The following is a 72,089-nucleotide window of genomic DNA, read 5'->3' on the forward strand; positions in this document are numbered from 1 at the left end:
GTATATTATTATTAAGAGTACTTTTACACTTCATAGTATACTACTTCTGTTGTATTTGTTTCACAGCAAATCAGTCGCACACGTTAATCCTCATCAATTCCCACGGAAAGTTTCCAATCTGGAATATTTCCAAAAATTCCTAAACTTAAATTCCCAATCCACAGGAAGAGTTTCTGGAAATGTACGCCCCTTTTCCAACCCCAGTCATGCAATAACTAACATTATATTTTATATCCTTTATATTTATATTCCATAACATTTCTTTTAGTTTTTTGCTTGATTTATTTCTGACTTCTCAGAGAAGAAGCTCAGTAAAATATATATATATATATATATATATAAATTCTCTCTCTCTATATATATGTTCTCTTTCTCTATGTGTGTGGGTCTATTATATATACATGGATATATATTTATGTATACACTAAATATTTATTAAACTAAAAATGTTATTGTTATTTGACAAACTGAATTCACCTTTTTATACATACATTTTTGAATTAAATTTTATATGTGTATATATATATATATATAACAATTTTAATTCAAAAATGTATATATATGTATGTATACATACATTTATGTGTGTGTGTGTATTTATTTTATTTATTATTATATATAATTATGTTTCCTTTATTTCCCACGCCAATCAATCCTGATTTGAATTTGAATCAGTGAGAGCAGGAAGTGGAGTGTTGTGTAATATGATCAAGTGACACTGGAGACAGAGAGGGAGGGAGGAGGAGGAGGAGGAGGAGGAGCAGCAGCAGCAGCAGCAGCAGAAGAGTCAGTGTCAGACTCTCAGGCTGCAGGAAGAGAAGAGTCACTGGGCGCTCTCTCTCTCACACACACACACACACAGACAGACACACACAGACAGACAGACAGACAGAGCAGCTCACCGTAGAGAAACATGGGAGTCGAGATCGAGACCATCAGCCCCGGAGACGGTAAAGCCACTGCACATACACAACAATAATAACAACAATGATATCAAGGTGCACGTGTTCAGCACAGACTTGTGTGTGCGCGTGCGCGTGCATGTGCGGTGTGTGTGTTTTCTCTCCACAGGACGGACTTTCCCCAAAGCAGGACAGACGTGTGTGGTGCATTATGTGGGTGAGTTGTTCTGCATGCTCTGCACATGATTTACTGAGGCTCATTGTCACTGCTGCTGCTGCACAAGTGCAGTGAGTGACAACTGCAGGCAGCTGTGTGTGTGTGTGTGTGCGTATGTGTGTGTGTGTGCGTGTGCGTGCTCACACTGATACCACAGGGTTAAACAGACATGTGAACAGACATGTTTTTTGCAGGCAGAAGTGAATTCCTCAGTGGGGCAGAGTGTCTGTGTCTGTGAGTGTGTGAGTAAAACATTTCACCCTTTCATTGCTGGATCTGTGGTGTTTGCTGAGCAGTGAGCAGTGACAGCAGCAGTGACAGCAGCAGCAGCAGTGACAGCAGCAGTGTTAGTGTCAGTGTCTCTGAGGACAGCGAGTGCTCTGGATTCATCGCTGCAAAAAAATAATGCTCACTACACAGAGTCCTTTACTCTGTCTGTGTGTGTGTGGACCAGTAGTCCTCATGGAGACCAAAACCGGGACCTAATTAGGCCTGAACCTCATTTGTGAGGCTATTATGGCTAATAGTTGAGTTGTTGGGGAAAAGGCTTTTGGTGAAGCTGTTCAAATGAATGGAAGTGTCCATACAAGAATAGCTGCACAAACCAAGCGGTGGTGCTGGTGGTGGTGCTGGTGGTGTTGGTGGTGGTGCTGGATGTGTTGGTGGTGCTGGTGGTGCACGTGACCCTAAAAATGCAGATTTTCTCTGTGTACCTTGGTGTAGGAGAGTGAGCAGTTTGAATATAAAAACGCAGCAAACATATTGTTAAGACATCGCAGACTTAAGCAGGCATAGATTTGATCAGGTGAGCCTTTTGTTAAGAGGCAGCCATTTTATCAGCGGCTCCCCGGGCGGTTCCACAGGAACGGTGGCACATGGAGAAGTCAGTGTTGACACTGTGTCCATATGTTATCTTTGTTGTTATACTGTATACTGTTATAGACAACAGTGGTTCCCAAAGTCTGGGTTGCTCATTCTGCAGTTTGACAGGATACATATGTCCCCACCCGCCCCTGCTCTGTTGCTGTGTACACACAAACGCACCCTGTGTCAGGTCTGGTAGTTTAGCTTGAAAGAGCCTGTTTTCAGAAGTAGGAGGGGGCATTGATTCTGGTCACAAACATGAAACTGAATTATAACATAAACAAAAAGATCAGTTCTGACCATAAGTTGCGTACTGCGCCTTTAAATATGAACTATTTCTAACATTTGCTGTGTTTAAAAACAACAACATAGAACAATCACAACGTGAACAATTCCATGGCAGAATTGGTGATTTGCTAATTGCACTCTTTCATTTCCAGTTTAATGTTCACCTCTAATTTAAACACAATTAAAATAAATAGCGTTGGCGGCTAAATGTGATTTCAGACGCCTTTAATAAGCTTGAATGTATATTTGTCTGCACCGGTTCTTGGTTTGGCAAAGCTGCTCTTTCCTGGTGCTGTCTGTCTGTCTATCTGTCTGTCTATCTGTCTGTGTGTCTGTCTGTCTGTCTGTCTGTCTATCTGTGTGTCTGTCTGTCTGTAACACAAGCCTCTGTGCTTCATTTAAACTCGTCACTTGCACAGTGAATCTTTCTCTTTTATTATTGCTGTTCTGTTTGTCTGCTTTTCTTTTAATATTACACAAACCACAGGATTTCCTGTCTGGGCGGTCTCCCTTCCTGTCCGCACACAAAGCAGACTTTAAATGGGCCGTGAAACAGGATCGTCCGTGACACACAAGCCTTTATAAAACATGGAACAAACCTTGGATTTGCTGGATTTTTGTTGTTGAAGGAGCTTTTGTCTGTTGGTGTGAGAAACATGTCACCGCTGTTTGTTTGGTGGTGAAGAGTAGACTCACTGATGCTCATTGGATGTGACCTCTCAGCTCCTGCAGGTGACTCCACTGGATGGTTATCCAGAACAGTGGTTCCCAACGTCTGGGTCGGGACCCACAGATGGGTCACAGGAGCATTTGTTTTGGGTCCCCAAACATATTTGCGTAATTATTTTAGATTCATGTGTATATGTTTCAAATAAACACATCTAGGAAAGTATTTTCCAATCCCGACTGACATGGTGTGAAAGGCGGTGTCACACACTTGGTCGTTTTCCATGACTTCGTATGACCTCCTCAACGTGGGCGGGGTCGTGACATGCTTTTAAACATGACACACAAACACACACACTAGTGACTTGTAAAGCCTTTTGGGTGTAACTGAATCATTAGAATCAGTCGACTGGAAAAGATTTGTTGACAGAATGGTTCAGTCAGTGAACGTTGGGTTGTGATTGTGCTCACGGTCACCGGCTTACAGCAGTGCTGTCTCTAAATACACCACACTCCTGGTTTCCTTAATGATAAACGCATGTTTTCAGGGACGTCGCGCTCATGACTCTTCCAGTGACGACACTCTCTGACTAATCAGTCTGTGGACGTCACATTTTAGCATAAGCTCAGTTCACTTAGAACCTCGCCTGAGCAGGTGTGTGTGAGGAAACCAGAGTATCCAGAGAAAACCCCCCCACACACACATGTGGAGAACATGCTAACTCCACACAGACAGGACCTCGGTCGGAGTGGGTCGCAAACCCAGGTCTTTTTGCTGTAAGGCAACAGTTCCAGTCACAACTCCACCGCGTGGCCTAAGTTGCTTATTTGTGGCTCCCCATATAGACACTGATCTAGAACATCCACTTATGGACTCACTCTGTGGATAAAAGGCTCCTCCTTGTCTTCGGCCCCCTGATGTGTCCAACATCACACACACGCTGTCTAATAACAGTAATAGCGCTGGTGTAAATAGTCTTGCTATTCTGCAGATTGATGCCTTTTCCTGACTGTCAGACTGAAACCCACGCTGCAGCTGTCGGCTATTTCTGCGATTCTTGGAAATCCCTTCATTTGTGCTCACAATACACACACACACACACACACACACACACACACACACACACACCGCAGGGAAAGACGGCTGCCAGATAACCTCAGGGGACACATTAGTCCCCCGGTGTTTTATTTTAAATGAAACGTTATTAATATCAGGTGTGGAGTTTTCTGCACAGACTATCTAGGGCTGTTACAAACGTGAACTTCAGCTGATTATTAATCACTCGTCGGGTGCTGTGGCCAAAAGCTTTATTTACTAAATCCTTTTTCTGTCCTGACTTGGTGGCTGACTGTCCATGTGTCTCTGTTTGCAGGCTTCCTGACAGACAGAACCAAGTTTGACTCTTCTCGGGACAGGGAGAAACCTTTCAAGTTCAAGATCGGCAGGAAGGAGGTCATCACTGGCTGGGACGAGGGAGTGAAGCAGGTGGGCTGGAGAGCTGGAAGTCCACTCTGTCTGTTAGCTCTGTAAAATCATACAAATTCTGCAGGTTACTCACAGAGGAGGATACGTTTTGTTCCATTAACGCTTCATGGCTTGTTTCCATCATGGTACAGGTCGGTTTGGAACGGTAAAGCCCTCGTTCAGGCTTGTGTTCCAACTGAGAACAGTACCATTACTTGGTAGGCGGGGTGTGCGCGAGATACGTAGTGTGACGACACTGAACGCAACACAGGAGGACATCCAGCAGCTCGTTTTTTTTGTTTGTGGCCGTTGGTCTGCCGAGAATCTGTTGCCCAATCAGCTGACGGTCGTGAGTCTATCTACCATTACTATGGGGTACCAGAGTAATGGTAGTTAGCCAACTGAAAAACTGAACAATTGGGCAATTGGCTATTTTGGTAGTATTGCTAATGGAAACGCAAAACAATACATACTGTACCAACCTACTAATCTACTCGGTGTAAACGCAGCTTTATTAACGGCCCAGGGATTACGGGTGGAATACAGCGGCTTTGCTAAAGGCACATATAGTGCACCTCTCTTTGTCTTATACAAGGTTAACATTGTATTTTGTACTGACTCTTTTTAAATAAATAAAATGACAAAGTAGAAAGGTATATTTGATGCACTGTATTTATGCCAGGACACGTGCTATATCTCAATCCAACTGCTCTAAAAACCAGTTTAATCCTGGGTTTCTAATGGGTTTTTGATCACTTCAGGGTTAAGGCTGTGGTTTTCGTACTTAATCCCTATCAACTAATAAACAAATGTGTTGTCATTCCATATCTAATTTTGGTACCTAAGGAGTAATTATGATCAGTGTTTTATATGTATGTCAAAGGTCCTAAACCTAATTTAGTTAGTAACTATAGTATCATATAAACATAGTCAGAGTAAAATCTAACTATTTAGGTTATATTAATGCTTAAAGATGTATATGAGGGATTTCTTCCCTAACTTTAATGTGAAATTAGCTGTAGAAAATGGATGTTAATCTGCTAAACATCTGCTCCTGTGTTTGTCTCCTCCTCTTCCTCGTTTACCTACAGATGAGTGTCGGTCAAAGGGCCAAGCTGACCTGCTCGCCTGATTATGCGTACGGAAAACAAGGCCACCCGGGCGTCATCCCTCCCAACGCCACCCTCATCTTTGAAGTGGAACTACTGGCACTGGAGTGAAACAAACCCACAGCCTTTTTCTGTGTCGTGTAAGTAACGAGCGAGTTTGACATCGCAGCTGTCGCAAAAATGACGTCTGTGAACTTGCTGAAGACTACGTCCATTTTCATGTCAATGTAATGGTCGATACGCATGAGTTTTGAATCCTCACTTTGGTTGTTCTCACAGGAGACTACCGACCTGAACGACCCGCAGAGAAACGAGAGGAGTCTGCACTTGATTCTGTGAGAGGCTTGAGTTTAATAGTTCCACGACTTATTTCGTCAAACTACGACAGTTTGTGTTCTTTTTGTCTTGAGTTAAACCTATTTTTTTTCCATCATATTCTTTCTTCCTCTGGAGAGTTTGGGCCATAACCATAACATCCTCTATGTTGTTCATCTTGAATAATTTTTTTGATTTATGCTTTAATTTGTGTTATTTTGTGTGTTTTTGTTGGTAAGAGCGACATTCACCCCCCGTAATAAGCTAATGTGTGTTGATAGTATAAAGGTTCCAGAGTTGGTGCTTCTTTTATAACGAACCAAATAAGGAAAAACACTTGTATCCAGCTTGTGTTGGATTTAGTGGCCACATGGAGTGAGACTCCGTCCTTAACGGCGCGACACAGGAACTGTGCTCTCATTTAAATTGTAAACCCAAGTGTGAGCCCAATGGGCCGATTGGCGCCGAGAAGAACCCGTCCCAGTTGTAGATGTAGAGTTCTAACATGTGCCTACATTTTCTCATCAGACACGTGGACGTAGCGGCCTTGCCCCCTCCGTCTGCATGTTCAAGGAAATCTCCGTATGTAGATGTTGTGCGCTTTGCATCAGCGTTAGCACTGCCTCCTCAACTCTTTAAACCCCATTTAAAGCCATATACAGCAGGTAGAACAGCGCACAGATCAAATGGAAAAAAATAAAGAGAAATGCTTGAAATTTAGGGGGAAAAAATGGGGGGGGGGGGGGGTTAATGAGAAATCAATGAAATTATGACTTTGTTTTTGTGGTATTATTTTAATTGTGTAATTTTTCATATGCCAACTTTCTATTTCTGAGAATCAACAAAGTTAATGTACGCATAATCTATCACGACAGATGATGATGATGATGTGCTCTTTTTTTGTAGGTTTTATTTTATAGAGTCAGTTAACAGTACCACACTGCCTAACTACATACATACGGTATGTGTGGGTGCAGGATCTTAGCGGTTTTAAATGGAGTTTAAATGAAGGAAAGCGCTGGCCCCGGCCATCAGATACTGACTGTGGCTGTTAATGTTACATGTTATTAGCCAAAGCTGCAGCTGGTATGGCAGCAGTCCACCTCTATACTGTGTAGTTATGTGCTGATATGTCACTGTGTGCAGGCGAAACCAATGATGGCATATTTAAAATAAAAAGAAGTGCTCTCCACCTGGCTATGAATCATTTCTCTCTGCTGCACCACACAGGGGTTCCCACCAGTGGATTTTCCACGACACCGTTCCAGCACGCCTCGGCTCAACTCGGGACGTTTGTTTTTTTTTTGCTTTTCCATTAGAGATAATTCCTTGGTACCTGGTCATTTTTATTTGAATTTTTATTAGGACTTTTACTCAAGTAATATTATACAAAAAGTGACTTCAGCTTCTTACCAAAGGCATTTTCTGGTCAGATACTTGTACATTTACTCAAGTTTCTCCCCTTTAAGGTACTTTATGTAAGACTGTCCTATATGTTGGACTTGTACAGTTTAATGAGGGCCACTAGGGTCCAGGCTGCCAAGGCTCATGTGACCGCGAGGGGCGTGGCTTACTACGTCAACGTTGATTGACGTGGTTACTGTGACTAGGAAGCCAACAGTGACATCATTTTCCAGAATTCCCCCCTCAGTCACTGCTGTCTGGACATCGACGAAAAGACACAAGCACAACGGCACAAACGTACTGACAGGCGAACTCCGCTGTCTGCTATTCACGAGGCTTTCTACGACTGTTTGAAGAAAAACCAGCGACACTAAAGGTGAGTTGTCTTTGACCAAAGCGGCGGCTAACGGCGGCTAACGGTCTCCTCCAGGTTTCGTTTACCTAAAGAGCTAACGTTACGGCTAATGTTAGCTCCTTCTGCGTTAGTGTCGGAACAAAAACGATCTGCTTTAATATGCCTCATCTCTTTATTCATAACGTTTAGTTTAAAACAGTGTGTGTTGGTTTCACGCGTGTGTCTGTTTACGTGTCATAGTATTTATTTATTTCACTATTTCATGAGCTAATAGCCCTCTGGTTAATTTTTAATGACGTTAGCTAACAGCGCTAATGAGACAGAATGACACAGTCACAGCTGCTATACGACTTTGAAACAACACACACATGCTAACTTAATCTTTAACTTTTAATATTGCAGCGTTAAACAAAGGCCTCGTGTTCTGTAATGCAGCTAAAGTGTTTTAATACCTGCGTAGTATCTTATCTAGCCCGAGTGAACTTGCTGTGTTGTTAAAGCGTAACAACAACAACAAGCTGCGTGTTATCAGGACACAACTATGATGTTGTCTGTCTGCTAACAGGGTTCTGTATGAACGGAATGTTCAGTAAAGTGAACGTGGACATTTACGTGTTTCCCAGCCTATTCTGTTAAAGTTGTGTAGTTGTGTGGGGGTCTCGCTGTTAAACTGCCCTCTGTGGCGAGAAACTGAATTTTTTACTTTTACTGGAGAAAATATTCCGCACCACCGTTATAACCTATGATAAAAGTGGTATAACATCAGCTACACAGACTTTTCACAGAATTTAGAATCTAATTTTTTGGACAAAATAAGTGATTTGTCTTCTGTATTTAACCCATCCTAATTACACACGAGTAGTAAACACGGGAGCCACCCCAGCCCATGGCCCATCCTAGGATTGAACCAGCAAGCTTCCAGGTACAAGCCCAATTCCTTTCTTCTTGGCCATGTGCTGCCCTGTTAAACACCTCCCACTTCCCAAACATATTTTATCCCCATATAGAGGACATATCCGATATTAAAAATCCCTCAGCTGCATTCCGATCACATACCCGGGTATATACAGTAGAACAGTATTTCTGATTTTAGTTCTAAATGACTCACTCTCCCTTACCAGATTTCAACAATAAAATCTACATTTTTAGCTCATGGGGTTATGTGCACATGACAAATTCATGGGGACAGGTGGCTGTGACATGTGATTCACTTGTGTCACTTAGATTAATCTGAATAAAGAATTTCTGAAGACTGAAATCACAACATATCACGTTTTGAACATACTAATGGAGGCGGCGGTGGATGAACAGCTCTTGTGGTCTGTTAAGTAAAATTACTGATTTTCTCTAGACTTTGGTGCGGTCTACAAACTTCAATTTCCAGCCAGAAAAGGCTGTCTAGTGGCGAGATAGTTTAGATAGATATTTTATTGTCCTCATTGGGATAATAATAATAATGATGTTGTTTTTTTATATGGCTGTTGGCAGCCATGTTATCAGTAAAGGCCAGTGTCCACGTCTCAGGTTGGTTCATGGAAATGGCTGCAGACACTTAGCAGCAACGCATGGCAACGCCAGTGTTGATAATGTGTCAATAACTCTAACAACACTTCAAAAAACCTGAACTATCCCTTTTAGCAAATATAGTGTTAGTTCAATGAAATCAGCAGTAAGTAGGTGCGGCAAAAATTAAAGACTGGTTCGTCGCTTAAGATTAGAAGGTGCAGGTTGATTATGTAAATATATAGCACCAGTACCTGTTGATACGTGATAGTGTTGTCTATCTTTTATTGTAGTAAAGTTTGCTTCTTGTCCCAAATCTTGAATTTTGTGGTTTCTTCAGCAGTCCTCACACACAGTACGTCCTTTCATCGGCCAATTCTGCAATTTTTCCACTCATGTGGAATGTGGAAGCTGGAGTACATCATCCTTAATGTCTTTAATCTGTTTCCATAGCACTTATTTACATTTTCCTTTTTATAAATTCATCAACTTTTCCACCTTCTTCAAGCCTAAAATCTTTTATTTGATATTTCTAGATTGTTTATTTTTTGCTGTTTTCATTCAGGCATAATCATGTGCATACAAACAGGCAAAACAGGAAATCCAACGTTTAGCGTCAGATCTCATGCAAATAATGTAAAAATATTAACGTACATTAAGAGGGGGATCATTTGGATGGCTTGTGTTTTTTTTTCTTTTACCGTCATCAGTCCTCCTCCTCCCCCGTCTTCCCACACCCTCTGTCTCTTTCCCAACCATGTCAATAGACCGGAACAAGTCTCCACCAAGGACACATTCTTGTATCTAACCAATTCGTTCAGGTTTGCTGAAGTTAGTCCGCTCTGTCCTATTTCAGTTTCTCCACAAAAGCGTTCACTTTGCTGCCTACACAAACTTTGAGGCCTCAGGAGGAGCAAAGCAGCTCGGCTGCGATATATATAATGCCGTAAAACACTTGTTTGTGCGCTCCCACGTGAAGTTTTACCATTTTTCACGTCATAGAATGTCACTTGTTCCCTACATCTGAGTTTTAGTCGCAGAAGTAACTGCGAGGATTTGAGTATGTCAGCCTTCCAATTACTATTGTTTCCAGGCTTAGTCCAAGCATGGTGGTGGGGATGATGGTGATGGTGGGGGTGGGGGTTAATAAAGGGAGCAAACAAACACAGCTGAAAAGTAAACAGTAGAAGGTATTGAAATGGCCCTCTGTGTCCTCTGACACAGTGATGCACTTGTCTTTGAGGAGGACTGAGAATATCTGAATAGAGTGGCGGCTGGAGTAGCTGGGAGAGTGAGATGTCGCAGTAACGTGATTGTGGTTGGGAGAAATTCTGGTTACATAAGGGAAAACATACTGTTATAACTTCCTGGTGTCAAATTAAATGTTTGCGTACATGCATTACCGCCATATGTTGACACTTCGTTGGCCCCTAAATCATGCATCAACATTGACACTATGTGAGTCCCAAGCAAAACCAGAATAGAATCAAATTGAAATAAACCAAGGAGAAGCAATTTAACCCCGTCTGGTTAAAAAAGGTCTGTAACATCTGAATTTCTTGAACGATTTCAATAAGTTCATATATTTAAGGGTATGTGATATAATGTAATTTTGATGGATAGGCTGTTATCACTGCTAACGTCTTAATACTAAAGTAAATAACTAATTGTCATCAGGAATTGTAAAAAAACTTCTGTTTCTAACAATAACAACTAACATTATGAGAAAAACTGAACAAATTCATTATTATTTACACTTGTACTGACTAACTATTTATTACTCATAATTTTCTTAACTTATCAACTCATACAGTGAATACTGTACTTGTAATGGTACACTCCTCTTCTACTCTATTGGCCTACACACTGCAAAACTGCAATATTTGTATGATTACCTATTGTTGAGCTGCTGTAACGCCGTTTTCTCTCCACTGTGAGATAAATAATAGCTATCTTATCTTATCTTATATTTTACTGTTAATTCACTTAATTCCGGACAATATCTAGTTTTACCATGACAAGTTAACAAGTCATTTTAAAATGTATTTACCCTTTCACTGCCAAAATGTTGTGAGACACAACATTTGTGTCATACTTGAAAGACACATTTATATCATTGGGAAAAAAGTGAATATTAAACACAATTATCGTCTGTTATTGCCTGGAAATTGCCAATATGGCGTCACCACTGTCAACTTTTCACCTCAATTGGCTGGAATCTGTATATATACAGTATGTCCAGGGCTGCAACGATTGGCCAATTACTAAATTATCATGTCATGTCAGCAATTGTTTTTAAGATCTGTCTGAATTTTGTGTTCCTGCCATCCTCATCACTTTTTCTCTTCCTCTTTCAAAGAAAGGAATGTTTATACATGTCTTGTGATGATGACATGGAGTTTTCACAGTGTGGTGAAGAAGGTAGCTGATGAATCAGTGACACTTAAATCCTTATCGCTTTTTCCATTATAAAGTAGATAAGTCTTATCTTTTTTTGTCTTTAGTATTTTATGGATTGATCATTCTGATTCACTGGGTTGTATTTATAACAACATTTAGTACCCCTATTTATTATCGTTAATTCACTTGTCAACTTAGTTTGCTCTTGTGTTGTCTAAAATAGGTTTTATTTTTACTGTGGAAAGACATTTAAAGTGAATTTGTAATGTGCATTTTTGTCACAGACACATAGGGTTGGGTTTCAAGTGAAACAGATACATGGAAATTGATGTTTAAAAGAAGAAGAAGTAGAGCATTGAACTCAAACTGAGTAGAGGCAGCTGCTTTTTACACAATGAGTATATAACTTTAATGAATCACACTAAGAGACACATCTGAGTTTTCTTAGGATTGTTGGTACATCCACACTTCCACATTTTCATGGAATAACATCTGCTACAGATGTGATTTCATATTCTGAAAATGGTGTTTAAAAAAAACCAACCAACGATCTACGTCACACACGTTATTAGCTTTAGTTCCTCAGGCTCCAGTGGCCTAATGGCTACGACACTGGCCTCCTAAGCCAAGGATTGTTGGTTCAAGTCCCATCTTTGGTGGTTTGAAGCATGTGTGCCCCAGTGAGACTATTGTCTTTTTTATTGGGCAGCCCCCCCCCCCAGTCAAGCAGAAGGGAATTGTGCTTGTAACTAGAGGATCTGGTCAAGGGCGGCGGTGCCCCTGAGCCAGGTACACAACCCCCCTTGCTCTCCGGCCGTAGATAAGTACTGCCCACTGCTCCTGTGCCTGGTTAGTGCTCAAAAATGATGGGGTAAATGCAGGGGTCAAATTCACTATCACTAACTGGTCTGTGTGCTGTTAAAACTAATTAAAATGTAAAATTAAGGAGGATGGATTTCTGTTATGACACTTACTGTGAGGTGAAACTGAAAGTTAGTATTCATGGAGCTTCTTGTTCATAGCTAATAGTCAAGTCATTTACATTTGCATTTGCACAATGTACATTTGCACATGTACATGCAGTTGAAGATTTTGAGGAACAAATCTGTATAACTGTGCCATTGTTTTAAAACTACTCTGTTTTTGACCACACAAACAAAAATGGAGTGAGCAGTATATGTTCCTCAAAATCTTCAACTGCATGTACATTGTGCAAATGCAAATGTAAATGTACAACATACAGTATATGGTTTTTACTAGCTGTTTTTATTTTGTACTATGGGAGTAATGCCTGAGTGACTGTTGTCTTCAATATCCTCTTCCTGCGTCAAGCTTGTTCTTGTTTTGTTTGCTGTGATGATGAGTCTAGTTTTGGTTGGCACTTCTCTGCACTGAGAGCCATTGACTCTGCTGTCTCCTGTCTGGAAAACTCCACCCATGTTTACTTGTGTACAGGTACAGGTTGAACCACTTCTGCATTTAATTATATCAAGTTTCAACAACTCACAGCCCAGCAACAGGGAGGAAGTACAGTTGCATAACATCCTTATCCTCCGTCCACAGGTTTGCTGCAACGTTCAGTCATTGCACACATTCAGCCCAAGTGCTTTCAATGTGGGGGCTAAATAGCAACTTGTAAGAAAGAAAAGAATATATAAAAATATAGGCAAGAACTGACTTAAAACACCAAAGCAAAGCATTAAAAAAACAGTAAACGTACACACAGAATGTGAATGAGTAAAGAGTCGTACTGAAAGTGTGGTGCCAGGGTGAACTGATGTATTGTGCCCCTTGTGTTCTCACTGTACTTTACACATACTGACATTGGCAATGCATGCACTCATCTATGAGCTGATGTGTTATGGCATTTTGTAAAAATTTGCTGCCAATGCTAAATGCTTTTTTTGTTTTGTTTTTTAGGCTATTTGAGCATTAGGTGATCAGCATGTTTGTCACACTGTATGTAGTCATAGCTGTGCATAAGGTTGGGCAGTAGTCAAGCAGAAGAGAAAGAAAATAAATTATACTTTAATTAGTTAGGAATGTTGAGTCAGCATATTCACATATATTCCAGTTAATGTCCATTGTTGGTTCCACCTAACCACTGCTATTCTAATCTAGGGACTACTGCAACTAAAGATTATTTTCAAAACTGATTCATCTGTTAATTATTTTCTCTGTTAATCCAAGTTGCATGAAAATTGGTGCCACAAAGCGAAATCTATTCAGTTTATTGTCATTGAGGAGCAAAATAACCCGAACGTAGACTCTGAGTCTTTCATGTGAGAGCCTGTTTGTGCTTATTTATTCTCTTGGACTCAAATATTATCCGACAAAAGCACCTTCAGCATTCTCCTGTATTTGATTCTCGGTAGTAAAACATCTTTGGATGCTGTGTTAATGTAAAATGCAGCCTAATGGAGTCTAAAGTTAATGGATGACAGTGGGGTAACATGAGTATATCCTGCTGAGTGGTCTGCTGCTGAGGCAGATCTGACTGGGCTGTCGAAGCTCTCTGAAGGTCCTCCACTCACTGTTGTTTGTCTTCTCTCTTTAGGATGTCTCTGTATCCTTCTCTCGAGGACCTAAAGGTCGACAAGGTCATCAGGGTAAGTTTTTGTTGCCACTTCTTTAATAGCTGCTTTTTACATGTGTTGTATAATGTCTCACGTGTGTAGCTGGAGCTTTAATAAAAATGTAAGTTGATGTATAATGTGAGAGAGTGTGACACATCTACTGTCATGTTATCAAAAGTGCTTTTTAAGAGGTCGACTGCTTTAAATGTTCCTCATGCAGCTATGGGCGACTACTACTACTAAGTACTACTAAGTGTAAGCTAGTTACATTCATAGTAAAATACCACCAACAAACACGTTTTCTTATCATTTCGCACTAGCCCAACGTCCTCACTCAGTTTTGTCCTAACCTTTCTGTCGTTGCCTGGAAAATACAGCGCGTTAGGGTCAAAATACGGTAAAGGAGGCACCATTATAAATAAACTATGAACCACTTGTTGTCACCTTTTCCTCGCTCCCTACCTCAACCCTCTCTGTCACACAGTGAGTGAGACTTTGCCTGTTTTATTTTTTACTTAAGGCGTGAAGTGCAGCACAGTGCAGCCATACATGTAGACAAATACATTTTGTAAGCGGGGGCTTTTTTTGTTCAAGGTGTTCAAGACATTTGTTTGTCTCTTAAATTATTAAGAAAGGTTTTTCCTCTGCCCAACAAATAAATTGTGAATAATATTTCAGTTTATTTTGTCTATTTATTTAACCTCTTCCTACACCCGTGGCCGGGATGTGGAAAAAGTAACATCAGCAGCCAGAACAGTCAGACCTCCTGATAATTGTAGTGCTGTAATAACATATGAATAAAGCCGAAAAATATGTAAATTAAAGGTTTCCTAAGTTTACAGCTTTCTTAACCGCGCATCACTAGCACAAATGAAACGGTTTAAAATGTGGGTTACGCTTAAGTTCATATATAATTCAATTTCAATTCAATTTTATTTGTATAGCGCCAAATCACAGCATAGACGACATAATGGAGAGAGCACAACAACAATTCACACAATGAGCAAACACTCGGCACTCCATTAGATTTTTTGAAACTTTTTCTGACAGAAATTGTTAATAGCACCTCTTATTCAGTGATGATAGTAGAGCTATGCTTGACAAGAATCCTCAGTCATGAAGTAAATACAAAACATTTATATTTGTCTCAAGGGCTCAAAAACTCTGAAAAAGAACAGAAAACAGTAACAGGTGTTATGTGTTTAAAACTAAAAACTGGAAGTGTGGATAGATCCAATAACATGTAAAAACTTCTTACTCATCTGTATTGTATTGATGACAACTGCCCATCCTCCACTGACTGCTGCATGTACGTGTAGGCCCAGGCCCAGATTGCCCAGGCGCCCACCGCCATGCCAGCCATCACCGAGGGAACCTACCAGCCTCAGGCTGCTATTGCTGGGATGTCAGGATCAAGTGAGTGTCATCTATACTGCACTGTGAGAGGAACATCTTATTCCTCCATTACTTACACTCTGGGAAAACCTGCTCTCTAACTTTTTGCAGAAATACCTTCACAGAACCGCTCACTTATTCCCCTCTGTGTTTGTGACTTTTCATTTCTGTCTCTCTCTCTCTCTCTTTGTATTTAAGCGCATAGGCTTCATGTTTGTGTGAAAGTCTTTAAACGAGGCACTGAATTAGGCTCCAAGCAAAGAATAAGAATGGGTAAAAGATGAGCAGGGTGCCCATTAGAGTTTGGAGAAGACAACTTTTCTTCTTCTTTTTCACTCTCCGACTCGTTCTGTTTCTCTTTTCTCTGCTTGGATTCAGAGTCTTTTGGGCTTTTGTTTTTACCTCAGCAGTCCAGGCCATAAGTTACTATGGAGACCAGCTCTGGCAGTCTCTGCAGGGATAGGGCATGATGAGACAGAGAGGAGGAGGAGGAGGAGGAGGAGTTGTTGATTAAAAAGGAGGGAGGCATGGTAAGAGGAGTACATTTTCCTGTTGGTGAGGAGATTAAGCGAGAGGGAGGTGAGAGGAGACGACCTGGTTGACATCAGTGCCGGACCACAGCCCTCTACCATCCTCCAATGAACATCCCCCCCCCACTACCATCCCTTCATCCTAGAAATTCACAGCTCAGACTGTTGCTAATTGTAGTTCCCTGACAGTGGAACAAGCTGCCACATGTTTGTCAGAGCAGTTGCCTCCTTCTCTGTCTGCTAGAGCTTCACCTAGACTCGTATGTTTTGAGAACTTGTGCTGCATATTTAAATGTGTCAAAAAACTTTGTTTTCAATTTGGGTGACAGACATGTTCATAAAGGTTCCGTATTTAAGACATACATTGTATTAAGTCATACAATGACTATGAGATAAAGGGGACATGTTTAATCAATATACTGACTCTTGTTAATGTTTTGGTTTGTTGCACCATCGACCACCCAATAACACAGCTTCTAGTACCTGAACCTCAGAGGTTCTCTAGCAAACATGACTAACTAAAAAGGCCTCATTACTCCTCTGAAAATCATCATGAACAGAGGAGAAGAAAGACGAGGGTCTGTATCTGAGATGAGTTCAAATGTAGCCGGGCCAAAAGTGGAGAGGAAGATGAAGAAATATGCTCATTTTCTCTTGGTGTTTGAGCTTCAGCCAAGGTTCTCTAAACTTCCTCTCTCTCTCTCTCTCTCTCTCTCTCTCTCTTACTCTCATATACTTTGTCGGTGGATGTTTAACATATATAATGTTTTTACAGTCTGTCGTTGTCACTTGCCTGGCCAAAAAAAAGTCGCCACCTAAAAAAAAGGGTATCATGGTTGGAGCGCCTTTAGCTTTGATTACGGCACTCAGTCACTGTGGCATTGTTTCCATAAGCTACTGCAATGTCACTAGATTTATATCCGTCCAGTGTTGCATTCACATCCCAAAGATTCTCGATGGGGTTAAGGTCTGGACTCTGTGGTGGCTAATCCATGAAAATGATGTCTCATGCTCCCTGAACCACTCTTTTCACAATTTGAGCCTGATGAATCCTGGCATTGTCATCTTGGAATATGCCCATGTCATCAGGGAAGAAAAAAATGCATTGATGGAATAATCTGGTCATTCATTATATTCAGGTAGTCAGCTGACCTCATTCTTTGGGCACATAATGTTGCTGAACCTAGACCTGACCAACTGCAGCAACCCCTTACCTATTTGCTTCGTTAAATCCAGGTGGCGACTTTGTTTTTGACCAGGCACAGGTGTATATTCCCCTCTCTTCTTATGATATTTTCTGCTGATGGAGCAGACTCACTTTCACTTACAATCTCCATCTGTTACGGTCATTTGAAAATGAATGAAATAGCTTCAGTGATTATAAAAAAAAAACAAGACAGATGGAGGAACAGTTATGAGTCTTTATGTGTATGTGCATGAACACATGTTACACACACACACACACACATGTGTATATACTGTATATATATATATATATATATCAGGATTCTGAGATGGCTGCCACTCGGGTCAGTCATCCAAACACTCTGCTACATTTACTGTTTATTGCAGTTGTGTCTTATTTGTTTCTTTAACTTGAAATAAAGAAACACACATTCATTTTTTGTTTTTTATATAATTTCATTTTTGTATTAGGGCCTAGTGTAGGAGTAGTGCATGATGACTCATGATCTCCCTCATTTTCAGTTCTTTCTTTTTTTCCTTCTGATCATGTGGGCTGTGTTCATGTTTGGTTAAAGTGACTCAATCCATGTTCACTCGAGACTGGACTTAATGTGGACAAATAAATGCACGGTCACTGTTGTCGAAACAAGGAAAATCACAGAATAATGAGTCAATAAAATGGTTGACCCACATCTGATTACAGGAGAATAATTACAAAAGGCTTACCTAATGAATAATTATACATATGATCACCATCATTTGTACATTTGTATTACCATGTACACTAATGCTTAACAAGTTCTCTCTTTCTCCTCCCCCTTCTCTGACCATCTGTCTTCCATTTCCATTTCTCTACATCTGCTCCCCACAACAAATGTCTTCCCTTGGCTCACTTCCTTTTCTACCCAAATCTCCGTTTGTCCCAGGCTTGTACCCAAATCTGGAGGAGCTGGGCAGCTACATGGGCCTGGCCCTCAACAGTGATGAAGTCCAGAGGAACCTGGCCCTGGTGCCCGTGGCTGAAAATGTAAGGATTTTCCTACAGATTTTATAAACGTTGGACAGTTTATTTTGCTCGATGCTCGCAGATTTGTTTCTTACTTTACGTTCTCTGGTGTAGAACCAGAAATATTTGCCACATTCTGCTTTTGTTAGATTTAATGTCAGGATTTGGTGCTTAGGAGGACACTCTGGCCTGTTTTTGTCCTGGACTGTTGACACACACACCAACACAACATCACTGTTGTCTTCTCTTAATGAGCAAAGAGACTATAATGTGGACCAAGCTGCGCTTATTGCACCGCCTGCTGGACGACTCGGTGATTACTTCACATTGTTTAAAGCAGGTGTGAAGTAACGACAGGTTTGAACTGACATCTGAAGGAGTGACAGCTGTAATAATGATGACCACAAATATATTGTATATAACCATAATGCTCTGCATGTGTCCTCTGCCTCCAAATGGACAGAAAATAAATGAGTTTAGACTGAATGAGGCTTGATCTGTAGATGTATGAAAACACAATGTTCAGTGCTTGGTTTGTGGAGAGCCACAGTTGTGACTCACCACAGGCCTGGAGCTGTGTGTGGGAGGGTGTGAGCTCTTCACTCCCCTGCACTTCTGTGTGTGTGTGCGTGTGCGTGTGCGTGTGCGTGTGCGCATCCTGCAGATGTCAAGGCTCTTGCAGGACCTGAGCTTGTCAGCTGATATTCAACCATCCGTGCTTGCAGCTTTTTACACTCATCAGTCAGTGTATTAGGTACACCATGTTAGTACGGGGTTTGACCCATTAGAACGGCCTTCATTTTTTGTGGCATCGATTCAACAAGGTACTTGAAACATTCCTCAGAGTTTTCGTTCCATGTATGTCGGCTGCTCATCCGCGATGCAATTCTCCTCGCCCACCACATCCCAAAGGTGCTTTGTCCATTGGATTGAGATCTGGTGACTGTGTGGAGACCATTTCAGTACAGTGGACTCTTTGTCATGTTCAAAAAACAAGCTTGAGCTGATTGCAGATTTGTAAAATGACATGCTTTCCTGCTGGAAGTAGTTCCAGGAGATTATGCTGCTCAGGGGCTGAAAATATGCCAAGAAAACCCCCCCCACACCATTAGACCACTGCCACCAGTCAGAACTGACAGGGTGGATCCATGCTTTCATGTGATACTGAGAAAATAATGATAGAAAACGTTCTTGTCCCCACAGGGAAACTATTTTTAACTTGTTATGTCATGTCATGACGTGTCAATAACAATAAAACACAAGTTAAACTACAGCCATTCAGCATACAGTATAGAGAACAATATCTGAAAGGACTTCAAATAAGTTTTCAGTCAATCTAAATAACATTTGATTTTCAGCAGGTCAGCAGTTCATTCAGGGGATTTAATCCCTTGTGGTACAAATGTTCCCTTTTCTTAACAAGTCTGGATAATGGTAACTATGGCCTGAAGGCAGTGACTCAAAAGAAGGAAAGAATGGGTGACTGGGGTCTGATAAAATGTTTCTGTCAAGAGTTTTTTCAAGGTTGTAGTTCACAGCAGTGGTGATTATTTTCCTGAGAGTGTGCTTGTTTGCCTCTGCTGCATTGTCAAAACATTGTTAACAAAGGCTCTGTAAAATGTTGAGTAAGTGTACCTAATAAAGTGGCTGGTTGGTGTATTCATGAATGTATTTAACTAGTTTCTTCACTGTATAAATGAAACGATAATGGACTTTTCAAAAGCAGTCCCTGACCTCATTCATTGTTGGAGGAGGAGATTCATTTGAATCCTCTCACTTGTATCGTTGGATTTTAATGTTCTAATCTTTGCTTTTTTCTCCACCCTCCTCACTTTGCTGTCTCTCCTCAGCAAGTGGCACTGCCCTCCACCTCAGGTGTCGCGGGCATGCTGCGGCCTGTGACGGGGTCAGACGTCGGCATCAGGAGGGCAGAGATCCGCCCGGGGCTGCGGGAGATCATACTCTGTAAGGACCAGGACGGCAAAGTGGGACTCCGACTCAGGGCCATCGACAACGTGAGTCAGCATCACAAACTGTTGACCGGGAACCTACATTAATTATGTAGCACAAACCAACTGTTCTTAGCACCCATTAGACTCCATGTAGACCACACCCACTTCCTTAGCTCTACCACGCAGGATCAGGTGGGAGATCTGAGTCGATCTGCTTCATCTGATGCCGTCATTTCGTTTATTTCAGTCTCTATCTGGAGCGTCATGTGATAAAACATGTCCATACTATACAGAGCTTCAGTAGTTGATGATGCTCTTACATGTCTAGTTTTGTCCAGGAACCAAAATGGTTTAGTTTTCATGTTTTTTTTGTTCTATGGAGCAAAGAAACCAGAAAATATTCACATTTAAGGAGCTGAAAAATGAGAGAACTTGCTTTAATTATTAAAAAGGACACTCAAACCTCGACTTCATCAATTATAAAAATGGGTGGCAGTTCATTTAGTAGTTGGATGATAATTGATTACTGGAGTAGTTGTTGTAGCCCTGCTGTGATACGATTCAGAGAAGACAGTGGGATTATTTCACAATAACTTCTTTGGAACACAGAAAATACGGGAAACATGTCAGCAGGACTTGGATGACTCATGGATGTGGAAAGTATGACCTGGCCATTACTTCCTCCTGCCATTCAGTTAATTACTACTAGAACCTAACCAGCTTCTGTAAAACACTCTGGTAAAAGAGCTGTTTTTCTTAGACAATTATAGTAACTTGTTAAAGTTAGCAGCTCAAATTTCTCTGAACTTTTCAACTTCTTAAATGTGAGTATGTTCTGGTTTCTTTGCTCCATAGAACAAAGACATCTTTAAACCTAAAATAATTTGGTTAGTGGACAAAACAAAATACATCAAGATGATGAATTGATTCTGTAAACAATGGTAAGTTGCAATGTTCCTATGTTTGATGCATTTTAATGACGGGTGTGAGTCCAAACATCTCAGACCAGTTTCCATCCTGGTCTCAGACGCTTTGGAAGCAACTGCAGTTAATAATTCAGTTGCACTAAAAGAGTGGGCAGGGTCGAAATATCTGAACTGAGCTGGCAAATACATTAGATAACAGTGTATTGTTAATGGATGTATTTTTGAAATGAGACTCTCAGTCTGCAGTAAACACACAAACCAAAGAAGAGATAATGCCATTCCAAGTCCTCAAAACACACCAAGAAAAACTCCACGTTGTGTCATTTTTGTCTCTTCTTTCCTGCCCGTGTTAAATGTGGTTATCTGTTTCCTCTTCCTGTCACAGGGAGTGTTCATTCAGCTGGTGCAGGCCAACTCCCCCGCGTCGCTGGCCGGCCTGCGTTTCGGGGACCAGGTCCTTCAGATCAACGGTCAGAACTGTGCCGGCTGGAGCATCGACAAGGCCCACAAGGCCCTGAAGGCGGCAGCTGAGACCCGCATCGAGCTGGTGGTCCGGGACAGGTGAGGACTGACGAGCAGGACGTTACGCTGTGTCCTGTTTGTTTTTTTTCATTCAGTCATTTGATCTTTGTTGCTTTAGGACAACAGTTTCTATTGTTACTGTATGATATGTACAGTTACCATGGTTACGCAGCTGCAGTGCTTGTGGTGGCTGTAGTCAATGTGTGGCCCCCTCTGCTGGATACTCAGTGCACCTCGTCTTTTTTTATAAACATAATCAAATACACTGAAAAAAGAAAATGGTTGTCAAACCTTTTAAGACTTTATTTGGTAATACCAACAGGAATCGAGTTAAGTCAAACTAAACTTAGCAAGTTATATGAAGGCAACTTGAACTTAATTAATTTAGGTTTTAAGTTTGTCAGACATGTATTTTAGTGTAGTTTCTTCTTGTATCGTCTCAGCTACGATGGATCCCTAATCCTTTGTGTGTGTGTGTGTGTGTGTGTGTGTGTGTGTGTGCAGGCCATTTCAGCGCACCATCACTATGCACAAAGACAGCTCAGGCCACGTTGGCTTCATCTACAAGTCCGGCAAAATCACCTCGCTGGTCAAGGACGGCTCCGCTGCCCGCAACGGCCTCGTGACCGATCACTTCATCTGTGAAATCAACGGGCAGAACGTCATCGGACTCAAGGTCAGACACTTGTTTCGTTAGTATAAACTGTTTATGTGTCGGAGCAGAGTCGTGTGATTCTCATACGATGTTTGGTGGCTGCAGGATGACTGCGCTCATATCAGCAGAACAAATGTAAGTGAGCAGAAAAAGTGTTTTTAAATGTGAAGTGTTTTGTACGTAACAGCTGCAGTTTGTTTTCCTTTGGCGCTGTTAGTCATGTAGTTCCTGTTTTCCCTGTGACGAGTATCTAGTCTGAAAGTTGTCTCCTTTGGTTAGAACATCACATACTTCATGCTTCAGTAATCAAATGTACTGTAGATAGGGGACACATCGCTGCACAGAAAATCTAATGGCAACCAGCTGTAAAGTCGTTGTTTTGAAGCCTCCAGAATCTTGATTTTGCCTAAAGTTCAACCAGGCTCCTCCCAGCTGTCAATCACACTGGTGTCCACGATGTGCCGTACTCACAATCATCTATTTTCCTCTAAATGGGATCAAATGTACAAAATCACCATTAACTCCTCAGGAAAATGTTTAGTGATGTTATAAATCTAGCGAGAAGCTAATTTTCCCATTCAAATGTTGTTCTTTTTTTCAACCAGTCGCCCCCTGGAGGCTTTTAAATGAATTGCCTTCAGAAAGGGAACCAGGAAGACTGTGGTCTGTGATAAAATTACAGGGTGCTGCCATCTTGTGGTGGTGACGGGGTTTTGGAGCCAGAGTTGGTGCATTGTTGATCACTGCTGCAGATTATAATCCAAATCTTGCTGATTCACATGTGCGATCTGTTAATTATGATGATTCATTCAAATCAAACATAATATCAGAAACACAAAAACACACACGTCACACAAATGTGTGATGTAGGTGATGTTTAATGACCTGATGTAAATGAAGTCGATCCTCTAACAAACAGCAGCTTTGTGTTAGATTTACTTCATTTCACACGACAATCTTTATTGTTATTATTCGGGAACCCATTTTTAGGGAATCACCTGTAATGTTTTACCTCATCAAACCTCACTGGAGAAAAACTGTCTCACAAATCCTTGTATTTAATGGCAACATTTGAATGAGTGAATGAATTGTTGGTGCAAAAGTTGCTGACGTGTCACTGTGTGAAAATTGCAGGATTCTCAGATCAAGGATATTCTGAGCACCTCTCCGACCGCCATGACCATCACCATCATGCCCAAGTTCATCTACGAACACATGATCAAGAGGTGACGACAGCTCAGTCCACTTCCTCCTCACCTCACATCTGCCCGATGTCACACTCTTACTTCACTGTTTGAATTCAAACCTTTAAATATACAAGTATAATTCTAAAGATGAAGATAAACAAATGCACAGAGGAGTTTTTTCAGGGACACTTGTGGTTGAATGAGGTACAGGCTGACCCCCTGACCCCCTGACCTCCTGACCTCCTGACCCCATGAACCCCTGACACCCTGACCCCCTGGATTTGACCCCCTGTGCTCAAATCCAGCTGGATTTCAGCCACTTAAAAAGAGACTTGCCTAATAAAATGTATGCCAGCTTAAATCCCAAGATGTTTGAAGAATATATTTACCACTTTATGTTTTCATTGGTAGTTGATCCATCTATAACACATGTGTTACTTTGTGACTTGAGTGTTTGAAGTCCTCAGTGACACAAACTGACCAAACCAAGCTGCAGTCGAGCAGCAGCTCCTGAGTTCTCATGAGCGCAAAGTCCCTCTGGACTTTGGTGCAGGAGAACGAGCGGTTTCTACGGTTTCTTTTATTGTTTCAAACATATTGTTGTGTTTTTCCTTCCCAGGATGTCCACTGGTCTCCTGAGGTCATCCATGGATCACTCTGTCCCAGAGGTGTGAAGACGCGGAGGAGGACGAGACAAAGTCTGGACATCTATAATACAGATCTCTCTCTCTCTCTCTCTCTCTTTACTCATCTCTGTCCTAGTACCAAAATCACCTCTGTTCCTCATCCTTAACATAATCTTAAAAAATGCCTTTTTATTTTGGTTCTTTTTTTCTACATTCCTCTCATCTCCGTTGATATTTTGACTTCTTACATATAAACATGTTAACCTTTTAGTCTGAGATGTGTTTGACATCAAAGGACAGGACAAGATGTTTGTTTATTTTTGTTTATTATTGTTGTTGTTGTTGTTGTTGTTGTTGAAGCCTTGCACACGATCATGAGTCCAGAGCTTCCACCTCTGTCCTAAAAAGATACGAATCATTGGCTCGTCTTCATTTCATCGTCAGAATGCTGTAAACTGTCCCGCGTAGATCACGGCTGCTGCGCTCTCGCTGTCCTCTGCACTTTGCCCATAAAATGTGTGAACGTGAAAACCGTTGCTGACTTTCTTCTAGATTCCAGTGTTTTCTAGTGTTTTCTTTGGCCAGTTAAAGTAGTTTCAGTTGATGCCACATTTTGCTAAATAACCACTGACATTTTCGACATTTATAGAGCAGGTATTCTAACATCATGATGCAGCGTCTCCATGACGGGACTCTCTGTGGCAGTGTTGAGTTTATAGACACTGGGAAGAGTGTGTGTGTGCGCGCACATTTCAGGGGGAAAGTGTTGGGAAAAAGAGGGCGGCAGCAGACGTCTGTTGTCCTATGCAGCTGCGATTCAGCCCCGTCCATAAACACGGAGAGAATACAGAGACGTTCAGGGAGACCAGGTCCCACTGCGCTCAGTGTGTGTCTCCCAACTTCCTGGGACTCGCTGGTATTTGTTTGGGACAGGGTCTGACACGGACAGACCCACTAAGTGCACTTTTCCCACTACCTTTTACTCTGAGGTCGACTTTTATTCCCGTATCCATTTCAAACAGTTGGAATTCAGTGGTCATGTTTGTGTTTTATGATGCGAGATTTCCAAGGGTTCCTACCCCCCCCCCCGCGTTACTGCTCTGATTTCACGCTGAAAAACTTCTGATATGAAATAAATTCCTTCCCACGCTGAGGCCGAGCTCAAGGTCGTGGAATTCGACACCATGTCATATTATACGGAGTTGCTTCCTTTTTAAATGCTGTTCATGTTTGGATGCATGTATTTCCTTTAGATTTTTTTCTAGTTACGTTACCTGATAAACATTACTGTCATTCTGTAAAAAAACAAAACAAAACAAAGTTTATATACGAATGTAACCAAGATAATATTGTAAAACAAAATAAACAACCTTTCTGTTCACATTAACTTTGAGTTGTCTTCACTTGCAACGTCACATTTATCTGTATTACACATCCAGGTGTGTTTTAAGGCAGTGTTTCCCAAACCCTGGTCCTCAGGGAACACTGCCCTGCATGTTTAAGATGTTGCCCTGCTCTAACACACCTGATTCAGATAGCAGCTTGTTACCAGGCTTCTGCAGAGCTTGTAGACGAGCTGACCATCTGAATCAGAAACACTGTACTGAACTATGACATTTGTCACATTTTGCACGACATGTGACATTTTTGTCACATTTTGGACGACATACTAAACTATGACATTTTGATGACTTTTTGAAAGACATACGAAACTATGACATTTTTGTCACATTTTGCACGACATACTAAACTATGACATTTTGATGACTTTTTGAAAGACATACGAAACTATGACATTTTTGTCACATTTTGCACGACATACTAAACTATGACATTTTGGTCACATTTTGCACGACATACTAAATTATGACATTTTTGTCACATTTTGGACGACATACTAAACTATGACATTTTGGTCACATTTTGCACGACATACTAAATTATGACATTTTGGTCACATTTTGCACGACATACTAAACTATGACATTTTGGTCACATTTTGAACGACATACTAAACTATGACATTTTTGTCACATTTTGGACGACATACTAAACTATGACATTTTGGTCACATTCTGGGCGACATACTAAACTATGACATTTTGATGACTTTTTGAAAGACATACGAAACTATGACATTTTTGTCACATTTTGCACGACATACTAAACTATGACATTTTTGTCACATTTTGAACGACATACTAAACTATGACATTTTTGTCACATTTTGAACGACATACTAAACTATGACATTTTTGTCACATTTTGGACGACATACTAAACTATGACATTTTGGTCACATTCTGGGCGACATACTAAACTATTACATTTTGATGACTTTTTGACAACATACTAAACTATGACATTTTTGTCACATTTTAGACGACATACTAAACTATGACATTTTGGTCACATTTTGCACGACATACTAAACTATGACATTTTGATGACGTTTTGCACGACATACTAAACTATGACATTTTTGGTCAAATTTTGGACGACATACTAAACTATGACATTTTTGTCACATTTTGGACGACATACTAAACTATGACATTTTTGTCACATTTTGGACAACATACTAAACTATGACATTTTTGTCACATTTTGGACGACATACTAAACTATGACATTTTGGTCACATTTTGCACGACATACTAAACTATGACATTTTGATGACTTTTTGAAAGACATACGAAACTATGACATTTTTGTCACATTTTGCACGACATACTAAACTATGACATTTTGATGACTTTTTGAAAGACATACGAAACTATGACATTTTTGTCACATTTTGCACGACATACTAAACTATGACATTTTGATGACTTTTTGCACGACATACTAAATTATGACATTTTTGTCACATTTTGGACGACATACTAAACTATGACATTTTGGTCACATTTTGCACGACATACTAAACTATGACATTTTGATGACTTTTTGCACGACATACTAAACTATGACATTTTTGTCACATTTTGGACGACATACTAAACTATGACATTTTGTCACATTTTGCAAGACATACTAAACTATGACATTTTTGTCACATTTTGAACGACATACTAAACTATGACATTTTTGTCACATTTTGGACGACATACTAAACTATGACATTTTGGTCACATTCTGGGCGACATACTAAACTATTACATTTTGATGACTTTTTGACAACATACTAAACTATGACATTTTTGTCACATTTTAGACGACATACTAAACTATGACATTTTGGTCACATTTTGCACGACATACTAAACTATGACATTTTGATGACTTTTTGCACGACATACTAAACTATGACATTTTTGTCACATTTTGGACGACATACTAAACTATGACATTTTGGTCACATTTTGCACGACATACTAAACTATGACATTTTGATGACTTTTTGAAAGACATACGAAACTATGACATTTTTGTCACATTTTGCACGACATACTAAACTATGACATTTTGATGACTTTTTGAAAGACATACGAAACTATGACATTTTTGTCACATTTTGCACGACATACTAAACTATGACATTTTGATGACTTTTTGCACGACATACTAAATTATGACATTTTTGTCACATTTTGGACGACATACTAAACTATGACATTTTGGTCACATTTTGCACGACATACTAAACTATGACATTTTGATGACTTTTTGCACGACATACTAAACTATGACATTTTTGATGACTTTTTGGACGACATACTAAACTATGACATTTTTGTCACATTTTGGAGGACATACTAAACTATGACGTTTTTGTCACATTTTGAACGACATACTAAACTATGACATTTTGGTCAAATTTTAGACGACATACTAAACTATGACATTTTGGTCACATTTTGCACGACATACTAAACTATGACATTTTGATGACGTTTTGCACGACATACTAAACTATGAAATTTTTGGTCAAATTTTGGACGACATACTAAACTATGACAATTTTTCACATTTTGGACGACATACTAAACTATGACATTTTTGTCACATTTTGGACAACATACTAAACTATGACATTTTGGTCACATTTTGCACGACATACTAAACTATGACATTTTGATGACTTTTTGAAAGACATACGAAACTATGACATTTTTGTCACATTTTGCACGACATACTAAACTATGACATTTTGATGACTTTTTGAAAGACATACGAAACTATGACATTTTTGTCACATTTTGCACGACATACTAAACTATGACATTTTGATGACTTTTTGCACGACATACTAAATTATGACATTTTTGTCACATTTTGGACGACATACTAAACTATGACATTTTGGTCACATTTTGCACGACATACTAAACTATGACATTTTGATGACTTTTTGCACGACATACTAAACTATGACATTTTTGATGACTTTTTGGACGACATACTAAACTATGACATTTTTGTCACATTTTGGAGGACATACTAAACTATGACGTTTTTGTCACATTTTGAACGACATACTAAACTATGACATTTTGGTCAAATTTTAGACGACATACTAAACTATGACATTTTGGTCACATTTTGCACGACATACTAAACTATGACATTTTGATGACGTTTTGCACGACATACTAAACTATGAAATTTTTGGTCAAATTTTGGACGACATACTAAACTATGACAATTTTTCACATTTTGGACGACATACTAAACTATGACATTTTTGTCACATTTTGGACAACATACTAAACTATGACATTTTGGTCACATTTTGCACGACATACTAAACTATGACATTTTGATGACGTTTTGCACGACATACTAAACTATGAAATTTTTGGTCAAATTTTGGACGACATACTAAACTATGACATTTTTATCACATTTTGAATGACATACTAAACTATGACATTTTTGTCACATTTTGGACGACATACTAAACTATGACATTTTTGTCACATTTTGGACGACATACTAAACTATGACATTTTTGTCACATTTTGAACGACATACTAAACTATGACATTTTTGTCAAATTTTGAACGACATACTAAACTATGACATTTTTGTCACATTTTGGACGACATACTAAACTATGACATTTTGGTCACATTTTGCACGACATACTAAACTATGACATTTTGATGACTTTTTGCACGACATACTAAACTATGACATTTTTGTCACATTTTGGACGACATACTAAACTATGACATTTTGATGACTTTTTGAAAGACATACGAAACTATGACATTTTTGTCACATTTTGCACGACATACTAAACTATGACATTTTTGTCACATTTTGAACGACATACTAAACTATGACATTTTTGTCACATTTTGGACGACATACTAAACTATGACATTTTGGTCACATTCTGGGCGACATACTAAACTATTACATTTTGATGACTTTTTGACAACATACTAAACTATGACATTTTTGTCACATTTTAGACGACATACTAAACTATGACATTTTGGTCACATTTTGCACGACATACTAAACTATGACATTTTGATGACGTTTTGCACGACATACTAAACTATGACATTTTTGGTCAAATTTTGGACGACATACTAAACTATGACATTTTTGTCACATTTTGGACGACATACTAAACTATGACATTTTTGTCACATTTTGGACGACATACTAAACTATGACATTTTTGTCACATTTTGGACAACATACTAAACTATGACATTTTTGTCACATTTTGGACGACATACTAAACTATGACATTTTGGTCACATTTTGCACGACATACTAAACTATGACATTTTGATGACTTTTTGAAAGACATACGAAACTATGACATTTTTGTCACATTTTGCACGACATACTAAACTATGACATTTTGATGACTTTTTGAAAGACATACGAAACTATGACATTTTTGTCACATTTTGCACGACATACTAAACTATGACATTTTGATGACTTTTTGCACGACATACTAAATTATGACATTTTTGTCACATTTTGGACGACATACTAAACTATGACATTTTGGTCACATTTTGCACGACATACTAAACTATGACATTTTGATGACTTTTTGCACGACATACTAAACTATGACATTTTTGATGACTTTTTGGACGACATACTAAACTATGACATTTTTGTCACATTTTGGAGGACATACTAAACTATGACGTTTTTGTCACATTTTGAACGACATACTAAACTATGACATTTTGGTCAAATTTTAGACGACATACTAAACTATGACATTTTGGTCACATTTTGCACGACATACTAAACTATGACATTTTGATGACGTTTTGCACGACATACTAAACTATGAAATTTTTGGTCAAATTTTGGACGACATACTAAACTATGACAATTTTTCACATTTTGGACGACATACTAAACTATGACATTTTTGTCACATTTTGGACAACATACTAAACTATGACATTTTGGTCACATTTTGCACGACATACTAAACTATGACATTTTGATGACGTTTTGCACGACATACTAAACTATGAAATTTTTGGTCAAATTTTGGACGACATACTAAACTATGACAATTTTTCACATTTTGGACGACATACTAAACTATGACATTTTTATCACATTTTGAATGACATACTAAACTATGACATTTTTGTCACATTTTGGACGACATACTAAACTATGACATTTTTGTCACATTTTGGACGACATACTAAACTATGACATTTTTGTCACATTTTGAACGACATACTAAACTATGACATTTTTGTCACATTTTGAACGACATACTAAACTATGACATTTTTGTCACATTTTGGACGACATACTAAACTATGACATTTTGGTCACATTTTGCACGACATACTAAACTATGACATTTTGATGACTTTTTGCACGACATACTAAACTATGACATTTTGGTCACATTTTGCACGACATACTAAACTATGACATTTTGGTCACATTTTGCACGACATACTAAACTATGACATTTTGATGACTTTTTGCACGACATACTAAACTATGACATTTTTGTCACATTTTGGACGACATACTAAACTATGACATTTTTGTCACATTTTGGACGACATACTTAACTATGACATTTTTGTCACATTTTGAACGACATACTAAACTATGACATTTTTGTCACATTTTGGACGACATACTAAACTATGACATTTTGATGACTTTTTGAAAGACATACGAAACTATGACATTTTTGTCACATTTTGCACGACATACTAAACTATGACATTTTTGTCACATTTTGAACGACATACTAAACTATGACATTTTTGTCACATTTTGGACGACATACTAAACTATGACATTTTGGTCACATTCTGGGCGACATACTAAACTATTACATTTTGATGACTTTTTGACAACATACTAAACTATGACATTTTTGTCACATTTTAGACGACATACTAAACTATGACATTTTGGTCACATTTTGCACGACATACTAAACTATGACATTTTGATGACGTTTTGCACGACATACTAAACTATGACATTTTTGGTCAAATTTTGGACGACATACTAAACTATGACATTTTTGTCACATTTTGGACGACATACTAAACTATGACATTTTTGTCACATTTTGGACGACATACTAAACTATGACATTTTTGTCACATTTTGGACAACATACTAAACTATGACATTTTTGTCACATTTTGGACGACATACTAAACTATGACATTTTGGTCACATTTTGCACGACATACTAAACTATGACATTTTGATGACTTTTTGAAAGACATACGAAACTATGACATTTTTGTCACATTTTGCACGACATACTAAACTATGACATTTTGATGACTTTTTGAAAGACATACGAAACTATGACATTTTTGTCACATTTTGCACGACATACTAAACTATGACATTTTGATGACTTTTTGCACGACATACTAAATTATGACATTTTTGTCACATTTTGGACGACATACTAAACTATGACATTTTGGTCACATTTTGGACAACATACTAAACTATGACATTTTTGTCACATTTTGGACGACATACTAAACTATGACATTTTGGTCACATTCTGGGCGACATACTAAACTATTACATTTTGATGACTTTTTGACAACATACTAAACTATGACATTTTTGTCACATTTTAGACGACATACTAAACTATGACATTTTGGTCACATTTTGCACGACATACTAAACTATGACATTTTGATGACTTTTTGCACGACATACTAAACTATGACATTTTTGTCACATTTTGGACGACATACTAAACTATGACATTTTGGTCACATTTTGCACGACATACTAAACTATGACATTTTGATGACTTTTTGAAAGACATACGAAACTATGACATTTTTGTCACATTTTGCACGACATACTAAACTATGACATTTTGATGACTTTTTGAAAGACATACGAAACTATGACATTTTTGTCACATTTTGCACGACATACTAAACTATGACATTTTGATGACTTTTTGCACGACATACTAAATTATGACATTTTTGTCACATTTTGGACGACATACTAAACTATGACATTTTGGTCACATTTTGCACGACATACTAAACTATGACATTTTGATGACTTTTTGCACGACATACTAAACTATGACATTTTTGATGACTTTTTGGACGACATACTAAACTATGACATTTTTGTCACATTTTGGAGGACATACTAAACTATGACGTTTTTGTCACATTTTGAACGACATACTAAACTATGACATTTTGGTCAAATTTTAGACGACATACTAAACTATGACATTTTGGTCACATTTTGCACGACATACTAAACTATGACATTTTGATGACGTTTTGCACGACATACTAAACTATGAAATTTTTGGTCAAATTTTGGACGACATACTAAACTATGACAATTTTTCACATTTTGGACGACATACTAAACTATGACATTTTTGTCACATTTTGGACAACATACTAAACTATGACATTTTGGTCACATTTTGCACGACATACTAAACTATGACATTTTGATGACGTTTTGCACGACATACTAAACTATGAAATTTTTGGTCAAATTTTGGACGACATACTAAACTATGACAATTTTTCACATTTTGGACGACATACTAAACTATGACATTTTTATCACATTTTGAATGACATACTAAACTATGACATTTTTGTCACATTTTGGACGACATACTAAACTATGACATTTTTGTCACATTTTGGACGACATACTAAACTATGACATTTTTGTCACATTTTGAACGACATACTAAACTATGACATTTTTGTCACATTTTGAACGACATACTAAACTATGACATTTTTGTCACATTTTGGACGACATACTAAACTATGACATTTTGGTCACATTTTGCACGACATACTAAACTATGACATTTTGATGACTTTTTGCACGACATACTAAACTATGACATTTTGGTCACATTTTGCACGACATACTAAACTATGACATTTTGGTCACATTTTGCACGACATACTAAACTATGACATTTTGATGACTTTTTGCACGACATACTAAACTATGACATTTTTGTCACATTTTGGACGACATACTAAACTATGACATTTTTGTCACATTTTGGACGACATACTTAACTATGACATTTTTGTCACATTTTGAACGACATACTAAACTATGACATTTTTGTCACATTTTGGACGACATACTAAACTATGACATTTTTGTCACATTTTGGACGACATACTAAACTATGACATTTTTGTCACATTTTGAACGACATACTAAACTATGACATTTTTGTCACATTTTGAACGACATACTAAACTATGACATTTTGGTCACATTTTGGACGACATACTAAACTATGACATTTTTGTCACATTTTGCACGACATACTAAACTATGACATTTTGATGACTTTTTGCACGACATACTAAACTATGACATTTTTGTCACATTTTGGACGACATACTAAACTATGACATTTTTGTCACATTTTGGACGACATACTAAACTATGACATTTTGGTCACATTTTGGACGACATACTAAACTATGACAATTTGGTCACATTTTGGACGACATACTAAACTATGACATTTTGATGACTTTTTGACAACATACTAAACTATGACATTTTTGTCACATTTTGGACGACATACTAAACTATGACATTTTTGTCACATTTTGAACGACATACTAAACTATGACATTTTTGTCACATTTTGGACGACATACTTAACTATGACATTTTTGTCACATTTTGGACGACATACTAAACTATGACATTTTTGTCACATTTTTCACGACATACTAAACTATGACATTTTGGTCACATTCTGGGCGACATACTAAACTATGACATTTTGATGACTTTTTGACAACATACTAAACTATGACATTTTTGTCACATTTTGGAGGACATACTTAACTATGACATTTTTGTCACATTTTGAACGACATACTAAACTATGACATTTTTGTCACATTTTGGACGACATACTAAACTATGACATTTTTGTCACATTTTGGACGACATACTAAACTATGACATTTTTGTCACATTTTGCACGACATACTAAACTATGACATTTTGATGACTTTTTGCACGACATACTAAACTATGACATTTTGGTCACATTTTGGACGACATACTAAACTATGACATTTTTGTCACATTTTGCACGACATACTAAACTATGACATTTTGATGACTTTTTGCACGACATACTAAACTATGACATTTTTGTCACATTTTGGACGACATACTAAACTATGACATTTTGGTCACATTCTGGGCGACATACTAAACTATGACATTTTGGTCACATTTTGCACGACATACTAAACTATGACATTTTGATGACTTTTTGCACGACATACTAAACTATGACATTTTTGTCACATTTTGGACGACATACTAAACTATGACATTTTTGTCACATTTTGGACGACATACTTAACTATGACATTTTTGTCACATTTTGAACGACATACTAAACTATGACATTTTGGTCACATTCTGGGCGACATACTAAACTATGACATTTTGATGACTTTTTGACAACATACTAAACTATGACATTTTTGTCACATTTTGGACGACATACTTAACTATGACATTTTGATGACGTTTTGCACGACATACTAAACTATGACATTTTTGGTCAAATTTTGGACGACATACTAAACTATGACATTTTTGTCACATTTTGGACGACATACTAAACTATGACATTTTGGTCACATTCTGGGCGACATACTAAACTATTACATTTTGATGACTTTTTGACAACATACTAAACTATGACATTTTTGTCACATTTTAGACGACATACTAAACTATGACATTTTGGTCACATTTTGCACGACATACTAAACTATGACATTTTGATGACGTTTTGCACGACATACTAAACTATGACATTTTTGGTCAAATTTTGGACGACATACTAAACTATGACATTTTTGTCACATTTTGGACGACATACTAAACTATGACATTTTTGTCACATTTTGGACGACATACTAAACTATGACATTTTTGTCACATTTTGGACAACATACTAAACTATGACATTTTTGTCACATTTTGGACGACATACTAAACTATGACATTTTGGTCACATTTTGCACGACATACTAAACTATGACATTTTGATGACTTTTTGAAAGACATACGAAACTATGACATTTTTGTCACATTTTGCACGACATACTAAACTATGACATTTTGATGACTTTTTGAAAGACATACGAAACTATGACATTTTTGTCACATTTTGCACGACATACTAAACTATGACATTTTGATGACTTTTTGCACGACATACTAAATTATGACATTTTTGTCACATTTTGGACGACATACTAAACTATGACATTTTGGTCACATTTTGCACGACATACTAAACTATGACATTTTGATGACTTTTTGCACGACATACTAAACTATGACATTTTTGATGACTTTTTGGACGACATACTAAACTATGACATTTTTGTCACATTTTGGAGGACATACTAAACTATGACGTTTTTGTCACATTTTGAACGACATACTAAACTATGACATTTTGGTCAAATTTTAGACGACATACTAAACTATGACATTTTGGTCACATTTTGCACGACATACTAAACTATGACATTTTGATGACGTTTTGCACGACATACTAAACTATGAAATTTTTGGTCAAATTTTGGACGACATACTAAACTATGACAATTTTTCACATTTTGGACGACATACTAAACTATGACATTTTTGTCACATTTTGGACAACATACTAAACTATGACATTTTGGTCACATTTTGCACGACATACTAAACTATGACATTTTGATGACGTTTTGCACGACATACTAAACTATGAAATTTTTGGTCAAATTTTGGACGACATACTAAACTATGACAATTTTTCACATTTTGGACGACATACTAAACTATGACATTTTTATCACATTTTGAATGACATACTAAACTATGACATTTTTGTCACATTTTGGACGACATACTAAACTATGACATTTTTGTCACATTTTGGACGACATACTAAACTATGACATTTTTGTCACATTTTGAACGACATACTAAACTATGACATTTTTGTCACATTTTGAACGACATACTAAACTATGACATTTTTGTCACATTTTGGACGACATACTAAACTATGACATTTTAGTCACATTTTGCACGACATACTAAACTATGACATTTTGATGACTTTTTGCACGACATACTAAACTATGACATTTTGGTCACATTTTGCACGACATACTAAACTATGACATTTTGGTCACATTTTGCACGACATACTAAACTATGACATTTTGATGACTTTTTGCACGACATACTAAACTATGACATTTTTGTCACATTTTGGACGACATACTAAACTATGACATTTTTGTCACATTTTGGACGACATACTTAACTATGACATTTTTGTCACATTTTGAACGACATACTAAACTATGACATTTTTGTCACATTTTGGACGACATACTAAACTATGACATTTTGATGACTTTTTGCACGACATACTAAACTATGACATTTTTGTCACATTTTGGACGACATACTAAACTATGACATTTTTGTCACATTTTGGACGACATACTTAACTATGACATTTTTGTCACATTTTGAACGACATACTAAACTATGACATTTTTGTCACATTTTGGACGACATACTAAACTATGACATTTTGATGACTTTTTGAAAGACATACGAAACTATGACATTTTTGTCACATTTTGCACGACATACTAAACTATGACATTTTTGTCACATTTTGAACGACATACTAAACTATGACATTTTTGTCACATTTTGGACGACATACTAAACTATGACATTTTGGTCACATTCTGGGCGACATACTAAACTATTACATTTTGATGACTTTTTGACAACATACTAAACTATGACATTTTTGTCACATTTTAGACGACATACTAAACTATGACATTTTGGTCACATTTTGCACGACATACTAAACTATGACATTTTGATGACGTTTTGCACGACATACTAAACTATGACATTTTTGGTCAAATTTTGGACGACATACTAAACTATGACATTTTTGTCACATTTTGGACGACATACTAAACTATGACATTTTTGTCACATTTTGGACGACATACTAAACTATGACATTTTTGTCACATTTTGGACAACATACTAAACTATGACATTTTTGTCACATTTTGGACGACATACTAAACTATGACATTTTGGTCACATTTTGCACGACATACTAAACTATGACATTTTGATGACTTTTTGAAAGACATACGAAACTATGACATTTTTGTCACATTTTGCACGACATACTAAACTATGACATTTTGATGACTTTTTGAAAGACATACGAAACTATGACATTTTTGTCACATTTTGCACGACATACTAAACTATGACATTTTGATGACTTTTTGCACGACATACTAAATTATGACATTTTTGTCACATTTTGGACGACATACTAAACTATGACATTTTGGTCACATTTTGCACGACATACTAAACTATGACATTTTGATGACTTTTTGCACGACATACTAAACTATGACATTTTTGATGACTTTTTGGACGACATACTAAACTATGACATTTTTGTCACATTTTGGAGGACATACTAAACTATGACGTTTTTGTCACATTTTGAACGACATACTAAACTATGACATTTTGGTCAAATTTTAGACGACATACTAAACTATGACATTTTGGTCACATTTTGCACGACATACTAAACTATGACATTTTGATGACGTTTTGCACGACATACTAAACTATGAAATTTTTGGTCAAATTTTGGACGACATACTAAACTATGACAATTTTTCACATTTTGGACGACATACTAAACTATGACATTTTTGTCACATTTTGGACAACATACTAAACTATGACATTTTGGTCACATTTTGCACGACATACTAAACTATGACATTTTGATGACGTTTTGCACGACATACTAAACTATGAAATTTTTGGTCAAATTTTGGACGACATACTAAACTATGACAATTTTTCACATTTTGGACGACATACTAAACTATGACATTTTTATCACATTTTGAATGACATACTAAACTATGACATTTTTGTCACATTTTGGACGACATACTAAACTATGACATTTTTGTCACATTTTGGACGACATACTAAACTATGACATTTTTGTCACATTTTGAACGACATACTAAACTATGACATTTTTGTCACATTTTGAACGACATACTAAACTATGACATTTTTGTCACATTTTGGACGACATACTAAACTATGACATTTTGGTCACATTTTGCACGACATACTAAACTATGACATTTTGATGACTTTTTGCACGACATACTAAACTATGACATTTTGGTCACATTTTGCACGACATACTAAACTATGACATTTTGGTCACATTTTGCACGACATACTAAACTATGACATTTTGATGACTTTTTGCACGACATACTAAACTATGACATTTTTGTCACATTTTGGACGACATACTAAACTATGACATTTTTGTCACATTTTGGACGACATACTTAACTATGACATTTTTGTCACATTTTGAACGACATACTAAACTATGACATTTTTGTCACATTTTGGACGACATACTAAACTATGACATTTTTGTCACATTTTGGACGACATACTAAACTATGACATTTTTGTCACATTTTGAACGACATACTAAACTATGACATTTTTGTCACATTTTGAACGACATACTAAACTATGACATTTTGGTCACATTTTGGACGACATACTAAACTATGACATTTTTGTCACATTTTGCACGACATACTAAACTATGACATTTTGATGACTTTTTGCACGACATACTAAACTATGACATTTTTGTCACATTTTGGACGACATACTAAACTATGACATTTTTGTCACATTTTGGACGACATACTAAACTATGACATTTTGGTCACATTTTGGACGACATACTAAACTATGACAATTTGGTCACATTTTGGACGACATACTAAACTATGACATTTTGATGACTTTTTGACAACATACTAAACTATGACATTTTTGTCACATTTTGGACGACATACTAAACTATGACATTTTTGTCACATTTTGAACGACATACTAAACTATGACATTTTTGTCACATTTTGGACGACATACTTAACTATGACATTTTTGTCACATTTTGGACGACATACTAAACTATGACATTTTTGTCACATTTTTCACGACATACTAAACTATGACATTTTGGTCACATTCTGGGCGACATACTAAACTATGACATTTTGATGACTTTTTGACAACATACTAAACTATGACATTTTTGTCACATTTTGGAGGACATACTTAACTATGACATTTTTGTCACATTTTGAACGACATACTAAACTATGACATTTTTGTCACATTTTGGACGACATACTAAACTATGACATTTTTGTCACATTTTGGACGACATACTAAACTATGACATTTTTGTCACATTTTGCACGACATACTAAACTATGACATTTTGATGACTTTTTGCACGACATACTAAACTATGACATTTTGGTCACATTTTGGACGACATACTAAACTATGACATTTTTGTCACATTTTGCACGACATACTAAACTATGACATTTTGATGACTTTTTGCACGACATACTAAACTATGACATTTTTGTCACATTTTGGACGACATACTAAACTATGACATTTTGGTCACATTCTGGGCGACATACTAAACTATGACATTTTGGTCACATTTTGCACGACATACTAAACTATGACATTTTGATGACTTTTTGCACGACATACTAAACTATGACATTTTTGTCACATTTTGGACGACATACTAAACTATGACATTTTTGTCACATTTTGGACGACATACTTAACTATGACATTTTTGTCACATTTTGAACGACATACTAAACTATGACATTTTGGTCACATTCTGGGCGACATACTAAACTATGACATTTTGATGACTTTTTGACAACATACTAAACTATGACATTTTTGTCACATTTTGGACGACATACTTAACTATGACATTTTGATGACGTTTTGCACGACATACTAAACTATGACATTTTTGGTCAAATTTTGGACGACATACTAAACTATGACATTTTTGTCACATTTTGGACGACATACTAAACTATGACATTTTTGTCACATTTTGGACGACATACTAAACTATGACATTTTTGTCACATTTTGGACAACATACTAAACTATGACATTTTTGTCACATTTTGGACGACATACTAAACTATGACATTTTGGTCACATTTTGCACGACATACTAAACTATGACATTTTGATGACTTTTTGAAAGACATACGAAACTATGACATTTTTGTCACATTTTGCACGACATACTAAACTATGACATTTTGATGACTTTTTGAAAGACATACGAAACTATGACATTTTTGTCACATTTTGCACGACATACTAAACTATGACATTTTGATGACTTTTTGCACGACATACTAAATTATGACATTTTTGTCACATTTTGGACGACATACTAAACTATGACATTTTGGTCACATTTTGCACGACATACTAAACTATGACATTTTGATGACTTTTTGCACGACATACTAAACTATGACATTTTTGTCACATTTTGGACGACATACTAAACTATGACATTTTGTCACATTTTGCAAGACATACTAAACTATGACATTTTTGTCACATTTTGGACGACTTACTAAACTATGACATTTTGGTCACATTTTGCACGACATACTAAACTATGACATTTTGATGACTTTTTGCACGACATACTAAACTATGACATTTTTGTCACATTTTGGGCGACATACTAAACTATGACATTTTTGTCACATTTTGGACAACATACTAAACTATGACATTTTGGTCACATTTTGCACGACATACTAAACTATGACATTTTTGATGACTTTTTGGACGACATACTAAACTATGACATTTTTGTCACATTTTGGACGACATACTAAACTATGACATTTTTGTCACATTTTGGACGACATACTTAACTATGACATTTTTGTCACATTTTGAACGACATACTAAACTATGACATTTTGGTCACATTCTGGGCGACATACTAAACTATGACATTTTGATGACTTTTTGACAACATACTAAACTATGACATTTTTGTCACATTTTGGACGACATACTTAACTATGACATTTTGATGACGTTTTGCACGACATACTAAACTATGACATTTTTGGTCAAATTTTGGACGACATACTAAACTATGACATTTTTGTCACATTTTGGACGACATACTAAACTATGACATTTTTGTCACATTTTGGACGACATACTAAACTATGACATTTTTGTCACATTTTGGACAACATACTAAACTATGACATTTTTGTCACATTTTGGACGACATACTAAACTATGACATTTTGGTCACATTTTGCACGACATACTAAACTATGACATTTTGATGACTTTTTGAAAGACATACGAAACTATGACATTTTTGTCACATTTTGCACGACATACTAAACTATGACATTTTGATGACTTTTTGAAAGACATACGAAACTATGACATTTTTGTCACATTTTGCACGACATACTAAACTATGACATTTTGATGACTTTTTGCAGGACATACTAAATTATGACATTTTTGTCACATTTTGGACGACATACTAAACTATGACATTTTGATGACCTTTTGCACGACATACTAAACTATGACATTTTTGTCACATTTTGGACGACATACTAAACTATGACATTTTGGTCACATTTTGCACGACATACTGAACTATGACATTTTGATGACTTTTTGCACGACATACTAAACTATGACATTTTTGTCACATTTTGGACGACATACTAAACTATGACATTTTTGTCACATTTTGGACGACATACTTAACTATGACATTTTTGTCACATTTTGAACGACATACTAAACTATGACATTTTTGTCACATTTTGGACGACATACTAAACTATGACATTTTTGTCACATTTTGGACGACATACTAAACTATGACATTTTTGTCACATTTTGAACGACATACTAAACTATGACATTTTTGTCACATTTTGAACGACATACTAAACTATGACATTTTTGTCACATTTTGGACGACATACTAAACTATGACATTTTGGTCACATTCTGGGCGACATACTAAACTATTACATTTTGATGACTTTTTGACAACATACTAAACTATGACATTTTTGTCACATTTTGGACGACATACTTAACTATGACATTTTTGTCACATTTTGAACGACATACTAAACTATGACATTTTTGTCACATTTTGGACGACATACTTAACTATGACATTTTTGTCACATTTTGGACGACATACTAAACTATGACATTTTTGTCACATTTTTCACGACATACTAAACTATGACATTTTGGTCACATTCTGGGCGACATACTAAACTATGACATTTTGATGACTTTTTGACAACATACTAAACTATGACATTTTTGTCACATTTTGGACGACATACTTAACTATGACATTTTTGTCACATTTTGAACGACATACTAAACTATGACATTTTTGTCACATTTTGGACGACATACTAAACTATGACATTTTTGTCACATTTTGGACGACATACTAAACTATGACATTTTTGTCACATTTTGCACGACATACTAAACTATGACATTTTGATGACTTTTTGCACGACATACTAAACTATGACATTTTTGTCACATTTTGGACGACATACTAAACTATGACATTTTGGTCACATTTTGGACGACATACTAAACTATGACATTTTTGTCACATTTTGCACGACATACTAAACTATGACATTTTGATGACTTTTTGCACGACATACTAAACTATGACATTTTTGTCACATTTTGGACGACATACTAAACTATGACATTTTTGTCACATTTTGGACGACATACTAAACTATGACATTTTGGTCACATTTTGGACGACATACTAAACTATGACAATTTGGTCACATTTTGGACGACATACTAAACTATGACATTTTGATGACTTTTTGACAACATACTAAACTATGACATTTTTGTCACATTTTGGACGACATACTAAACTATGACATTTTTGTCACATTTTGAACGACATACTAAACTATGACATTTTTGTCACATTTTGGACGACATACTTAACTATGACATTTTTGTCACATTTTGGACGACATACTAAACTATGACAATTTTGTCACATTTTTCACGACATACTAAACTATGACATTTTGGTCACATTCTGGGCGACATACTAAACTATGACATTTTGATGACTTTTTGACAACATACTAAACTATGACATTTTTGTCACATTTTGGACGACATACTTAACTATGACATTTTTGTCACATTTTGAACGACATACTAAACTATGACATTTTTGTCACATTTTGGACGACATACTAAACTATGACATTTTTGTCACATTTTGGACGACATACTAAACTATGACATTTTTGTCACATTTTGCACGACATACTAAACTATGACATTTTGATGACTTTTTGCACGACATACTAAACTATGACATTTTTGTCACATTTTGGACGACATACTAAACTATGACATTTTGGTCACATTTTGGACGACATACTAAACTATGACATTTTTGTCACATTTTGCACGACATACTAAACTATGACATTTTGATGACTTTTTGCACGACATACTAAACTATGACATTTTTGTCACATTTTGGACGACATACTAAACTATGACATTTTGGTCACATTCTGGGCGACATACTAAACTATGACATTTTGGTCACATTTTGCACGACATACTAAACTATGACATTTTGATGACTTTTTGCACGACATACTAAACTATGACATTTTTGTCACATTTTGGACGACATACTAAACTATGACATTTTTGTCACATTTTGGACGACATACTTAACTATGACATTTTTGTCACATTTTGAACGACATACTAAACTATGACATTTTGGTCACATTCTGGGCGACATACTAAACTATTACATTTTGATGACTTTTTGACAACATACTAAACTATGACATTTTTGTCACATTTTGGACGACATACTTAACTATGACATTTTTGTCACATTTTGAACGACATACTAAACTATGACATTTTTGTCACATTTTGGACGACATACTTAACTATGACATTTTTGTCACATTTTGGACGACATACTAAACTATGACATTTTTGTCACATTTTTCACGACATACTAAACTATGACATTTTGGTCACATTCTGGGCGACATACTAAACTATGACATTTTGATGACTTTTTGACAACATACTAAACTATGACATTTTTGTCACATTTTGGACGACATACTTAACTATGACATTTTTGTCACATTTTGAACGACATACTAAACTATGACATTTTTGTCACATTTTGGATGACATACTAAACTATGACATTTTTGTCACATTTTGGACGACAGACTAAACTATGACATTTTTGTCACATTTTGCACGACATACTAAACTATGACATTTTGATGACTTTTTGCACGACATACTAAACTATGACATTTTTGTCACATTTTGGACGACATACTAAACTATGACATTTTGGTCACATTTTGGACGACATACTAAACTATGACATTTTTGTCACATTTTGCACGACATACTAAACTATGACATTTTGATGACTTTTTGCACGACATACTAAACTATGACATTTTTGTCACATTTTGGACGACATACTAAACTATGACATTTTGGTCACATTCTGGGCGACATACTAAACTATGACATTTTGGTCACATTTTGGACGACATACTAAACTATGACATTTTGGTCACATTCTGGGCGACATACTAAACTATGACATTTTGATGACTTTTTGACAACATACTAAACTATGACATTTTTGTCACATTTTGGACGACATACTTAACTATGACATTTTTGTCACATTTTGAACGACATACTAAACTATGACATTTTTGTCACATTTTGGACGACATACTTAACTATGACATTTTTGTCACATTTTGGACGACATACTAAACTATGACATTTTTGTCACATTTTTCACGACATACTAAACTATGACATTTTGGTCACATTCTGGGCGACATACTAAACTATGACATTTTGATGACTTTTTGACAACATACTAAAGTATGACATTTTTGTCACATTTTGGACGACATACTAAACTATGACATTTTGATGACTTTTTGCACGACATACTAAACTATGACATTTTTGTCACATTTTGGACGACATACTAAACTATGACATTTTTGTCACATTTTGGACGACATACTTAACTATGACATTTTTGTCACATTTTGAACGACATACTAAACTATGACATTTTGGTCACATTCTGGGCGACATACTAAACTATTACATTTTGATGACTTTTTGACAACATACTAAACTATGACATTTTTGTCACATTTTGGACGACATACTTAACTATGACATTTTTGTCACATTTTGAACGACATACTAAACTATGACATTTTTGTCACATTTTGGACGACATACTTAACTATGACATTTTTGTCACATTTTGGACGACATACTAAACTATGACATTTTTGTCACATTTTTCACGACATACTAAACTATGACATTTTGGTCACATTCTGGGCGACATACTAAACTATGACATTTTGATGACTTTTTGACAACATACTAAACTATGACATTTTTGTCACATTTTGGACGACATACTTAACTATGACATTTTTGTCACATTTTGAACGACATACTAAACTATGACATTTTTGTCACATTTTGGACGACATACTAAACTATGACATTTTTGTCACATTTTGGACGACATACTAAACTATGACATTTTTGTCACATTTTGCACGACATACTAAACTATGACATTTTGATGACTTTTTGCACGACATACTAAACTATGACATTTTTGTCACATTTTGGACGACATACTAAACTATGACATTTTGGTCACATTTTGGACGACATACTAAACTATGACATTTTTGTCACATTTTGCACGACATACTAAACTATGACATTTTGATGACTTTTTGCACGACATACTAAACTATGACATTTTTGTCACATTTTGGACGACATACTAAACTATGACATTTTGGTCACATTCTGGGCGACATACTAAACTATGACATTTTGGTCACATTTTGGACGACATACTAAACTATGACATTTTGGTCACATTCTGGGCGACATACTAAACTATGACATTTTGATGACTTTTTGACAACATACTAAACTATGACATTTTTGTCACATTTTGGACGACATACTTAACTATGACATTTTTGTCACATTTTGAACGACATACTAAACTATGACATTTTTGTCACATTTTGGACGACATACTTAACTATGACATTTTGATGACTTTTTGCACGACATACTAAACTATGACATTTTTGTCACATTTTGGACGACATACTAAACTATGACATTTTGGTCACATTTTGCACGACATACTAAACTATGACATTTTGATGACTTTTTGCACGACATACTAAACTATGACATTTTTGTCACATTTTGCACGACATACTAAACTATGACATTTTTGTCACATTTTGGACGACATACTTAACTATGACATTTTTGTCACATTTTGAACAACATACTAAACTATGACATTTTTTGTCACATTTTGGACGACATACTAAACTATGACATTTTGGTCACATTTTGCACGACATACTAAACTATGACATTTTGATGACTTTTTGCACGACATACTAAACTATGACATTTTTGTCACATTTTGGACGACATACTAAACTATGACATTTTTGTCACATTTTGGACGACATACTTAACTATGACATTTTTGGCACATTTTGGACGACATACTAAACTATGACATTTTGGTCACATTTTGCACGACATACTAAACTATGACATTTTGATGACTTTTTGCACGACATACTAAACTATGACATTTTTGTCACATTTTGCACGACATACTAAACTATGACATTTTTGTCACATTTTGGACGACATACTTAACTATGACATTTTTGTCACATTTTGAACAACATACTAAACTATGACATTTTTGTCACATTTTGGACGACATACTTAACTATGACATTTTTGTCACATTTTGGACGACATACTAAACTATGACATTTTTGTCACATTTTGCACGACATACTAAACTGTGACATTTTTGTCACATTCTGGGCGACATACTAAACTATGACATTTTGATGACTTTTTGACAACATACTAAACTATGACATTTTTGTCACATTTTGGACGACATACTTAACTATGACATTTTTGTCACATTTTGAACGACATACTAAACTATGACATTTTTGTCACATTTTGGACGACATACTAAACTATGACATTTTTGTCACATTTTGGACGACATACTAAACTATGACATTTTTGTCACATCTTGCACGACATACTAAACTATGACATTTTGATGACTTTTTGCACGACATACTAAACTATGACATTTTTGTCACATTTTGGACGACATACTAAACTATGACATTTTGGTCACATTTTGCACGACATACTAAACTATGACATTTTGATGACTTTTTGCACGACATACTAAACTATGACATTTTTGTCACATTTTGCACGACATACTAAACTATGACATTTTTATCACATTTTGGACGACATACTTAACTATGACATTTTTGTCACATTTTGAACAACATACTAAACTATGACATTTTTGTCACATTTTGGACGACATACTAAACTATGACATTTTTGTCACATTTTGCACGACATACTAAACTATGACATTTTGATGACTTTTTGCACGACATACTAAACTATGACATTTTTGTCACATTTTGGACGACATACTAAACTATGACATTTTTGGCACATTTTGGACGACATACTAAACTATGACATTTTTGGCACATTTTGAACGACATACTAAACTATGACATTTTTATCACATTTTGGACGACATACTAAACTATGACATTTTTGTCACATTTTGGACGACATACTAAACTATGACATTTTGGTCACATTTTTCACGACATACTAAACTATGACATTTTGGTCACATTTTGCACGACATACTAAACTATGACATTTTGATGACTTTTTGCACGACATACTAAATTATGACATTTTTGATCACATTTTGGACGACATACTAAACTATGACATTTTACTCACATTTTGGACGACATACTAAACTATGACATTTTGGTCACATTTTGGACGACATACTAAACCATGACATTTTGGTCACATTTTGCACGACATACTAAACTATGACATTTTTGTCACATTTTGGACGACATACTAAACTATGACATTTTGGTCACATTTTGCACGACATACTAAACTATGACATTTTTGTCACATTTTGGACGACATACTAAACTATGACATTTTGATGACTTTTTGCACGACATACTAAACTATGACATTTTTGTCACATTTTGGACGACATACTAAACTATGACATTTTGGTCACATTTTGCAAGACATACTAAACTATGACATTTTGATTACTTTTTGCACGACATACTAAACTATGACATTTTGTTCACATTTTGGACGACATACTTAACCATGACATTTTTGTCACATTTTGGACGACATACTTAACCATGACATTTTTGTCACATTTTGGAGGACATACTAAACTATGACATTTTTGTCACATTTTGGACGACATACTAAACTATGACATTTTTGTCACATTTTAAACGACATACTAAACTATGACATTTTTGTCACATTTTGAACGACATACTAAACTATGACATTTTTGTCACATTTTGGACGACATACTAAACTATGACATTTTGGTCACATTTTGCACGACATACTAAACTATGACATTTTGATGACTTTTTGCATGACATACTAAACTATGACATTTTTGTCACATTTTGGACGACATACTAAACTATGACATTTTTGTCACATTTTGGACGACATACTTAACTATGACATTTTGATGACTTTTTGCACGACATACTAAACTATGACATTTTTGTCACATTTTGGACGACATACTAAACTATGACATTTTGGTCACATTTTGCACGACATACTAAACTATGACATTTTTGATGACTTTTTGGACGACATACTAAACTATGACATTTTTGTCACATTTTGGACGACATACTAAACTATGACATTTTGGTCACATTTTGCAAGACATACTAAACTATGACATTTTGATGACTTTTTGCACCACATACTAAACTCTGACATTTTGTTCACATTTTGGACGACATACTTAACCATGACATTTTTGTCACATTTTGGACGACATACTTAACCATGACATTTTTGTCACATTTTGGACGACATACTAAACTATGACATTTTGATGACTTTTTGCACGACATACTAAACTATGACATTTTTGTCACATTTTGGACGACATACTAAACTATGACATTTTTGTCACATTTTGGACGACATACTAAACTATGACATTTTGGTCACATTTTGAACGACATACTAAACTATGACATTTTGGTCAAATTTTGGACGACATACTAAACTATGACATTTTGGTCACATTTTGCACGACATACTAAACTATGACATTTTTGTCACATTTTAAACGACATACTAAACTATGACATTTTTGTCACATTTTGAACGACATACTAAACTATGACATTTTTGTCACATTTTGCACGACATACTAAACTATGACATTTTTGTCACATTTTGGACGACATACTAAACTATGACATTTTGGTCACATTTTGCAAGACATACTAAACTATGACATTTTGATTACTTTTTGCACGACATACTAAACTATGACATTTTGTTCACATTTTGGACGACATACTTAACCATGACATTTTTGTCACATTTTGGACGACATACTTAACCATGACATTTTTGTCACATTTTGGAGGACATACTAAACTATGACATTTTTGTCACATTTTGGACGACATACTAAACTATGACATTTTTGTCACATTTTAAACGACATACTAAACTATGACATTTTTGTCACATTTTGAACGACATACTAAACTATGACATTTTGGTCACATTTTGCACGACATACTAAACTATGACATTTTGATGACTTTTTGCATGACATACTAAACTATGACATTTTTGTCACATTTTGGACGACATACTAAACTATGACATTTTTGTCACATTTTGGACGACATACTTAACTATGACATTTTGATGACTTTTTGCACGACATACTAAACTATGACATTTTTGTCACATTTTGGACGACATACTAAACTATGACATTTTGGTCACATTTTGCACGACATACTAAACTATGACATTTTTGATGACTTTTTGGACGACATACTAAACTATGACATTTTTGTCACATTTTGGACGACATACTAAACTATGACATTTTGGTCACATTTTGCAAGACATACTAAACTATGACATTTTGATGACTTTTTGCACCACATACTAAACTCTGACATTTTGTTCACATTTTGGACGACATACTTAACCATGACATTTTTGTCACATTTTGGACGACATACTTAACCATGACATTTTTGTCACATTTTGGACGACATACTAAACTATGACATTTTGATGACTTTTTGCACGACATACTAAACTATGACATTTTTGTCACATTTTGGACGACATACTAAACTATGACATTTTTGTCACATTTTGGACGACATACTAAACTATGACATTTTGGTCACATTTTGAACGACATACTAAACTATGACATTTTGGTCAAATTTTGGACGACATACTAAACTATGACATTTTGGTCACATTTTGCACGACATACTAAACTATGACATTTTTGTCACATTTTAAACGACATACTAAACTATGACATTTTTGTCACATTTTGAACGACATACTAAACTATGACATTTTTGTCACATTTTGCACGACATACTAAACTATGACATTTTTGTCACATTTTGGACGACATACTAAACTATGACATTTTGGTCACATTTTGCAAGACATACTAAACTATGACATTTTGATTACTTTTTGCACGACATACTAAACTATGACATTTTGTTCACATTTTGGACGACATACTTAACCATGACATTTTTGTCACATTTTGGACGACATACTTAACCATGACATTTTTGTCACATTTTGGAGGACATACTAAACTATGACATTTTTGTCACATTTTGGACGACATACTAAACTATGACATTTTTGTCACATTTTAAACGACATACTAAACTATGACATTTTTGTCACATTTTGAACGACATACTAAACTATGACATTTTTGTCACATTTTGGACGACATACTAAACTATGACATTTTGGTCACATTTTGCACGACATACTAAACTATGACATTTTGATGACTTTTTGCATGACATACTAAACTATGACATTTTTGTCACATTTTGGACGACATACTAAACTATGACATTTTTGTCACATTTTGGACGACATACTTAACTATGACATTTTTGTCACATTTTGAACGACATACTAAACTATGACATTTTTGTCACATTTTGGACGACATACTAAACTATGACATTTTTGTCACATTTTGAACGACATACTAAACTATGACATTTTGGTCACATTTTGCCATCATACTAAACTATGACAATTTTTGTCACATTTTGGGCGACATACTAAACTATGACATTTTTGTCACATTTTGGACGACATACTAAACTATGACATTTTTGTCACATTTTTCACGACATACTAAACTATGACATTTTGGTCACATTTTGCACGACATACTAAACTATGACATTTTGATGACTTTTTGCACGACATACTAAACTATGACATTTTTGTCACATTTTGGACGACATACTAAACTATGACATTTTGGTCACATTTTGCACGACATACTAAACTATGACATTTTTGATGACTTTTTGGACGACATACTAAACTATGACATTTTTGTCACATTTTGGACGACATACTAAACTATGACATTTTGGTCACATTTTGCAAGACATACTAAACTATGACATTTTGATGACTTTTTGCACCACATACTAAACTCTGACATTTTGTTCACATTTTGGACGACATACTTAACCATGACATTTTTGTCACATTTTGGACGACATACTTAACCATGACATTTTTGTCACATTTTGGACGACATACTAAACTATGACATTTTGATGACTTTTTGCACGACATACTAAACTATGACATTTTTGTCACATTTTGGACGACATACTAAACTATGACATTTTTGTCACATTTTGGACGACATACTAAACTATGACATTTTGGTCACATTTTGAACGACATACTAAACTATGACATTTTGGTCAAATTTTGGACGACATACTAAACTATGACATTTTGGTCACATTTTGCACGACATACTAAACTATGACATTTTTGTCACATTTTAAACGACATACTAAACTATGACATTTTTGTCACATTTTGAACGACATACTAAACTATGACATTTTTGTCACATTTTGCACGACATACTAAACTATGACATTTTTGTCACATTTTGGACGACATACTAAACTATGACATTTTGGTCACATTTTGCAAGACATACTAAACTATGACATTTTGATTACTTTTTGCACGACATACTAAACTATGACATTTTGTTCACATTTTGGACGACATACTTAACCATGACATTTTTGTCACATTTTGGACGACATACTTAACCATGACATTTTTGTCACATTTTGGAGGACATACTAAACTATGACATTTTTGTCACATTTTGGACGACATACTAAACTATGACATTTTTGTCACATTTTAAACGACATACTAAACTATGACATTTTTGTCACATTTTGAACGACATACTAAACTATGACATTTTTGTCACATTTTGGACGACATACTAAACTATGACATTTTGGTCACATTTTGCACGACATACTAAACTATGACATTTTGATGACTTTTTGCATGACATACTAAACTATGACATTTTTGTCACATTTTGGACGACATACTAAACTATGACATTTTTGTCACATTTTGGACGACATACTTAACTATGACATTTTTGTCACATTTTGAACGACATACTAAACTATGACATTTTTGTCACATTTTGGACGACATACTAAACTATGACATTTTTGTCACATTTTGAACGACATACTAAACTATGACATTTTGGTCACATTTTGCCATCATACTAAACTATGACAATTTTTGTCACATTTTGGGCGACATACTAAACTATGACATTTTTGTCACATTTTGGACGACATACTAAACTATGACATTTTTGTCACATTTTTCACGACATACTAAACTATGACATTTTGGTCACATTTTGCACGACATACTAAACTATGACATTTTGATGACTTTTTGCACGACATACTAAACTATGACATTTTTGTCACATTTTGGACGACATACTAAACTATGACATTTTGGTCACATTTTGCACGACATACTAAACTATGACATTTTTGATGACTTTTTGGACGACATACTAAACTATGACATTTTTGTCACATTTTGGACGACATACTAAACTATGACATTTTGGTCACATTTTGCAAGACATACTAAACTATGACATTTTGATGACTTTTTGCACCACATACTAAACTCTGACATTTTGTTCACATTTTGGACGACATACTTAACCATGACATTTTTGTCACATTTTGGACGACATACTTAACCATGACATTTTTGTCACATTTTGGACGACATACTAAACTATGACATTTTGATGACTTTTTGCACGACATACTAAACTATGACATTTTTGTCACATTTTGGACGACATACTAAACTATGACATTTTTGTCACATTTTGGACGACATACTAAACTATGACATTTTGGTCACATTTTGAACGACATACTAAACTATGACATTTTGGTCAAATTTTGGACGACATACTAAACTATGACATTTTGGTCACATTTTGCACGACATACTAAACTATGACATTTTTGTCACATTCTGGGCGACATACTAAACTATGACATTTTGATGACTTTTTGACAACATACTAAACTATGACATTTTTGTCACATTTTGGACGAGATACTTAACTATGACATTTTTGTCACATTTTGCACGACATACTAAACTATGACATTTTTGTCACATTTTGGACGACATACTTAACTATGACATTTTTGTCACATTTTGAATGACATACTAAACTATGACATTTTTGTCACATTTCGGACGACATACTAAACTATGACATTTTTGTCACATTTTTCACGACATACTAAACTATGACATTTTGGTCACATTTTGCCATCATACTAAACTATGACATTTTTGTCACATTTTTCACGACATACTAAACTATGACATTTTTGTCACATTTTGGACGACATACTAAACTATGACATTTTTGTCACATTTTGGACGACATACTTAACTATGACATTTTTGTCACATTTTGAACGACATACTAAACTATGACATTTTTGTCACATTTTGGACGACATACTAAACTATGACATTTTTGTCACATTTTGAACGACATACTAAACTATGACATTTTGGTCACATTTTGCCATCATACTAAACTATGACAATTTTTGTCACATTTTGGGCGACATACTAAACTATGACATTTTTGTCACATTTTGGACGACATACTAAACTATGACATTTTTGTCACATTTTTCACGACATACTAAACTATGACATTTTGGTCACATTTTGCACGACATACTAAACTATGACATTTTGATGACTTTTTGCACGACATACTAAACTATGACATTTTTGTCACATTTTGGACGACATACTAAACTATGACATTTTGGTCACATTTTGCACGACATACTAAACTATGACATTTTTGATGACTTTTTGGACGACATACTAAACTATGACATTTTTGTCACATTTTGGACGACATACTAAACTATGACATTTTGGTCACATTTTGCAAGACATACTAAACTATGACATTTTGATGACTTTTTGCACCACATACTAAACTCTGACATTTTGTTCACATTTTGGACGACATACTTAACCATGACATTTTTGTCAAATTTTGGACGACATACTTAACCATGACATTTTTGTCACATTTTGGACGACATACTAAACTATGACATTTTGATGACTTTTTGCACGACATACTAAACTATGACATTTTTGTCACATTTTGGACGACATACTAAACTATGACATTTTTGTCACATTTTGGACGACATACTAAACTATGACATTTTGGTCACATTTTGAACGACATACTAAACTATGACATTTTGGTCAAATTTTGGACGACATACTAAACTATGACATTTTGGTCACATTTTGCACGACATACTAAACTATGACATTTTTGTCACATTCTGGGCGACATACTAAACTATGACATTTTGATGACTTTTTGACAACATACTAAACTATGACATTTTTGTCACATTTTGGACGAGATACTTAACTATGACATTTTTGTCACATTTTGCACGACATACTAAACTATGACATTTTTGTCACATTTTGGACGACATACTTAACTATGACATTTTTGTCACATTTTGAATGACATACTAAACTATGACATTTTTGTCACATTTTTCACGACATACTAAACTATGACATTTTGGTCACATTTTGCCATCATACTAAACTATGACATTTTTGTCACATTTTTCACGACATACTAAACTATGACATTTTTGTCACATTTTTCACGACATACTAAACTATGACATTTTTGTCACATTTTGGACGACATACTAAATTATGACATTTTTGTCACATTTTGGACGACATACTAAACTATGACATTTTTGTCACATTTTGGACAACATACTAAACTATGACATTTTGGTCACATTTTGCACGACATACTAAACTGTGACATTTTGATGACTTTTTGGACGACATACTAAACTATGACATTTTTGTCCCATTTTGGACGACATACTAAACTATGACATTTTTGTCACATTTTGGACGACATACTAAACTATGACATTTTGGTCACATTTTGCACGACATACTAAACTATGACATTTTGGTCACATTTTGCACGACATACTAAACTATGACATTTTTGATGACTTTTTGGACGACATACTAAACTATGACATTTTTGTCACATTTTGGAGGACATACTAAACTATGACATTTTTGTCACATTTTGGACGACATACTAAACTATGACATTTTTGTCACATTTTGGACGACATACTAAACTATGACATTTTTGTCACATTTTGGACGACATACTAAACTATGACATTTTGGTCACATTTTGCACGACATACTAAACTATGACATTTTGATGACTTTTTGGACGACATACTAAACTATGACATTTTTGTCCCATTTTGGACGACATACTAAACTATGACATTTTTGTCACATTTTGGACGACATACTAAACTATGACATTTTGGTCACATTTTGAACGACATACTAAACTATGACATTTTGGTCACATTTTGGAGGACATACTAAACTATGACATTTTTGATGACTTTTTGGACGACATACTAAACTATGACATTTTTGTCACATTTTGGACGACATACTAAACTATGACATTTTTGTCACATTTTGGACAACATACTAAACTATGACATTTTGGTCACATTTTGCACGACATACTAAACTGTGACATTTTGATGACTTTTTGGACGACATACTAAACTATGACATTTTTGTCCCATTTTGGACGACATACTAAACTATGACATTTTTGTCACATTTTGGACGACATACTAAACTATGACATTTTTGTCACATTTTGGACGACATACTAAACTATGACATTTTTGTCACATTTTTCACGACATACTAAACTATGACATTTTGATCACATTTTGCCATCATACTAAACTATGACATTTTTGTCACATTTTGGGGCGACATACTAAACTATGACATTTTTGTCACATTTTGGACGACATACTAAACTATGACATTTTGGTCACATTTTTCACGACATACTAAACTATGACATTTTGATCACATTTTGCCATCATAGTAAACTATGACATTTTTGTCACATTTGGGGCGACATACTAAACTATGACATTTTTGTCACATTTTGGACAGCATACTAAACTATGACATTTTTGTCACATTTTGGACGACATACTAAACTATGACATTTTTGTCACATTTTGGGGCGACATACTAAACTATGACATTTTTGTCACATTTTGGACGACATACTAAACTATGACATTTTGGTCACATTTTTCACGACATACTAAACTATGACATTTTGATCACATTTTGCCATCATAGTAAACTATGACATTTTTGTCACATTTGGGGCGACATACTAAACTATGACATTTTTGTCACATTTTGGACAGCATACTAAACTATGACATTTTTGTCACATTTTGGACGACATACTAAACTATGACATTTTTGTCACATTTTGGACGACATACTAAACTATGACATTTTGGTCACATTTTGCACGACATACTAAACTATGACATTTTTGATGACTTTTTGGACGACATACTAAACTATGACATTTTTGTCACATTTTGGACGACATACTAAACTATGACATTTTTGTTACATTTTGAACGACATACTAAACTATGACATTTTTGTCACATTTTGGACGACATACTAAACTATGACATTTTTGTCACATTTTGGACAACATACTAAACTATGACATTTTGGTCACATTTTGCACGACATACTAAACTATGACATTTTGATGACTTTTTGGACGACATACTAAACTATGACATTTTTGTCCCATTTTGGATGACATACTAAACTATGACATTTTTGTCACATTTTGCACTACATACTAAACTATGACTTTTTGCACGACATACTAAACTATGACATTTTTGTCACATTTTGCACGACATACTAAACTATGACATTTTGGTCACATTTTGCACGACATACTAAACTATGACATTTTGATGACTTTTTGCACGACATACTAAACTATGACATTTTTGTCACATTTTGGACGACATACTAAACTATGACATTTTGGTCACATTTTGCAAGACATACTAAACTATGACATTTTGATGACTTTTTGCACCACATACTAAACTCTGACATTTTGTTCACATTTTGGACGACATACTTAACCATGACATTTTTGTCACATTTTGGACGACATACTTAACCATGACATTTTTGTCACATTTTGGACGACATACTAAACTATGACATTTTGATGACTTTTTGCACGACATACTAAACTATGACATTTTTGTCACATTTTGCACGACATACTAAACTATGACATTTTTATCACATTTTGCACGACATACTAAACTATGACATTTTGATGACTTTTTGGACGACATACTAAACTATGACATTTTTGTCCCATTTTGGATGACATACTAAACTATGACATTTTTGTCACATTTTGCACTACATACTAAACTATGACTTTTTGCACGACATACTAAACTATGACATTTTTGTCACATTTTGCACGACATACTAAACTATGACATTTTGGTCACATTTTGCACGACATACTAAACTATGACATTTTGATGACTTTTTGCACGACATACTAAACTATGACATTTTTGTCACATTTTGGACGACATACTTAACCATGACATTTTTGTCACATTTTGGACGACATACTTAACCATGACATTTTTGTCACATTTTGGACGACATACTAAACTATGACATTTTGATGACTTTTTGCACGACATACTAAACTATGACATTTTTGTCACATTTTGGACGACATACTTAACTATGACATTTTTGTCACATTTTGAACGACATACTAAACTATGACATTTTTGTCACATTTTGGACGACATACTTAACTATGACATTTTTGTCACATTTTGAATGACATACTAAACTATGACATTTTTGTCACATTTTGGACGACATACTAAACTATGACATTTTTGTCAGATTTTTCACGACATACTAAACTATGACATTTTGGTCACATTTTGCCATCATACTAAACTATGACATTTTTGTCACATTTTTCACGACATACTAAACTATGACATTTTTGTCACATTTTTCACGACATACTAAACTATGACATTTTTGTCACATTTTTCACGACATACTAAACTATGACATTTTTGATGACTTTTTGGACGACATACTAAACTATGACATTTTTGTCACATTTTGGACGACATACTAAACTATGACATTTTTGTCACATTTTGGACAACATACTAAACTATGACATTTTGGTCACATTTTGCACGACATACTAAACTGTGACATTTTGATGACTTTTTGGACGACATACTAAACTATGACAATTTTGTCCCATTTTGGACGACATACTAAACTATGACATTTTTGTCACATTTTGGACGACATACTAAACTATGACATTTTGGTCACATTTTTCACGACATACTAAACTATGACATTTTGGTCACATTTTGCACGACATACTAAACTATGACATTTTTGATGACTTTTTGGACGACATACTAAACTATGACATTTTTGTCACATTTTGGAGGACATACTAAACTATGACATTTTTGTCACATTTTGGACGACATACTAAACTATGACATTTTTGTCACATTTTGAACGACATACTAAACTATGACATTTTTGTCACATTTTGGACGACATACTAAACTATGACATTTTGGTCACATTTTGCACGACATACTAAACTATGACATTTTGATGACTTTTTGGACGACATACTAAACTATGACATTTTTGTCCCATTTTGGACGACATACTAAACTATGACATTTTGGTCACATTTTGAACGACATACTAAACTATGACATTTTGGTCAAATTTTGGACGACATACTAAACTATGACATTTTTGTCCCATTTTGGATGACATACTAAACTATGACATTTTTGTCACATTTTGCACTACATACTAAACTATGACTTTTTTGTCACATTCTGGGCGACATACTAAACTATGACATTTTGATGACTTTTTGACAACATACTAAACTATGACATTTTTGTCACATTTTGGACGACATACTTAACTATGACATTTTTGTCACATTTTGAACGACATACTAAACTATGACATTTTTGTCACATTTTGGACGACATACTTAACTATGACATTTTTGTCACATTTTGGACGACATACTAAACTATGACATTTTTGTCACATTTTTCACGACATACTAAAACTATGACATTTTGGTCACATTTTGCCATCATACTAAACTATGACATTTTTGTCACATTTTTCACGACATACTAAACTATGACATTTTTGTCACATTTTTCACGACATACTAAACTATGACATTTTTGTCACATTTTGGAGGACATACTAAACTATGACATTTTTGATGACTTTTTGGACGACATACTAAACTATGACATTTTTGTCACATTTTGGACGACATACTAAACTATGACATTTTTGTCACATTTTGGACAACATACTAAACTATGACATTTTGGTCACATTTTGCACGACATACTAAACTGTGACATTTTGATGACTTTTTGGACGACATACTAAACTATGACATTTTTGTCCCATTTTGGACGACATACTAAACTATGACATTTTTGTCACATTTTGGACGACATACTAAACTATGACATTTTGGTCACATTTTTCACGACATACTAAACTATGACATTTTGGTCACATTTTGCACGACATACTAAACTATGACACTTTTGATGACTTTTTGGACGACATACTAAACTATGACATTTTTGTCACATTTTGGAGGACATACTAAACTATGACATTTTTGTCACATTTTGGACGACATACTAAACTATGACATTTTTGTCACATTTTGGACGACATACTAAACTATGACATTTTTGTCACATTTTGAACGACATACTAAACTATGACATTTTTGTCACATTTTGGACGACATACTAAACTATGACATTTTTGTCACATTTTGGACAACATACTAAACTATGACATTTTTGTCACATTTTGCACGACATAGTAAACTATGACATTTTGATGACTTTTTGCACGACATAGTAAACTATGACATTTTGATGACTTTTTGGACGACATACTAAACTATGACATTTTTGTCCCATTTTGGACGACATACTAAACTATGACATTTTTGTCACATTTTGGACGACATACTAAACTATGACATTTTGGTCACATCTTGAACGACATACTAAACTATGACATTTTGGTCAAATTTTGGACGACATACTAAACTATGACATTTTGGTCACATTTTGAACGACATACTAAACTATGACATTTTGGTCACATTTTGAACGACATACTAAACTATGACATTTTGCTCAAATTTTGGACGACATACTAAACTATGACATTTTGGTCACATTTTGCACGACATACTAAACTATGACATTTTCGTCACATTCTGGGCGACATACTAAACTATGACATTTTGATGACTTTTTGACAACATACTAAACTATGACATTTTTGTCACATTTTGGACGACATACTTAACTATGACATTTTCGTCACATTTTGAACGACATACTAAACTATGACATTTTTGTCACATTTTGGACGACATACTTAACTATGACATTTTTGTCACATTTTGGACGACATACTAAACTATGACATTTTTGTCACATTTTTCACGACATACTAAAACTATGACATTTTTGTCACATTTTTCACGACATACTAAACTATGACATGTTTGTCACATTTTGGAGGACATACTAAACTATGACATTTTTGATGACTTTTTGGACGACATACTAAACTATGACATTTTTGTCACATTTTGGACGACATACTAAACTATGACATTTTTGTCACATTTTGGACAACATACTAAACTATGACATTTTGGTCACATTTTGCACGACATACTAAACTGTGACATTTTGATGACTTTTTGGACGACATACTAAATTATGACATTTTTGTCCCATTTTGGACGACATACTAAACTATGACATTTTTGTCACATTTTGGACGACATACTAAACTATGACATTTTTGTCACATTTTGGACGACATACTAAACTATGACATTTTGGTCACATTTTGGACGACATACTAAACTATGACATTTTGATGACTTTTTGGACGACATACTAAACTATGACATTTTTGTCCCATTTTGGACGACATACTAAACTATGACATTTTGATGACTTTTTGGACGACATACTAAACTATGACATTTTTGTCACTTTTTGGACGACATACTAAACTATGACATTTTTGTCACATTTTGGACGACACACTAAACTATGAAATTTTTGTCACATTTTGGACGACATACTAAACTATGACATTTTGGTCACATTTTGCACGACATACTAAACTATGACATTTTGGTCACATTTTGCACGACATACTAAACTATGACATTTTGATGACTTTTTGCACGACATACTAAACTATGACATTTTTGTCACATTTTGGACAACATACTAAACTATGACATTTTGGTCACATTTTGCACGACATACTAAACTATGACATTTTGATGACTTTTTGGACGACATACTAAACTATGACATTTTTGTCCCATTTTGGACGACATACTAAACTATGACATTTTTGTCACATTTTGGACGACATACTAAACTATGACATTTTGGTCACATTTTGAACGACATACTAAACTATGACATTTTGGTCAAATTTTGGACGACATACTAAACTATGACATTTTTGTCCCATTTTGGATGACATACTAAACTATGACATTTTTGTCACATTTTGCACTACATACTAAACTATGACTTTTTTGTCACATTCTGGGCGACATACTAAACTATGACATTTTGATGACTTTTTGACAACATACTAAACTATGACATTTTTGTCACATTTTGGACGACATACTTAACTATGACATTTTTGTCACATTTTGAACGACATACTAAACTATGACATTTTTGTCACATTTTGGACGACATACTTAACTATGACATTTTTGTCACATTTTGGACGACATACTAAACTATGACATTTTTGTCACATTTTTCACGACATACTAAAACTATGACATTTTGGTCACATTTTGCCATCATACTAAACTATGACATTTTTGTCACATTTTTCACGACATACTAAACTATGACATTTTTGTCACATTTTTCACGACATACTAAACTATGACATTTTTGTCACATTTTGGAGGACATACTAAACTATGACATTTTTGATGACTTTTTGGACGACATACTAAACTATGACATTTTTGTCACATTTTGGACGACATACTAAACTATGACATTTTTGTCACATTTTGGACAACATACTAAACTATGACATTTTGGTCACATTTTGCACGACATACTAAACTGTGACATTTTGATGACTTTTTGGACGACATACTAAACTATGACATTTTTGTCCCATTTTGGACGACATACTAAACTATGACATTTTTGTCACATTTTGGACGACATACTAAACTATGACATTTTGGTCACATTTTTCACGACATACTAAACTATGACATTTTGGTCACATTTTGCACGACATACTAAACTATGACATTTTTGATGACTTTTTGGACGACATACTAAACTATGACATTTTTGTCACATTTTGGAGGACATACTAAACTATGACATTTTTGTCACATTTTGGACGACATACTAAACTATGACATTTTTGTCACATTTTGAACGACATACTAAACTATGACATTTTTGTCACATTTTGGACGACATACTAAACTATGACATTTTTGTCACATTTTGGACAACATACTAAACTATGACATTTTGGTCACATTTTGCACAACATACTAAACTATGACATTTTGATGACTTTTTGGACGACATACTAAACTATGACATTTTTGTCCCATTTTGGACGACATACTAAACTATGACATTTTTGTCCCATTTTGGACGACATACTAAACTATGACATTTTGGTCCCATTTTGGACGACATACTAAACTATGACATTTTTGTCACATTTTGGACGACATACTGAACTATGACATTTTGGTCACATTTTTCACGACATACTAAACTATGACATTTTGGTCACATTTTGGAGGACATACTAAACTATGACATTTTTGTCACATTTTGGACGACATACTAAACTATGACATTTTTGTCACATTTTGAACGACATACTAAACTATGACATTTTTGTCACATTTTGGACGACATACTAAACTATGACATTTTTGTCACATTTTGGACAACATACTAAACTATGACATTTTTGTCACATTTTGCACGACATACTAAACTATGACATTTTGATGACTTTTTGGACGACATACTAAACTATGACATTTTTGTCCCATTTTGGACGACATACTAAACTATGACATTTTTGTCACATTTTGGACGACATACTAAACTATGACATTTTGGTCACATCTTGAACGACATACTAAACTATGACATTTTGGTCAAATTTTGGACGACATACTAAACTATGACATTTTGGTCACATTTTGAACGACATACTAAACTATGACATTTTGGTCACATTTTGAACGACATACTAAACTATGACATTTTGCTCAAATTTTGGACGACATACTAAACTATGACATTTTGGTCACATTTTGCACGACATACTAAACTATGACATTTTCGTCACATTCTGGGCGACATACTAAACTATGACATTTTGATGACTTTTTGACAACATACTAAACTATGACATTTTTGTCACATTTTGGACGACATACTTAACTATGACATTTTCGTCACATTTTGAACGACATACTAAACTATGACATTTTTGTCACATTTTGGACGACATACTTAACTATGACATTTTTGTCACATTTTGGACGACATACTAAACTATGACATTTTTGTCACATTTTTCACGACATACTAAAACTATGACATTTTGGTCACATTTTGCCATCATACTAAACTATGACATTTTTGTCACATTTTTCACGACATACTAAACTATGACATTTTTGTCACATTTTTCACGACATACTAAACTATGACATGTTTGTCACATTTTGGAGGACATACTAAACTATGACATTTTTGATGACTTTTTGGACGACATACTAAACTATGACATTTTTGTCACATTTTGGACGACATACTAAACTATGACATTTTTGTCACATTTTGGACAACATACTAAACTATGACATTTTGGTCACATTTTGCACGACATACTAAACTGTGACATTTTGATGACTTTTTGGACGACATACTAAATTATGACATTTTTGTCCCATTTTGGACGACATACTAAACTATGACATTTTTGTCACATTTTGGACGACATACTAAACTATGACATTTTGGTCACATTTTTCACGACATACTAAACTATGACATTTTGGTCACATTTTGCACGACATACTAAACTATGACATTTTTGATGACTTTTTGGACGACATACTAAACTATGACATTTTTGTCACATTTTGGAGGACATACTAAACTATGACATTTTTGTCACATTTTGGACGACATACTAAACTATGACATTTTTGTCACATTTTGGACGACATACTAAACTATGACATTTTGGTCACATTTTGGACGACATACTAAACTATGACATTTTGATGACTTTTTGGACGACATACTAAACTATGACATTTTTGTCCCATTTTGGACGACATACTAAACTATGACATTTTGATGACTTTTTGGACGACATACTAAACTATGACATTTTTGTCACTTTTTGGACGACATACTAAACTATGACATTTTTGTCACATTTTGGACGACACACTAAACTATGAAATTTTTGTCACATTTTGGACGACATACTAAACTATGACATTTTGGTCACATTTTGCACGACATACTAAACTATGACATTTTGGTCACATTTTGCACGACATACTAAACTATGACATTTTGATGAGTTTTTGCACGACATACTAAACTATGACATTTTTGTCACATTTTGGACGACATACTAAACTATGACATTTTTGTCACATTTTGGACGACATACTAAACTATGACATTTTGGTCACATTTTGGACGACATACTAAACTATGACAATTTGGTCACATTTTGGACGACATACTAAACTATGACATTTTGATGACTTTTTGCACAACATACTAAACTATGACATTTTGATGACTTTTTGCACGACATACTAAACTATGACATTTTTTGTCACATTTTGGACAAAATACTAAACTATGTCATTTTTGTCACATTTTGAACGACAATGACATTTTTGTCACATTTTTGACGACATACTAAACTATGACATTTTTGTCACATTTTGGACGACATACTAAACTATGACATTTTGGTCACATTTTGCAAGACATACTAAACTATGACATTTTGATGATTTTTTGCACGACATACTAAACTATGACATTTTGGTCACATTTTGCACGACATACTAAACTATGACATTTTGATGACTTTTTGGACGAAATACTAAACTATGACATTTTTGTCACATTTTGGACCACATACTAAACTATGACATTTTGATGACTTTTTGCACGACATACTAAACTATGACATTTTTGGTCAAATTTTGGACGACATACTTAACTATGACATTTTGGTCACATTTTGGACACCATACTAAACTATGACATTTTAATGACTTTTTAAAAGACATACTAAACTATGACATTTTTGTCACATTTTGCACGACATACGACATTTTTGTCACATTTTTGACAACATACTAAACTATGACATTTTTGTCACATTTTGGACGACATACTTAACTATGACATTTTCGTCACATTTTGAACGACATACTAAACTATGACATTTTTGTCACATTTTGGACGACATACTTAACTATGACATTTTTGTCACATTTTGGACGACATACTAAACTATGACATTTTTGTCACATTTTTCACGACATACTAAAACTATGACATTTTGGTCACATTTTGCCATCATACTAAACTATGACATTTTTGTCACATTTTTCACGACATACTAAACTATGACATTTTTGTCACATTTTTCACGACATACTAAACTATGACATGTTTGTCACATTTTGGAGGACATACTAAACTATGACATTTTTGATGACTTTTTGGACGACATACTAAACTATGACATTTTTGTCACATTTTGGACGACATACTAAACTATGACATTTTTGTCACATTTTGGACAACATACTAAACTATGACATTTTGGTCACATTTTGCACGACATACTAAACTGTGACATTTTGATGACTTTTTGGACGACATACTAAATTATGACATTTTTGTCCCATTTTGGACGACATACTAAACTATGACATTTTTGTCACATTTTGGACGACATACTAAACTATGACATTTTGGTCACATTTTTCACGACATACTAAACTATGACATTTTGGTCACATTTTGCACGACATACTAAACTATGACATTTTTGATGACTTTTTGGACGACATACTAAACTATGACATTTTTGTCACATTTTGGAGGACATACTAAACTATGACATTTTTGTCACATTTTGGACGACATACTAAACTATGACATTTTTGTCACATTTTGGACGACATACTAAACTATGACATTTTGGTCACATTTTGGACGACATACTAAACTATGACATTTTGATGACTTTTTGGACGACATACTAAACTATGACATTTTTGTCCCATTTTGGACGACATACTAAACTATGACATTTTGATGACTTTTTGGACGACATACTAAACTATGACATTTTTGTCACTTTTTGGACGACATACTAAACTATGACATTTTTGTCACATTTTGGACGACACACTAAACTATGAAATTTTTGTCACATTTTGGACGACATACTAAACTATGACATTTTGGTCACATTTTGCACGACATACTAAACTATGACATTTTGGTCACATTTTGCACGACATACTAAACTATGACATTTTGATGAGTTTTTGCACGACATACTAAACTATGACATTTTTGTCACATTTTGGACGACATACTAAACTATGACATTTTTGTCACATTTTGGACGACATACTAAACTATGACATTTTGGTCACATTTTGGACGACATACTAAACTATGACAATTTGGTCACATTTTGGACGACATACTAAACTATGACATTTTGATGACTTTTTGCACAACATACTAAACTATGACATTTTGATGACTTTTTGCACGACATACTAAACTATGACATTTTTTGTCACATTTTGGACAAAATACTAAACTATGTCATTTTTGTCACATTTTGAACGACAATGACATTTTTGTCACATTTTTGACGACATACTAAACTATGACATTTTTGTCACATTTTGGACGACATACTAAACTATGACATTTTGGTCACATTTTGCAAGACATACTAAACTATGACATTTTGATGATTTTTTGCACGACATACTAAACTATGACATTTTGGTCACATTTTGCACGACATACTAAACTATGACATTTTGATGACTTTTTGGACGAAATACTAAACTATGACATTTTTGTCACATTTTGGACCACATACTAAACTATGACATTTTGATGACTTTTTGCACGACATACTAAACTATGACATTTTTGGTCAAATTTTGGACGACATACTTAACTATGACATTTTGGTCACATTTTGGACACCATACTAAACTATGACATTTTAATGACTTTTTAAAAGACATACTAAACTATGACATTTTTGTCACATTTTGCACGACATACGACATTTTTGTCACATTTTGGACGACATACTAAACGATGACATTTTTCGTCACATTTTGGACGACATACTAAACTATGACATTTTGGTCACATTTTGGACGACATACTAAACTATGATAATTTTTCACATTTTGGACGACATACTAAACTATGACATTTTGATGACTTTTTGCACGACATACTAAACTATGTTTTACACATTTAAAGTTTCTGATGGAGGAAGAAGAGGCTCAAAAACTCCTGCACGCAGTCATGTAAAATCGCTAATGGAGTTTGGTGCAGGAGAGTGAGCAGGTTAGAACCTGCTCGGTAACAATAAGATATCAACACAATATTGTGTCATTACTATACTGTTATTGTGTTATTAGTGAACTGTAGTCGTCCATGTGGCTCCATCCTCATCCCACAACATAAAACAACACCAACGACAAACACACAGAAGACGACAACAGAGACAGTTTCCGCCATGCTGTTTAATATATAGGGGGCTTCTGCTCTTTCTCTATACGTTTGTGGTGGGAGTGCGGCGACGTCGTCTACTGTACACACTTAATATTGCCATTAAAATAGTTCATTTTACAATATTAATATACATTATATATTCTCTAATGATGTCAGCAGAAACCATGGCGTCAGAGGCCCTGTAATGGTCGCCCCTCGTGTTCAAAGACATGATTTACATTAATTATCGTTACATTATTCTATGGAACACACATACAGTTGGACAAGGAGTAAAGCAGGAAATGACGTTGTACACACTCGATATTACAACAATAACAGAAAAGACGCCTCCCACCTCCTCCTGACACCCGCCAACAAATATTCAGCATCATGCGTGAGTGTGTGTGTTTGAGGATATACGCAGTATATAATCAACCAGTCATCGCTGCACACTCTACACTGACGACCTCAGATTCGAACAGATTTTTTTGGCGCCGCAGTAATCTTTTCATAAAGTGCTGTGCTGTAAAAAAAAAAAAAAAAAGTGAACGGGAGGAAACTAGACTCAAAAAGGAATGAGTGAATCAGTCAATGCAGTGGTCTCAAACCTGTGGCCTGCGGGCCGAATGTAGCCCCTCGATCACTTAATGATACTTAATATCAACTTTAAATGTCTGTTTTTTGTCGTTCCATACCAAAACAAACCCACCTGACCAGACTAGAAGCTCATTAGGTCATCTGAGTTTGAGTCACATCAGTCACACCGTGATGATGAGTGTAAAAACCTTTGCTGGGTCACAAAATTAAACGTATCAAAAGTAACAAAGTATGATCACTAGACTAAAATACCCGAGCAACAATGTGGGAATGTTGGATATTATTCAGGAAAATGCAGGACCTAAGACAGAAATCACGAAAAATGTGATTGTTTATCAAACTCTATCAGGACCAGTGAGTGAAAACATACAGCTGTTAAAGTATGGGAATAAACATTGTTAAGAAACTCCAGCAAACATCACATGTGATAAAGCAAAAGACGACAAGCTACAGAAGCCCATGTGTAGCTATTAAGTTAAAATTGAAAACTAATCTGTGAAATGAAAGACTCATTTTAGCCACTTAACATAAAACCAAAGCCATAAAACATACACCAGCATAAGGTATAATATCTAAAAAATATATAATACGTTGACAACTTTATTTCAACATAAACAACTGGAAACTGAAATTTGTTAACTGCTCACTCTCCTGCACCAAATCCCACAGAGAAAATCAGCGATTTTACATCACAGCGCACAGGAGTTATTGATCCACTTCTTCCACCATCAGTTACTGTGAATGTGTTATTTAGTGACTTCTATGTTTGAAATCGGTCATTCAAATTAACTTAATTGATATAAATGTAACAAATGAGGCAGCAGTAGAGCAGCAGTTCTTGTGATCTTATGAGCTTAAATCACTGATTTTCTCTATGGAGTTTGGTGCGGGAGAGTGAGCAGTTTACAAACTGCAGTTTCCTGTCAGGATTAGGCTGTTTAACAAAATACACATTTATTTATTTTATTGAAGACATCCCAGATGTTGGCAGGTGTAGATTTTATGGCTTTAGTGGCTTTTTTTAATAGTTTGTCTCCTCTGGCAGCATTCAAATGATCAGCTCATTCATCAAGCATCTGCAAAAGCCTAAAAATGAGCAATTTATTTGAATCTGGTGTGTTTGAGCAGGAGAACATGAAAAACATGCCCAGGACCAGGATTGAGAATATAACATACAACAACTGTCCCTCTAATCTCAATATAATCCCTTTGATTATGTGTCAAAACCAATCGTCCTCGATTGTGCCAATCAATGTGACATCCAAGAGATTTTGTAGACAAAACTCAAACTTGAAACATAAAGAAATCAGACTTAAGGAGTTTGTTTTACAGAAAAAAAAAAGAATAATTTTGTCTACATGACCATATATGAAGATTATGACAGAATAATCTGATCAGACACTCGTGGAATGAAGCTTTGTGTGCATAGAAGAAAAACGTTTTCATTTTTCTGCTCCTCAAACACTGAGGAGAAGATTCAAACAGAAACACAGTCTCAACACTGTTTTACTGCAGGACTGCAACTACTCATCCTTTCATTCATTCATTCATTCGATATCAACTACTTAGGTGAGTCCATGTGTGGGCTATGGCCCTCCGGTGGTCGGTGAAGGTATGAAAACATTTGGACAATTCATTGATAAGCGAAAAACCAAGTTATGAACAACTTTGCAAAATTAAAGAAATGAAAAAGTTAAAAAGGTTTAAAGGTACAGTGCGTGGAATTTAGCAACATTTATTGGTGAAGTTTCATTTTGCAGCTCAAGCCTTCTAGAGAAAACATGTAGTCTTTAGTTATGGACATCATCATCATCATTATATATCAGCTCCTGATATAAATATAAACATTCATATAATCAGGTGAGTGTGCACTTAAATATATATAAAAAGGTATAATTTTATCTTTCATCAATTTCTGGCAAATTAAAAATAATTTCAACCAAATTTCACACACTGGATCTTTAAGATTCTTACTTACATGTACCCGGTTCCTTTTTTTCTTTCTTTAAAACAATCTATGTCTTAGATTGAACATATCCCATTTTACAGTGTAGATATTCAAAGGCCTGATTCAAATGCATATAATTGAGTGATATTACGTAGAGGATTTTTTTATCATTTAAAATGAGCCAC

The 72,089-nt window shown here is 35.2% G+C and overlaps 2 protein-coding genes across 2 annotated transcripts; both read left to right on the forward strand.

Annotated features, from left to right (window-relative positions):
• Window positions 1–791: 791 nt before the first annotated feature.
• fkbp1ab (FKBP prolyl isomerase 1Ab) lies at window positions 792–7,018 on the forward strand. The gene is made up of 5 exons (XM_058642656.1): window positions 792–950; window positions 1,072–1,119; window positions 4,311–4,423; window positions 5,494–5,651; window positions 5,791–7,018. Exons 1-4 carry the CDS (start codon window positions 914–916, stop codon window positions 5,620–5,622), a joined length of 327 nt encoding a protein of 108 aa, XP_058498639.1. The 5' UTR covers window positions 792–913; the 3' UTR covers window positions 5,623–5,651; window positions 5,791–7,018.
• A 417-nt stretch (window positions 7,019–7,435) lies between these two features.
• Window positions 7,436–25,435, forward strand: sdcbp2 (syndecan binding protein (syntenin) 2). Its single transcript, XM_058642654.1, has 9 exons — window positions 7,436–7,606; window positions 14,046–14,097; window positions 15,384–15,480; window positions 18,101–18,201; window positions 20,031–20,195; window positions 21,444–21,619; window positions 22,085–22,256; window positions 23,370–23,461; window positions 24,042–25,435. Exons 2-9 carry the CDS (start codon window positions 14,047–14,049, stop codon window positions 24,094–24,096), a joined length of 909 nt encoding a protein of 302 aa, XP_058498637.1. The 5' UTR covers window positions 7,436–7,606; window position 14,046; the 3' UTR covers window positions 24,097–25,435.
• The last annotated feature ends 46,654 nt before the right edge of the window (window positions 25,436–72,089 follow it).

This window comes from Solea solea, chromosome 11 (assembly GCF_958295425.1).
Source record: "Solea solea chromosome 11, fSolSol10.1, whole genome shotgun sequence".
In the NCBI taxonomy this organism is placed as follows: domain Eukaryota; kingdom Metazoa; phylum Chordata; class Actinopteri; order Pleuronectiformes; family Soleidae; genus Solea; species Solea solea.

Bases quoted from the DNA above. Each gene is read 5' to 3' on its own strand.
- fkbp1ab (XM_058642656.1), top strand. From the start codon at position 914: ATGGGAGTCGAGATCGAGACCATCAGCCCCGGAGACG. The intron at 951-1,071 runs GTAAAGCCACTG...TTCTCTCCACAG, and splicing joins GACCATCAGCCCCGGAGACG to GACGGACTTTCCCCAAAGCA. The intron at 4,424-5,493 runs GTGGGCTGGAGA...GTTTACCTACAG, and splicing joins GGGACGAGGGAGTGAAGCAG to ATGAGTGTCGGTCAAAGGGC.
- sdcbp2 (XM_058642654.1), top strand. From the start codon at position 14,047: ATGTCTCTGTATCCTTCTCTCGAGGACCTAAAGGTCGACAAGGTCATC. The intron at 18,202-20,030 runs GTAAGGATTTTC...GTCTCTCCTCAG, and splicing joins TGGTGCCCGTGGCTGAAAAT to CAAGTGGCACTGCCCTCCAC. The intron at 21,620-22,084 runs GTGAGGACTGAC...GTGTGTGTGCAG, and splicing joins GAGCTGGTGGTCCGGGACAG to GCCATTTCAGCGCACCATCA.